The sequence below is a fragment of the Crinia signifera genome, chromosome 19 (assembly GCF_055691185.1).
Source record: "Crinia signifera chromosome 19, ASM5569118v1, whole genome shotgun sequence".
Taxonomy (NCBI): domain Eukaryota; kingdom Metazoa; phylum Chordata; class Amphibia; order Anura; family Myobatrachidae; genus Crinia; species Crinia signifera.
The window spans coordinates 50,243,803-50,315,891 of NC_139226.1; the positions used below are offsets into that span (position 1 = coordinate 50,243,803).

At 46.0% G+C, this 72,089-nt stretch overlaps 4 protein-coding genes and 1 pseudogene across 5 annotated transcripts; 4 read left to right on the top strand and 1 right to left on the bottom strand.

Moving 5' to 3' along the window:
* Positions 1-4,850: 4,850 nt before the first annotated feature.
* LOC146042525 (uncharacterized) lies at positions 4,851-32,854 on the top strand. The gene is made up of 5 exons (XM_083162572.1): positions 4,851-4,931; positions 22,126-22,198; positions 26,000-26,068; positions 26,949-27,099; positions 32,110-32,854. Exons 3-5 carry the CDS (start codon positions 26,020-26,022, stop codon positions 32,279-32,281), a joined length of 372 nt encoding a protein of 123 aa, XP_083018698.1. The 5' UTR covers positions 4,851-4,931; positions 22,126-22,198; positions 26,000-26,019; the 3' UTR covers positions 32,282-32,854.
* Positions 5,886-14,813, top strand: LOC146041537 (uncharacterized). The gene is made up of 4 exons (XM_083161497.1): positions 5,886-5,912; positions 7,244-7,335; positions 8,819-8,877; positions 12,394-14,813. The coding sequence occupies exon 4, from the start codon at positions 12,489-12,491 to the stop codon at positions 14,811-14,813; it is 2,325 nt and encodes a 774-aa protein (XP_083017623.1). The 5' UTR covers positions 5,886-5,912; positions 7,244-7,335; positions 8,819-8,877; positions 12,394-12,488.
* An 8,274-nt stretch (positions 32,855-41,128) lies between the features above and the next one.
* APOC2 (apolipoprotein C2) lies at positions 41,129-50,336 on the top strand. The gene is made up of 4 exons (XM_083162575.1): positions 41,129-41,256; positions 46,896-46,977; positions 47,521-47,671; positions 49,893-50,336. The coding sequence occupies exons 2-4, from the start codon at positions 46,923-46,925 to the stop codon at positions 49,978-49,980; spliced, it is 294 nt and encodes a 97-aa protein (XP_083018701.1). The 5' UTR covers positions 41,129-41,256; positions 46,896-46,922; the 3' UTR covers positions 49,981-50,336.
* A 2,708-nt stretch (positions 50,337-53,044) lies between these two features.
* Positions 53,045-62,979, top strand: LOC146042526 (cationic trypsin-3-like). Of its 2 annotated transcripts, XM_083162573.1 has the most exons (5): positions 53,047-53,175; positions 53,591-53,756; positions 57,412-57,671; positions 59,174-59,310; positions 62,786-62,979. In XM_083162573.1, the coding sequence occupies exons 1-5, from the start codon at positions 53,136-53,138 to the stop codon at positions 62,933-62,935; spliced, it is 753 nt and encodes a 250-aa protein (XP_083018699.1). In that variant the 5' UTR covers positions 53,047-53,135; the 3' UTR covers positions 62,936-62,979. The 2 variants fall into 2 exon arrangements, with proteins under 2 accessions (XP_083018700.1, XP_083018699.1); XM_083162574.1 differs by lacking the exon at positions 53,591-53,756 and having other exon boundaries at positions 53,045-53,175.
* Positions 62,980-63,585: 606 nt separating this feature from the next.
* Positions 63,586-63,907, bottom strand: LOC146041837 (ATP synthase F(1) complex subunit epsilon, mitochondrial pseudogene; annotated as a pseudogene).
* Between the last annotated feature and the right edge of the window lie 8,182 nt (positions 63,908-72,089).

The following is a 72,089-nucleotide window of genomic DNA, read 5'->3' on the forward strand; positions in this document are numbered from 1 at the left end:
TTAATCTGCCACTGGTGCAACTTAAATGTAGAGATTGTTTTGGTAATAGTGTGTGAGGCCATGCGGATGCATGCTTTACAAACATAGCTGTAGGCCTATAATTTGTACAGCAATGTCCTAAATTTAAAATACTAAGGAGTGCTTAAGCCACAACAATGTCATAACCCTTAAATAGCACAGGCTAATTGTGAGGTTAGAGGACAGTCCCCCAAAACCAAAGTACCAATTGGGATACAGCATACATTCATTGATGAAGGAGTAATTGAATTAATGTTATTTACTATGTACAGTATGTGTGTGTTAACATATTATTTTTTAGTACTGTGTTTACAGCAGACCCATCTTCAATGTAGTTTCTAAATGTATGTGGCCTTCACACATAACTCTGAACTTTTTATTATGTACAAATACAACAAACATTTGTGTATGTTATATATTAATTTTTTGTTTTATCCCTTCATTACAGACACTGAACAGCACCAGGAGGAGGTGGCAGTCCTCATGCGGGAGATCATGATCACCCTCCTGTACCTCCAGCTCCTTTTTGGCCTTCTGGAGGCCCGCCTTTAATTTTTTTTTATCCCCCCCCCTTATTATTTTTGTAGAAAATAAAAGTTTCATTACAGTTCGAAATTGCCTGTGTTTTTACTAATAAATATGTTAGAGGGCTTGTAAGGGTAGGTACATACAGATGTGTACTGTACGTTATACTTGTAATTTGAGGTGAGGGGTAATGATTGATGTGTGAATGTGTGTTTTTGAGTAAAATAACACATAGTGAAAATGCATGAATGTTTAATGTTGCTCGATTAAAACATCACACATAACATCAGGGTAGGTATACATGTTACACATTGTGGACAAAGTAATTATGGACATAATTTAGTACATATACAGAAACACCAACATAACTTGATGTAAAAGTAACAGCAATATGGGGACACATAGATAGTGATTAAAATGCCACATTAGAACATAACAAATATACATGTAATGAGGGTTCAAATGTAGTTTTATTAGGTCTTTATTAAGGTAGACAATTGAGTTAATAGAAAACAATAATTGAATAACAAATAGATTAATTAATCAATTGTCAGATTAGTAGTTGAGATGCAAGATTTGCAGGTCCATATATGTGAAGGGTATGCCAGCGTGCACGGACGTACGCTCACTCTCACGAGCGGTGACATAAGCTGAGTTTTCCATTGAAAACAATAGGGACCCGTCCGTGCAAGCTGGCGTACGCTCAGATCTCCGCAAGAAGTCGGTGGGAAGACGGACGAAAGACGTCCGTAAACGGCGCCGTACGCTCAGTTGTACGCCAGTTGTCGGAGTGCAAGGGCTGGCCCGTCCGCGTACGTTGCCGTACGCTCATTTGTACGCCACTCCCCTTCTACGGTATTTCTGCCCGTACGTAAGCGGCTGATTTGTGGGTGGACCTAACCCTAACGGCCGCGTACGGCTAGCGTACGTTATTGGCGAACGTACGCACGTTTGGGCGCTCCGATCAGAATAACCTCCTAAATGTGGAAATGCAGAAAAAGTGCACCATTTTGTGACGAAAATAGAAATGCCCTTTAAAACACCCATTTATTTATTAACAGTGTCTTATATAGCGCACACATATTCCGCAGCGCTTTACACATTAGTCCCTGATCCAGTGGAGCTTACAAACTATATTCTCTACCACATGTACACAGACATTCTAGGGCTAATTTTTGTTGGGAGCCAATTAGCCTACCAGTATATTTTTGGATTGTGGGAGGAAACCGGAGTACCCAGAGGAAACCCACGCAAGTACAGGGAGAATATACAAACTCCCCACAGTTAGAGTCATGGTGGGAATTGAACCCATGACCTTAGTGCTGTGAGGCAGTAATGCTAACCATTACACCATCCGTACTGCCGCCCATGACTTATGGCCAACAGTGTTGTGGGAATAAACGGAGCGATATCCCAATTTTTAATATTGCCCTGGATATAAATATGACTCTGATAACCACCCTTTTCTAGAAGTGACCTCAGATGGGCGCCACTAAATCAAATGTAGGAGCAACCAACACCAAAATAATCAGGATTAATACTTCACTACACCTGTGTAGCAGCCGTTGCGTTCCATAAGTGTGCCAGTCTAGTTGCCCCCAGACTTTAAGCTGATTTGATAAACTACAGACCTCTGCATTTCAAATAATACCTCACTCACCCCACTGAGACTGAACACAGACCCTTAAACTTCCATCAAGCAGACAACTCATTACCATCCCCTGAATATCACAAATATCCCCACCTATCCCCCAGTGGAGCCCAGAAAACACCTCAGAAATTGCTACACCCCCATATAGCACCCAATCCTGTCCCTTTAATGTCACATTGGATATAGATGGGTGCCCACCTTAGATGAGTATTTGCAGCATCGGGTACTCTTCGGTGAAACGGCAAAGGTTGCTTGGGTGGGAGGAAGGAGGAAAATGGGGCCACTACTGGGACAGGGCAGCAAGTAAGTAGCTGACAGGTGGCCACGCAAATGCCTCGGCCTCCCGGGAGTCTTCCATGTAAGGTCTATGGCCAATCCGCCCCTTTATGCAAAAAATTAGAGATGTGCTGCAGCCACTTTTTCGGGTTTTGGATCTGGATCTCCCTTCGTGTTTTGGATTTGGATTGGTTTTGGCAAAACCACCCTTGTGGATTTTTATGAAAAAATGCTAAAAATGGCTAAAATAACAGAATTTGGGACTGTTTTTGCCCCTAAAGTATTATTAACCTCAATAACATTAGTTTCCACTCATTTCTAGTCAATTTTGATCAATTCACAGCTTACAAAATTGTTTTCATTTACTGTAGTTGGGCCAAAAGGGTATACCGAGGTGGCTGGATAACTAAACTAAGCGACAGCAGTGGGCATCACATACATGTGGACCTTACACTTCCAACCTGGCACATCTTGGAAGCAGAGCTGCACTGCAGGGGCAGACAGGGTGGCAGTTTAATAAACTATCACAAAAAAAGAGAAATGCTCCAAAGAACAAAAAATACAAAGAGGTATCGGTCTTGTCATGACTGGTGGTAGCAGCTTCAGCACTTCTATCAGGTTGCTGATCTCCCACTATTTCCTCCTCCATCATCCTCCAAAAATGTGTTTTTATTTTATTTATTACTTTTATTTATTTTTCTTATTTTACACTGGACACAGCCTGTCATACTGGACACAGCCCCTTGGACACTGGACACTGCCCCTGGACACTGCCCCTGGACACTGGACACAGCCCGTCACCCTGGACACAGCCCCTGGACAATGGACACAGCCCCTGGACACAGCTCCTGTACACTGGACACTGCCGTCACACTGGACACAGCCTCTGGACACCGCCCCTGGACACAGCTCCTGTACAATGGACACAGCCGTCACACTGGACACAGCCCCTGGACAATGGACACAGCCTCTGGACACCCCCCCTGGACACAGCTCCTGTACACTAGACACAGCCGTCACACTGGACACTGCCCCTGGACCTTGCCCCTGAACACTGGACACAGCGCGTCACCCTGGACACAGCCCCTGGACAATGGACACAGCCCGTTACCCTGGACACAGCCCCTGGACAATGGACACAGCCTCTGGACACCGCCCCGGGACACAGCTCCTGTACACTGGACACAGCCGTCACACTGGACACTGCCCCTGGACACTGGACACAGCTCCTGTACACAGCTCCTGTACACTGGACACAGCCGTCACACTGGACACAGCCTCTGGATACCGCCCCTGGACACAGCTCCTGTACACTGGACACTGCCCCTGGACACTGCCCCTGGACACTGGACACAGCCCGTTACCCTGGACACAGCCCCTGGACAATGGCATACCTCCCAACTTCTGTGTTGGGGAAGCAATGGACACAGCCCGTCACCCTGGACACAGCCCCTGGACAATGGACACAGCCTCTGGACACCCCCCCTGGACACAGCTCCTGTACACTGGACACAGCCGTCACACTGGACACTGCCCCTGGACCTTGCCCCTGGACACAGCGCGTCACCCTGGACACAGCCCCTGGACAATGGACACAGCCCGTTACCCTGGACACAGCCCCTGGACAATGGACACAGCCTCTGGACACCGCCCCGGGACACAGCTCCTGTACACTGGACACAGCCGTCACACTGGACACTGCCCCTGGACACTGGACACAGCTCCTGTACACAGCTCCTGTAGACTGGACACAACCCCTGTACACTGGACACAACCCCTGTACACAGCCCCTGTACACTGGACACAGCCCCTGTACACTGGACACAGCCCCTGTACACTGGACACAGCCCCTGTACACTGGACACTGCCCCTGGACACTGGACACAGCTCCTGTACACAGCTCCTGTACACTGGACACAACCCCTGTACACTGGACACAGCCCCTGTACACTGGACACAGCCCCTGTACACTGGACACAACCCCTGTACACTGGACACAACCCCTGTACACTGGACACAGACCATACTTGCCAACCCTCCCGCATTCAGCGGGAGGGTCCCGCTTTCAGCGGGAGGGTCCCGCTTTTTGCTTGACCCTCCCGCTGCCCCGCAAAGCCCCTCATACCTCCCGGTTTCTGGGATTATTTTCTGGACATTCGGACTGCGCATGCGCGCGTCCGTACTGTCGGGGGGGCGGGGCTTGTGTGGGGGAGTCACAGCCAGCCACCGCGGTGTTATAGGTAGCAAAGACCAGCTCCTGTGCGTACAGACCGGAAGTCTGTGCATCAGGATCATAGCTATCATCTGGCACTGCAGTCGGGCTTCCCTGAGGCTGGGCCCGCCCCCACACACAGCTCCGTGTTACACAGACCAGCTCTTCCTGCCTCTCCGCCTCTGCCTCCCTCCCTCACCACATGGCTGGTTCCCTGCAAGTCCCTGACATGAGCAACAACACAGCCAGGTGAGTGCTGTGTGCACTGAGGAAATGGGGGCTGGTGTATTATGTGTGTGTACTGGGTGTAATATGGGACTGCTATGTATAATTTAATATGTTGTGTGCAATGTGCTGCATGTACTAGCTGTCTGTAATGTATTATGGTGTTGTGTACATTATGCTTTGTGCACAGGGTGTAATATGGGGGAGGGGGTGCTGTGTATATGTAAATACGTGTAATATGGGGGGGAATCTGCTCATACTTGCCTACTCTCCCGCATTTAGCGGGAGTCTCCCGGTTTTGCACTCTTCCTCCCGCTCTCCCGCAAGGCCATCCGTTCCTCCCGGTTTTTGTGCCATTCCCCCCCCCCAATACGCACTGCGCATGCGCCCGCGTCATATCTCGGGGGCGTCGCCCTAGTGCGCGACGTCATTCAGCATGCCGGGTACCGCGCGGGGCTGTGTGGGTACCCGGCAGCAGCAGCAGCAGAGTGAGCGGAAGCTGGGAAGCGCAGCCACGGACGGAGCAGGAGGACAGCGTGCTGCGTGGACGGAGAGGAGCAGTGGCAGCAGCGGGGACTGTGTCTGTGAGTGACAGCGGGAGTCCGGAGCCGGGAGCAGCGACCAGCGGTAAGTATAACACAGTCTGCAACCTCTCTCCCCCACCAACTAAGCCTGCTTCTTTTTTTTTTTATGGAGCTCCTATTGCACAATGAAATAATGCACTACCACGCTTTAGAGGGGGGAGGGGAGGGGGAACTGACCATTTACATGGTCCTCCCTGTTTTTTTTTTTTTTTGGGGGGGGGGGCAGGAATGCTTATCAATAAACCATCAGTGCTGCCACTCATCAGTTTATTAACCAGAGGACAAGGTCCACTGTGGGGGGGGTGGGGGGGGGGGGGTGGGGCAGGAATGGAATGCTTATCAATACACCATCAGTGCTGCCACTCATCAGTTTATTAACCAGAGGACAAGGTCATGAAGAGATGTATTCTTCCTCTGAAAGGTACATTTCAATGATTTTTGCACCCCCTGCTTGCCTATATGGAAGTACCACCTCCCGCAGAGGTTCTGTGGAAGCATACCTCTCCAGTGAGCTTACATGTCAGCTTGCAAGTGCTCATACAGAGGAAAAATCCTCCGATATAAGTAACCATCGGAGGATTTTTCCTTTGTGCGGGCACTTCCGAGCTGACGTGTAAGTGTACAAATCCGCTTGCAGCCGTAGCTTACGTCTTTTCAGCTGCAGTGGTTTTCTTTGAATCGGGAGCCGGCACTGATGTCATGTGACATCATCCACCCTGAACAGGCCGGGGAACGCCTGCTTTCCCTGGGGCCTGTACAGCGTTTCTATGAGTGCGCCCACCGTTTTTGTGGACACACCCATGAAACGCTGGATGCCCACCCCAGAACACCCCCTGCCTGTTAATCACTGTGCGAGTACCCCAGTGATTGAGAATATCACCAAAGGTGCTCGCAGCAGGGGTCTGCACAAGGGCATTAGTGCCCACCATCGGCAGAGGGGTTGAATTAGCTGCTCTATGAGTAGTTCTGGATCAACAACTTACAGATCAGCTTTGCGTCTGATCTAAAAATCCACCACTTAGTAAATAAAGCCCTGTGATATCAACTGACAAATATGGAGGGGAAAGGGTGATGGTTGGGGGCTCTCTTGCTGTATCCCAAGTCTGTGACTAGACCAGAGTAACTGGTACCATCAACCAAAAGTGGTATCACAGCATTTTACAGCACCATTCAATTCTCAGGGGGAAGGCCTATTTCACATGGGATGTTGCTATGGGCAACCAATCAGATACAATCTATTATATTCCAGAAGCTGCTTTATAAATAAGAAGTATTTTCTGATTGGTTACCAATAGCAACATCCCATGTGAAACAGAACTCCAATCTGATTGGTTACCAATAGCAACATCCCATGTGAAACAGAACTCCAATTTAGCACATTTCCATTGTGGTGGTAAAGTACAAACAATTCTGTTTAAAAAAATAAAATAAAATTGTGAAAAACTGCTGCAGGATATGCCGTGAGATGTGAGTCCCGATACGATCAGATCGCATCGGGACTCGCATCGCACGGCATGCTGCAGAGGGACAATTTAGACTATATAATGCAGATCTGCACTATCTAGTCTTGGCTGCCCTCTCTATTTCACTGCCGATTTGCACTCACACGGGAGTGCGCATCGGCAAGTAATCGGGCTCGCAAGCCCTAAAAAAGCATATGATCTGCATGCAATATGGCTTCCGATGTTCACTATATCGGAAGCCATATCGGCCCATCTGTACACACCATAAGGGTATCTATTTTTACTGCAGTTGCTGGAACTACGCTGAGGTCATCCTCAAGCGCCTGTCAGCGGAGGGAGAACGGAGAACGGCGCCCTGTGATCTGGAATCTTATTTAAGAGGTATGTGTCATTTATTTGAATTGTTCACTTGTTGCCTGACGACGAAGCTACGTGCTCCGAAATGTTGGCACTCAGGTCTTTAAAATAAACCACAGGAGGCTCTTGTAGTTCAACGTTTCAGCGCTTGCAGCGCTTTTATCAAGAACAGCATGATAAAAGCGCTGCAAGCACTGAAACATTGAACTACAAGAGCCTCCTGTGGTTTATTTTAAAGACCTGAGTGCTGCCGTCATCGCTGTATGTAACGGCTGCCACGTGGGTGTTGTGCCTCATGGAAGGCACCAGGCAGGCTACTACTTATCCGGAGTGCTGTGGATTCCCTCTACACATACACACACACACACACGTGTGTGTGGAGAGAATCCACGGCACTCCGGATAAGTAGTAGCCTGCCTGGTGCCTTCCGTGGTACTCCCAGTCAAGGGTCCAATATACAATCAAAATGATGGTGGCACTCACAATATAACACACTAAGATAGGTCAACAAATCGAAGCTTTAATGTGTACGCTTCTTCATCAGGACATACAATAATCACAAATACATAAAACACATTTATACAGACCACCATAACGTGCTGACCAGCGGTAGTGTCACGTCATGCCGGCGACATACGATTGCATCGGCGCATGCCGGTGATGTTGGCCTACCATGATGCTGCCGCTGGTCAGCACGTTATGGTGGAACAGGTTGAGTATCCCTTATCCGACATGCTCGGGACCATGAGCATTTCAGATCAGGGATTTTTCAGTTTTTTTGAATATTTTTTTACCATACTTACCGGGTCCCCTGGCGTCCACGGCAGCCTTCAGGATCCTCTTCAGTCATCCTAGGTTGCATTGCGTGAGTTTTGTTTGCAGGTGCGCTGCTGACGTCACCAGCGCACTCGCGCAATGCACCACTGGGACGGGAGGTGCCGCTGAAGAGGATCCTGAAGCCCGCCGTGGACGCCGGAGGACGTGGTAAGTATCAAAAAAGGGGCAGGAAACGGAAAAAACAAACAAACAAAAAAAATTCTGAAAAACCACAGTTTTTGGAATATTTGGGGTTTTGGATACGGGATACTCAACCTGTATGTGTGTGTGCTTGTGTTTACCATGGTCGGCGACCCGGGATTTGCAACCCGGGTTGACCCATTCGAACTGAAGTAATACTTGTGTAATTCAGCAAATTACCGGGTTGACATTTTTAATCCGTTAATTTGCTGCTGAGTGTGAAATGGGGTTAGACTGCACCCGACAAAATGACCCTGCACTGAAAATACTGTGTAATTGCCAGGTGGATTTTTATTTTGCACATCTAGTTACATCTTTGGTTTTATTACTTATCACTACATGGCTAGCTTTCATGAGACCTCGTGGATGGGAATGAAGCACTAATATTAGCTATTACAATTCTATGCAAACTCAATCTCACACTGTAATCTATGTAAACTGGAAGCCTAAGTATGTATTTGTTATAATGATTTTAGCTGGTTATTTATAGTATTACAGGTCCTGTTTCTGCAGTGCAGCACAGCAACAAAGAGAGACCGAGACCTTCAAGTAAGTTTTCAGTATTTATTTATTTTTACAATAGTAGACTTGAACTATGGAGTGTTATTTATGATAGCGATTTAGGGGCATTTTTCGAAGCGATCTCACTAGATTACTTAGAAAATGCCCTTACATCGCTCAGTGTGTAGGGGACATAACAATGCGATATTGCCCAGCAATTAATATCCAGCATGCTGGATATAAATTGGTCAAGGCCAGTCTTCTCACCAGAGAACACTGGCCCTGACCGATCGCTCAGCAAACAGCGCTAACACAGCGCTGTGTGCTGAGCGATCTTGCTGAGTGTTCTGAGCAATCTAGCATCACACAGAACTATCAGCAAATCTCAATGTGTGGAGGTATCTGTAGGGGTCTATTCAACAAGCATTGTTGAGAGAGTTAGTTACCATGCTTGCCTACCTGACCCCCTTCATGAGGGACACAATGCTCTGCTCCTGGACTTCCCTGGTAATGTATGATTGCCATCACCGGTGGTGACACCTTTCTTATCAGTTACCCAGCTCCACACAGGTGCCGGCAATCATACATTATCCATACCTCCCAGCATGCCCCTCTCCAGGAGGACACAATGCTCTGTTCCTGGGCTTCCCTGGTAATGTATGATTGCTAGCACCTGTGGTGACACCTTTCTTATCAGTTACCTAGCTCCCCACAGGTGCTGGCAGTCATACATTATCCATACCTCCCAGCATGCCCCTCTCCAGGAGGACACAATGCTCTGTTCCTGGGCTTCCCTGGTAATGTATGATTGCTAGCACCTGTGGTGACACCTTTCTTATCAGTTACCTAGCTCCCCACAGGTGCTGGCAATCATATATTATCCATACCTCCCAGCATGCCCCTCTCCAGGAGGACACAATGCTCTGCTCCTGGGCTTCCCTGGTAATGTATGATTGCCAGCACCTGTGGTGACACCTTTCTTATCAGTTACCTAGCTCCCCACAGGTGCTGGCAATCATACATTACCAGGGAAGTCCAGGAATAGAGCATTGTGCCCCTGATGGAGAGGGGCAGGTAGGCAACCCTGATATATATACTGCTATATACTATTATATATAATTACCTACCTGCCCCGCTCCATCAGGGGCACAATGCTCTGTTCCTGGACTTCCCTGGTAATGTATGATTGCCAGCACCTGTGGGGAGCTAGGTAACTGATCAGAAATGTGTCACCACAGGTGCTGGCAATCATATATTACCAGGGACGTCCAGGAACAAAGCATTTTCCCCCTCATGGAGGGGGTCAGGTAGGCAAGTATGCGTGTTACCATTTGCAATGGCAGATACTACATCACCGGAACAATTCTATGACTGCTTCTTCACGACATGAATCTCTTTCCCATAGGATGGAGCAGGGCATCAAAAATGGTCAGCATCAGTTAATGTAAATTAAAAATATATGTATTGTAGTTTGATGAAATGGGAAATAAGGAGGTCCAGTATTGAGACCATAACTTTGTGTGAGGATGATAGGTAAGCAGGACATTTCAGTGAAATCTCCAGCATTATTTGTTTAACGAATGGGGCCAACCCTTTGGTTTTACAAAAGTAGATGAAAGTTAATAATTGTATTTTTTTTAAAAGGATAATAGGTGCTATAAGAACTAACTAAAAGCCTACTTGAAGATATTGTTCATACACATAGACAAGTTTTATTTGACATGGCGCTACAATGGAGTAAAGAACCCTGTCTGTTTCTTGCTCATAAGCATCATACAAGTTTTTTTTTCCGATTTAACCTAACGTAACTTGCATTTGTAGTGTGTTTGTGTGTGTGTGTGTGTGTTTTTCTTTAAGGTGGAAGGAAAATGCTACTTTTTAACTTTGTACCTTCTTATTGTGATCTAAAGTGTTCGCTTTGAATGTGGACATTTTTTATTGAAAATTGTAGCTTTTATTGGAAATACATGTACTATTGAAGGAATTAGGCACTAATTCAGCATGGGTTGCTAATTACATAATTCACAAATTGATTATCAGATGACTAACCATGCATTAGGGAAATTAGCGACTTAGAATGTTAGGGTGTGGAAACCGGCAATTTTCTGGTAGTGTCAGAAAAAAAATGGAGGTGTGCCAATTTTTAAGGGAGGGTCTGTGATGTCAGCGCCGGCCTTGTTCATTCTGTTTCAGATGCAGATTGGTGGAAACCTCAAAGCTACTCATATATGCACAGAAGGCAAAGTCTCTTCAGTGGTATGGGATTTGTGAGTAGATAGCAATAAATTTACATGCGGTGGATTTCTCCACACGGTCACCTGCAACTTCTCAAATTAGCAATCCAAGCTGAATTAGGCCTTAGATGATTATGCATTATATATATATATATATATATATATATATATACAACTCCAATGAAAGAAGGCACTCAGGAAACAGCGAAGTAAGATGAAACAAAAAGCGTGTATTATTTTAAGCTTTTGGGGTTTGACCCCCTAACTCAGAACACGACTACAGGCTGTAGTCGTGTTCTGAGGAAGGGGGTCAAACCCCGAAAGCTTAAAACAATACACGCTTTTTGTTTCATCTTACTTCGCTGTTTCCTGAGTGCCTTCTTTCATTGGAGTTGTTATATGAAGATTTGTTTATGGCACCGGGGCAAGTTGTTTTATTACCAGAGTGCCGGCAGGATTGGACCCGTATATGTGTAAATATATATATATATATATATATATATACACATACACATGTTCTTGTGCTACAAATACATAGTTTACACTTGGTATTAACAGCTGCCATGGTTTGATTCTGTTTAGAAAACTCTTCTGGCAATGTTCCATGTCATTTTACGAAGGCTGTGTGTGGCAAAAGATTTTGGCTGTGCAACTTTGGAAGGAAATTTATCATTTTTGTGCGTCACTTATATATAACTGGAAAATGACATTAGCATTTGTGTTAACTTTACTTCAAAATGATATTAAACATTTAAACATTCAAAACACAGCACATGATGTAGTTAATGGGTGAAACATACATTGATTGAGTCCACAACTGCAAAAAGGGACCACTGCTGCTTTGTGCGTTTCAATGTCTGTGCGCACGCTCAGCGAGTTGTGTGCATGCGCACACACGCACAGCTTAGAGAGAACACTGTCTTCTGGTCATTATCCCCTCATTGAACACTCTTCTGTCCAGTGTTTTTACAATTCTACTAGAAAAGTTTTTCTTCTTCACACTAAGCCCTATAACACATACATGTCAGTGACCACTTACACGTCACAAATCTACCAGCTCTCTGTAAGACTGCCTTCCTTCCCTAAGGGTTTGCACTTTGCATGCCCTGGTTGCTAGATATTTTATTTCATTATTTCTCTAATCCATATCTATCTACATCATTCTCAAAGCAGCTGCCCAACTTTTACATTAAATAGTGAACATAGTACATTTTCTGACTACAATAAAAGTTACTTTGCTTATACAGTGGATAAGTGTTAGTGATAAGATAGAGAATCTATAGCGCAGAATATGGAAAACATAATTTATGTTTTTTCAATTGTTTTGCAGAGAACTTAACAGTAGCTGTACAGTATACAGCAAAAGGACTGAGTTCCCTGTGAAAGTATAGCAAGTAGAAATTTGATATCCGCAAAACATACAGTATGGATATCCGGAATTTTTTCGGCAAAAAAAGTGACAAGCAGTCACAGCCTCCTGATCCCAAGAGAAGTGGGGAAAGTGGATCTATGCCCATAAGATCTGATTCTCCTGAATGTATCACAGACAGTGATGACAGTGATGCATCTATTATAGACATTCAGAATCCAAGTACAAGTTTCCATGAAGTTGGGTGTGCTGAGCAGGAAGATCCTTGCTCCAGTAATAGAGAAGAGCAGGATGAAATGCAGGAAGTTGGGTGTGATGAGCAGGAAGATCCTTGCTCCAGTAATAGAGAAGAGCAGGATGAAATTCAGGAAGTACCTGCTAAAAAAAAGAAATACTATTGTGAATTTAATGCCAAAATATCAAAAAGTTATCCAGTGCTAAAGAAATCTTCACGTGGAAAATATTCTGCCTATTGCACAGTATGTAACAGTGATTTTGCTATCAAACATGGTGGTGTTAATGACTGTAAACGCCATGTGGAGAGTGCCAAACATAAAAAACTATCAGAAGCCCGTGATAAAAGTCAGAAATTGGTTAGCTACTTAACTACATCTCATGACGAGCATGCGGTAATTCATGCAGAAATGCTTTTTACTGGCTTCCTGATCGAGCATAACATTCCTATTTCTGCCTCTGACCATGTAGGTAAATTGATGAGGGCAATGATGCCAAATACAAGTGAGGTTGCAGTACAAAAATATGGTTGTGGTAGAACAAAAACAACTGCAATTATTAATTATGCACTTGCACCACACTGCACAAAGCCGGTTATAGAGGCTTTGAAGATCTTGCCATTTACCCTAGCACTAGATGGAGGAAATGAATCTGAGGAGAAATTATTTCCCGTTTTAGTGTCCTATTTTGATTTGGATGGAAAAGTTAAGCCAAAGCTCTTAGATCTTGTGGTTTGTAACATTGCCACAAGCATTAATATTGTAAATGCAGTAGATGAGGTTTTTAAAAAAGAAGGAATTCCCTGGAAAAATTGCATTGGTCTCTGTTTAGACAATGCATCTGTAAATATGGGAAGACACAGGTCTGTAAAAACGTTGATTCAACAGAAGAGCCCTTCTGTTTTTACAGAAGGGTGCCCATGCCATCTTGTGCACCTTGCTGCAAGCAAGGCAAACAATGAACTTTCATTTGATGCAGATGCTTTTCTCCATAAACTTACAACCTACTTCAGGTTCAGCGCTAAAAGAATTCAAGCACTGAAGGATATGAGTGAGTTTGTGAACATTGAGTATGCTAAGATACTGCAACATGGGGCAACCAGGTGGCTTAGTATGCATTCCTGCATTGAGAGGGTGCTTAAAATGTTTCCAGCACTAAAGTCGTTCTTCCAGTCAGAAGACTGTGAGAAAAATCCCAGGAGTAGAGCTCTCTGTGACATGTTTGAGGACTCCACTACTGAGCTGTATATCTTGTTCCTTCATGCAGTTCTTTGCTCATTTAATGAGACTAACACAGTGCTCCAGTATCGTTCTCCTTTTATCCACAAATTGCAGGAGTGCCTGATGGAGTTATATAAGAAACTACTGCTGAAATTGGTGAAACCCACCATAATTAAAGCTGCTGATACTGCAGAAGGACTTCTGAGCATAGATTTTTGTGATTCAGAAATCCAAATGGGGGACAGAGAACTCTTTATTGGGTTTACAACTGGTAACTATATAAGGACCTGTTCTTCCCTAGAACCCAGAGCAGTGACTAAATTTTATCGAGAAGTGAGAAACTTCTATTGTTCTGCTCTTACATATATGAAAAACAAATTTCCCTTAAATGATGATATAATAAAAGCGATGAAGGTCTTTGACTACAAAAACCGCGTGGCAGCACAATTCCAAGACATTGAAGTGCTTGCTAAACGCTTTCCCCAAGTGATAGACAACACCATGATGCAGAAAGTGCATGAAGAGTTCTCCGAGTACCGTGTGTATGACTTGCCCGAGTCCTCCTTACAACATTGCACAGAAGACGGTGTTGAAAGAGTGGATTCCATTTGGCATGAACTGAGCATGGTTATACATCCAGCAACAGGGAACAAAAAATTTGCTATATTATCAAGTATGGCCAAATCTCTGTTAGTTCTCCCGCACAGCAATGCGGAAATTGAACGCGTGTTTAGTATGGTCCGCAAAGTTAAGACTGAGCTCAGAGGAAAATTGGCTACAGAGGGAACACTAAAAAGTCTCTTGCAGTGCAAACTTAATCTGTTTACAGATCTAAGCTGTCACCAGTTCAAGCCTTCTAAAGAGCTTTTGTCTAAAGCTAAGTCCGCAGGTTATCAGCAGCGGAAAACATATACGCGTGATGCCTAAGATGTGTTGAAACAGTATGTAACACCAGTCTAAACCTTAGCTATTCTCATTTGTAGTTAAGCCATTCCAAACTTACTACTTTTAAGAAAGCATAAAAAAAGAGAAAATGTGATAAAATGTTCCACTGGGCTGCACTTTATAAAACAGTTTACTTTAATACGGTTTACATGCTAAGTTTAGGAATTGTACTTTGCAAATTTTTCATTCTTAAGTTAATTGAGCACATTCCACTTTTGTTACCTTAAGTATACACCGTTATGTTATATTATTTAAAATGTGGTTTAAAATATTTTGTTCAATCTATTCTTTTATTTATTGGACAGTAAAGGTCTTATTTGTTAAGTTATTTAAATATACTTCTGTTAATATTTACATTATGTATGTTATTTAAAGCATGATCATTTTTCAATTAAACAATTATTTTGGTAAAGCCTATTTTCTACTTCATACTATGTGTAATATAAAAGGGTAAGTTCTTGTGGCTGCCAGCACCTCAGGGCATTGTTAGTAATTCATTATACTATATATTAACTGTATGGGACCTGACTTACATTTCATTGAGGGCATAGTATACTAAGGATAAGATGTGAATGTCTGTTTGAAGAACTAGTGGGTAGAGGTTCTATTTGAGTGACTGAGTTGTAAAGGAAAATCTGCTCTAGAAGGGCAGCCAATAAATTAACATATACAGGTTTCTATATGTAGTAATAATGCTACATTACTCCCAACTGTCCTAATTACTGTGGGACAGTCCCACTAATTGGAGACTGTCCTGCTGTTCCAGCAGGCTGGGTCAATTGGGGATCTGGAGATCTCAGCTGCCCTACTGAGCAGCCGGTGATAGCTGAAGAGATGCCATGTTCATGGAAACTCCAGTGCAGGGAGAAAGCCAAGGGCTGCTTAGGGAGCGCTGGGCAAGCCCCTAAAGTGACAAAACAGGGTTGTGGTGCTAGGCCCCACCCGTCCTTAGACCACGCCCCTTTAATCAAAGCCACACACCATTTTCAAGTTGATTCAGATTACATATTTCATGAGCATCAAACACATGGCAACCACACATGATTGCTGGTTTCAATTGTACAGCTTCTGTTCGTAGGTTGCCCATATACATACTTGCTCTGGTGGTATGCGGCTCTTCATATTTTTTTCACCAGCCACTGCAGGACACACCCCTGGGTGAAAATAGATACGCCCATATGTGTCACTAGACACGCCCTTTGGTTGATGACACACCCCTTTAATGGTGCGCGACGCTGCGCTCGGTGCATTTGCTAGCATCTAAAATCTCCCTCATTTTGCTTTTCAAAAGTAGGCAAGTATGATATACTATAGTGTTTTGTGCAATGTGCTGTGTGTACTGTGCAGGGTGTAATATGGGGGAGGGGGGTGCTGTGTATATGTAAATATGTGTAATATGGGGGAATCTGCATGTAATATACTATAGTTTTTGTGCAATGTGCTGTGTGTACTGTGCAGGGTGTAATATGGGGGAGGGGGGTGCTGTGTATATGTAAATATGTGTAATATGGGGGAATCTGCATGTAATATACTATAGTTTTTGTGCAATGTGCTGTGTGTACTGTGCAGGGTGTAATATGGGGGAGGGGGTGCTGTGTATATGTAATGGGTGTAATATGGGTTGAAGCTGCATGTGATATATTATGGTGTTTTGTAGAATGTGCTGTGTGTACTGTACCGGGTGTAATATGGGAGGGGGGGGGGGGGTGCTGTGTATAATGTACTATGATGTGTGGCTGAGTACCCCGGTGGCCTGCAAATTGAAGCGCAGCTCCAGAAATCCCCTAAGCCGCCTCCTTTCACAATATGGACTGTGCACGCACAAGTCAAAAACTAACTGGGACAGGGTTTAAAAGAAAGGCTGGTAGTACTGTGGGAAGGGACACAGCATGTGGCCCCAGACCAAGCACCATGTCTGTCACCATGTAGCTGAGATATCAGTGTGTGTAGCCAGTACTGCACTTTGTACTTTACTTTTTACCTGCCACTGTAGGGCACACCCCTGAGTGACAGTAGACACACCCATGGGTGGAGATAGACACACCCTTTGGGTAAAATGTGGTACGCCCCCCCTCAACGGCACTCCGCACGATGCCCTACAGCAGGGGTGGCCAACCGGTCAGAGGTAAAGAGCCAAAAAGGGGCGTGATCGGGGGAGTGGTCAGGGGCGTGGTCATATGACACAAGGAGAGTGGCCACATGACAAAACTTTATGCCCCCAGTGCCAGATATGCCCACCACAGTGCCAAACATCATATGCCCCCCACAGTGCCAAACATCACATGCCCCCCACAGTGCCAAACATCACATGCCCCCCACAGTGCCAAACATCACATGCCCCCCACAGTGCCAAACATCATATGCCCCCCACAGTGCCAAACATCATATGCCCCCCACAGTGCCAAACATCACATGCCCTTAAAAGTGCCAAACATCACATGCCCCTCAAAGTGCCAAACATCATATGCCCCTCAAAGTGCCAAACATCACATGCCCCTCAAAGTGCCAAACATCATATGCCTCTCAAAGTGCCAAACATCATATGCCCCTCAAAGTGCCAAACATCATATGCCCCTCAAAGTGCCAAACATCATATGCCCCACAGTGCAACACCTATGCTGGAGGGCCCAGCTTCCTAACTAAAGGGCCCACCTAGAGGGCCAGGAGGGCCCAACAAACAAATGAGCCACGGGCCAAGAGGGCCCGACTAATGCGCACACAGGCCAGAAGGGCCTGAATTTGCCCACGGGCCTAGTGCCCGACACCCGGTGGTCTAGGGTGGATGGAGGGTAGGAGGCCAAAGGCCCCTACCTGGTGTTGGGAGAGGCCGCTGGGGGGAGCTTCGTCAGCTCTTTTGCTTCCCACCCCCGCTGGCCTCTCCGGGAGCCATCTTCTTTTTTCTTGCAGAAGGCGCCGGAGATCTTCTGTCTTGATCCCGGCGTCTTCTGCGGCGCCGGAACTCTTCTCCCCGCCGCCGTCTTCTGCGCCATCCTCCGGCGGCTTCTCGCGTCTTCAGGAGCGCTCCTGCGCTCCGCCGGCGTGGAGAAGACTTTTCGTCAGACGCCGGGGGCAGGGCGGAAACGGCGCGGCGAGCGCTGATTGGCTCGCCGCGGTCGTTTCCTAATGGCCGCCGATGCGGCGTTTTGAATTTGGCAGCCGAATTGGCGCCAAATTCAAAACCCCGCTTTGCAGACGGGAGGCTGGAGCCGCAATTTACAGCGCGGCGAGCCGCATGCGGCTCGCGAGCCGCGGGTTGGCCACCGCTGCCCTACAGTGTGATCTATAATCTCCCTGAAACTACTTTTCAAAAGTAGGCAAGTATGACACAGACCCTGTCACACTGTACACAGGCCCTGTCACACTGGACACAAGCCCTGTCACACTGAACACAGCCCCTGTACAGCCCCTTGTACACTGGCCACTGCAGCCCCTGTACACTGGACTTGTGTACAGCAGCCCCTGCAGACCCTAATCGAGTGAGCAGCAGCAAAATAATATATTATTATTATAGCACAGCACAGAGCACAACCACCCTCTTCCCTCTCCTATGCTGGAGTAAAGATGGCGGGGCGCGCGTGCGTCTTATATAGAATCCAGATCCCGCGAGAATCCGACAGCGCGATGATGACGTTTTGCCTCGTTTGCGGTCCGGAATTTAGGCGGGAACTCCCGAGCTGGCTCGGATCCAGACTCGGATCGCAATATTCGGATCTGTCGGATCCCGGCGATCCGGACCCGCTCATCTCTACAAAAAATACATAAATGTGGCGGCATGTGTCCATAAGTCATATATTTACACAACAATTGGAAACCAGGGGATCTCCTAACCACTGTCCCTGATGTTAGCAATACTTCAAAACTAGCTCACTCTCTGCATGTGCTTTTTGCCTATTCTTATTGTTGTCCTATAATTTAGCCCTGCTTCTGCTTTTCGAACACTTCATAGTAGGATATGCATAACTAATCTTACAAAGTGGGCCCCATTTATAACAGCTGTCATCAAGCCTACAAAATGTACATCCTCTTACCCCTGGTGAGTCCTGGAAAAGGCTTTTGCTGGCCCTTTCTAGCATACCTACCAACTTTTTTATTTCCTAAATCGGGACCTGCCGCACCAAAGACGTGTCCCCGGCTCAAAAAGGGGCGGAGCTATGGTGCGGGTGAACATGGCTTCGGGTAAATGTGGCCTAGTGCCGTTACCCCCATTTAAAGAATTTTCGAGGGCATATCCAGCACTCCCCTAGTGACTGGGCAGCCCCCGGTTCCTCCGTGCCCTACCACCTTCCTGCATCGAAGAGATGTTTTGCGCTTGCGCATGGCATCTCCTCAGCGATCATCGAGTAGCAGTGATCTCTGGCTCCCGGCAACTGCCCCCTGCCCACGAGACATTGCCAGCCACAGGAGGGACAGTCTCCAAATAGCTGGACTCTCCTGCTGTAATCAGCACAGTTGGGAGGTACTGTATGATCTAGTTTGTCCAATTTGGATATCTATTGTGTTTGCTCCTGAGGAACAAGGTCTGGTCTGAGAGTTCACTGAGCAAGTGCAATGTTTGTAGAGCCTTCAACTAAAGCAAACAGAACACTCCATTCATTCTAACCCCCTATTTCCAAAGTTTCACTGCTGGATCTGCTAAATACAGATTCTTCTGCTGTTTTAGTGACCCCCGGACACCAGTGGTGTAACTATGAAAATCGTGCCCCCGCCGAAAAAAGGGCATGGTTAGGAGTGTGGTCATATGACAAACCTTTAGAACACAATGACATTTCTGTTTGGGCCTGTGCATTATATACTGCACACAAAATGTAGGAGCCAGATAAACTACAAATAGGGATATTGCGCGGTGAAATTTACACAGTAATGCCTGTTACGTAATACCCATGCCATAATGCCCATTGCGCTGCTGCCGCACAACTGATGCCCATTACTAAAATGTCCCCACAGTGCCACACATATATGCCCCCACAGTGCTAAGTATGCCCCCAGTGCCAGATATGCCCCCACAGTGCCATACATATGCCCCCACAGTGCTAAGTATGCCCCAGTGCCAGATATGCCCCCACAGTGCCACACATATACTGTATGCCCCCACAGTGCCAGATAGCATATACCCCCACAGTGCCACACATATATGCCCCCACAGTGCCACACATATGCACCCACAGTGCCACACATATGCCCCCACAGTGCCATACATATGCCCCCACAGTGCTAAGTATGCCCCAGTGCCAGATATGCCCCCACAGTGCCACACATATACTGTATGCCCCCACAGTGCCAGATAGCATATACCCCCACAGTGCCACACATATATGCCCCCACAGTGCCACACATATGCCCCCACAGTGCCACACATATGCCCCCACAGTGCCACACATATGCCCCCACAGTGCTAAGTATGCCCCCACAGTGCTAGGTATGCCCCCCGTGCCAGACATGTCCCCACAGTGCCACACATATGCCCCCACAGTGCCACACATATGCCCCCATAGTGCTAAGTATGCCCCAGTGTCAAATATGCCCCCAACAGTGCTAGATAGCATATGCCCCCACAGTGCCACACATATATATATATATATATATATGGCCCCACAGTGCTAAGTATGCCCCCAGTGCCAGATATGCCCCCACAGTGCCACACATACATATGCCCCCACAGTGCTAAGTATGCCCTCAGTGCCAGATATGCCCCCACAGTGCCACACATATGCCTCCACAGTGCTAAGTATGCCCCCAGTGCCAGATATGCCCCCACAGTGCCACACATATGCCCCCACAGTGCCACACATATGCCCCCACAGTGCCACACATATGCCCCCACAGTGCTAGGTATGCCCCCAGTGTCAGACATGCCCCCACAGTGCCACACATATGCGCCTACAGTGCTAGGTATGCCCCCAAGTGCCAGATATGCCCCCACAGTGCCACACATATGCCCCCACAGTACTAGGTATGCCCCCACAGTGCCAGAATAAGCCAGCAGCAGCACAACTCACCCTACGTGCTGGCTGTCTTCTTGTGTCCGGGTGTCCTCTCCCCCTCCAGTCCCCAGCTGCCGCTGCTTGCTTCTGTGCTTCCCTTCGGCGGGTAGGGGAGCGCATCATGTGTCTCTCCTTCCCCGGCTTCACTGTGTCCCTGGCTGTGACTGTCCATCAGCCAATCATATCTCGCGGGCTGGCTCCTGATTGGCTGCCGGCCCGTGAGCTCTGATTGGCTGACAGGTTTCTATGGGGGAAGCGAAGCTGCCCGATGTATCAACATCGGGCAGCCCAGCTTCGCATCCCTGGGCTATCGCCATTCTGATATGGAGATAGCCCATTGTAGCCTATGGCTACACATTGCACTGCCCGAGCAGGGCAGTGCGGTAAGAGGGGTCGGCGGGGGTCAGCGCATAACCGCACATGCGCTGACCCCCGGCTTCCGGGTCAGGGCTTCGCAGGGACGGGCTCTTTTCGGAGCCCTGTCCCTGTGTCCTTAAAATTGATACATTCCCCCGATATGATCGCATTTTACAATGCGATCCTGGGCGGTAATATTCCGCCCAGATCGCATTGTAAATGCGATCATGATAAATGTGCCTAATATATATGTCTTCTATGTCAGTCATTGTAATATTTATGTCATATTAGTTTTTACATTGTGTGATTATTTTTACTAAATATTGTATTATTTCCTGAAAATTCTCTTTGTTTTGGATAACAAAGGTGCTATTGTATTATCTTTAAAATAAACCTTTACACAATTTTTTTCACTTTGTGAAGCTTGATACATCTGGCCCTCAGTCAAAATTGTCCATTAACCAAAATCTCCCCGTGTGTACACCCCTTTAGAGTCTGTGACCAGACTCTATAATCACTAGCAGCAGGGGTATTAATTATTAATACCATATTGTATTTGATTCTTTTGAACATCTCCTAGTGCCAGGAGAGGTGGTGCGGGTACACCACCAGATTTTCTGTTGATTTGTGTTTACCTTGCTAAAACTCATGCCCAACTGAATCCCCCCCATAGTGACCTTCTTTGAGATAAGCTGGTCAGACATTTATATTGCTACATTACCTCACAATAAAGAAATGACAGCCAAGCTGGAATAGTGACATGTAAAGGGACCAGGCATTTTACCGTGTCTGTTGTAATGTACATTGAATATATGACCAAGGCAGCTAAACGGAAATAGGACTTGCCCCCCCCCCCCCCCCCCCCCCCTCCCTCCCCCACTCATCAGTCTGTTCATCATACGAGGGGTCAATGACTGGACATTGATATATATATATATCTGCTGATTTTCCTTCAGGTGAAAGACAAAGGGAGTTTTTAGATATCCTGGGACAGAAAGCAGAAGGGCAGTGTCTAGGAAGAAGAGACAGGTAAGTGAAACAATGAATCTCTCTGGCACAGGAACACAGGGCTATGCACATTTCATGGGTCAGATTTGGAACATAAAACTTTTTGTACAAAGAAAAAATATTTTAGGGCACATGAGTGTGGGCACTCTACAGGGCACTCTACAGACGTAGTTCTAAGCCAAACAATTAATAATTACGCCAACTAAAAGAACTACAGAACACAACATGAAATAATTAAGAATCATATACTGAGACATGTAAGAAGATGATCTGTGATGACAGCGTAACAAAGTAATGATGTGGGGGCTGATTCAGAGTTATAATGCTGATGATAACGCTTCTGAGCAATTATCGGCAGACTGCGTACGCACGCGCTGTGATCTAACTGTGCATGCGATAAGATATTTTTGCAATGCTGCTTGTAATGATGGTTTATAGAGTGATTGACAACAAAGGACCATTTGGGGGAGGTATTAGGGAGTGGCGTCTCACAGCCATTTTCAACTGAAAACCCGTAGCTACGTAGGCGTTTGCGTACACATCTGAACCAGGCCCACAGTAGGGGACCGTTCCTTCCAAAATGGATCGTTTCATCTAAAAGGAACATTTGGGACTTGGAGCTAGGAAAACATTTCTTTTTTTTTACCCCATGTGACAAGCCTGCATGCCCAGTGGCAGCTTTTATATAAATTAGGTAATCAGCTGGATTTTTAACATTTGTGACATATTATAGTATTCACTGGCATTTGTACATGCCTTGCATTCAATTATATTTGTATCAGATTCATTGAATTCATTGTTCTAAAGGTGCCCATACACGGTGCGTTTTGGCCGTACGGTGCAATGCGTGCCCCGCACAAATTACATCACACAGCACAAAAAGTATGTGCAGCCCGTACTTTTTGTAGTAGATCACATTGCATCTAGTACAAATAGCACGCAGCTGTAGCATCTCATGCGTTTTGAACTAGATGCGATCAGGAGTGGTGCTTCCATTAGGCAGCTGCCTATGGGCACCGGACCTGAGGGACAGTCTGCTGTCATTGGTTGATGCCCAGGGCTGGCTGGACCATTACACAGGTTAAACAGATGTATTTGGTACCGTTACGGGTAATGGTGTGATCAAAATCTGCCGCAACACCTGTCACTGCTTCTAGACACCGCTAACCTGCCCGCTAGCCTCCCTCAAAACAAGGGGAGCCTCTACACCTCCCACCCCCCCCTCGTGTTTTGGGAACCAGGACCGGGTCAAGAGCCTGGTGCTGGTAATAGAAATACAGGGGGATTCTATTTGCCCCCCCCCCCCCTGGATTTCTGCAACCAGGACTGGCACAACAAGCCCAGGGCTGTTATAGCCAGGCGGGGGGGCATCCAGTGGCGTAACTAACTATTCAGCGCCCCCCCGCCGCATGTTTATTCGGCGTCCCCCACCTAACCTGCCCCCCCTTCTTACCCGCGGTCTGCGTCGTCTCGCCCGGCTCTCTGTCGGGACCTTCCTGACGTCACGGTCCCGGCCTGCTCCTCCTGCTACAATGAAAACGGACTCTTAGAAAATGGCTGCCCCCATACTGCAGACAGAAAACTGTCTGCAGTATGGGGGCAGCCATTTTCTAATTGTCAGTTTTCATTGCAGCAGGAGCCGGCCGGGACCGTGACGTCAGGAAGGTCCCGACAGAGAGCCGGGCGAGACGCAGACCGCGGGTAACTATAGCCCCGCAGCCCCCCCGGCGGCGCCCCCAATTTCTCTGCGCCCCCCCCGCCACCGCGGGGGCTGCGGAGCTATAGTTACGCCACTGGGGACATCACACCCCTTTATTTTAATTATTTATAAATTTTTCTACTTTTTACACAGAGAAGTATCGCACAGATCTGACTGATCCATGCATTGCCTCAGCCAAATACCCATGCAAAATTATAAGTATTTTCCAGTCATATTTTCTACTGAATTACCAGCTGAATTCAGCAATACGAATGATAGTAAATTTGCCCTGCAGATAGAACTCTATGGATATATATGGCCAGGTCCTATCACCAGAACTCGGTTGAGCTTGCCATATAACATGAATAAATTAGATTATGCTAATTAAACAGCCGTATTTTAAATCAAATGGATATGAATACATGCATTTGTACCTATTTGATCTTAGTAAATTTCCCCCAAATGTATTCACAAGTTTAAAAAGGATAAAAGAAATAAGAAATTTCAGGACTGTGGTGAATCATTTTCACAAATTTTCCTGCGGATCCCTTTCTAGTCACCCGACACCCACCCTTACACTAACATGTTCTGTCAGATATTGGAGCTGAGGGACTGCTTATAAAAGCCTAGTCATACATAAAGACAAAGAAATGAGTCAATATTTAATTTTCTGTTAACAATAAAGCAGGGACTATAGCACCAGGCCTTAACATGAAAATGAACCCATATCATACCTCCCAACTGTCCCATTTTTTGCGGGACCATCCCGGTATTTTGGGGCAATCCCGCCCCCTGCCCGGGGCCGCCAGTGTCCCGGGGCGGGGGGCAGTTGGAAGTCCCCCCAGCCTGAAGGGAATAGACACTGTGCGCATGTGCATAAGGGCGGAAAATGGGGGTGTGGCCTGATGATGCATCATTTGTTATGCCACACCCCTTTTCTTAGGTCACACCCCCTTTTCAGATGCTTACGCGCAATTGTCCTGTTTTTCAAGATGACATATGTTGGGACGTATGCGTTATCATAAGAATTTCGGCGCTCCGGCCCCCTGACCCCTGTGCACGGATGCGAATGTCCCTCACCATTAAATGATTTTTCCCTTGCTCACAGCTCTGAGTAAGTCTAGATTCGATCAGTGCTGCAAAGGGCGCAGGGAGAAGAAGGCCGCTGCTGACGTCAGTGGCCGTCCCTCCCAGCGGCCGGGAAAGGACTGATTTTTCTGGGACACTCGCGGCAAATGCTGGTGTTATGCCCAAAACACCCGGCACCTGTCAATCACCTTGCAAGCTGCCATGAAGGCTAGCCTTCCCATGGTCCCTTCACAGGGTGATCCAGCCCATATGCACAGCATTTGCATAGCTTTTGATAATCTGCAGGGCTGTGAATTCGCAGTCCTGCAGATGGGTCTGAATCGGGCCCCATGTGAACGACTACTGGTGTCAAGGACCCATAAAGAGACAAAAGATGTACAAATATAACAGCTTAAAGGTTTTCACTGAGTACAATTAAAGAATATTCAGATGTAGACAATAGAGGGGGAAATTTACTAAGATGGCAGTTCTATTTTACATGTGATGTTGCTATGGGCAACCAATCAGAATCTACTTCTTATTTATTTAGCACTTCTACAAAATAAAAGATAGTTCCTCCCAACTGTCCCGTTTTCCACGGGAACATCCTGTTTTTTGGGGATGTTCCTGCGTCCCACCCGGGGCCAGCAGTGTCCCGCGGCGGATGGGGGCAGTTAGGAGTCCCAGCTGCCACTGGCTGGGCAGCGGTGAATAGACTTGTGCGCATTTACACAGTGTCTATTCCCCACAGGCAGAGGGGCAGCATCGGCAAAAAGGGGGCGTTGCCTCGCACGAGTGATGCTATTAGAAGGCCACGCCCCTCACGGTGAGGCCACTCCCCCGGAATTTCCATCAGAATATTTAACACTGAGGTAAAAATATACTGTAAAAGGGTAGAGATTAAAAACAGCCATAAAAAGTATAAGATTGTGTAGTAAATGCTTATCTTATATGATGAGGTAAAATCCCCCGTCCAGGAAATAGTCTGCATTTGTCCCTGTATATGTGTTTCAAAAATACCCATGTATTTACATTACGCAAACTGTGTTTTTTAGGTCATAACAATCTCTGCACCATGCATTCTGCAGTCCGGCTTTGCACTGTGGCAATGGTGTGTCTTTTAGGTGAGTCATTTATAATTGTTTAATAATGTGGCCACTGCACTTTCTGAGACAGCAATGTGCTAGTGCCCCCAAGTGGGCTGCAATGTGATAAATCACAAACGTTTCGATTACTTTGTATATATACTATACCAGGCATGTCCAAACTATGGCCCTCCAGCTGTTGTGAAACTATACATCCCAGCATGCTTTGCAATAGTTTTAACATTCCCTAATATAAAAAATATGGCAAGCCATGATGGGACTTGTAGTTTCACAACAGCTGGAGGGCTATAGTTTGGACATGTCAGTGTACTAACACTGGGCCGAATTTGTCTGATAATCCGAACGCCTGCACTTGCACGCAGCCCTCTGTTTGATTGACAGCGGCCGGCCGTTTGGGGGGAGTGCATGCGTTCCCCAGCCATCGGGAGGGAGGGCCGCTAACATCATCAGCGGCCTCCTTTTCCCCACGGCCTACGAAGCACAGAGTGAGTCCTAGTTCATATATCGCTGTGAGCAGGGGAACAATACACTGGTCCGCGAAAAGGGGGGCGTACTAATCTCACTTAAAAACAAGCATTTTGGTCATTTTAGTCCGGCCCCCTCCCCAAAGACCTGCAAATTACGGAATTTGTTTCAGCAGGGGAGGACGGGGACTCTAGAGGGGGACTTGATTTTTGGGAGCCTCCTGGCCATATCGGGGGGTATGTAACTATGAGTTACCCCTTACTTATAGCCCTGAGTGTAAACAAATCTGGATTCCACTGTGGGTTATCTTCTGTTCATTGCAGTTCTGCATAATTTACTTTTATACTTTTATATGACCCCATCACCACGTTATTTTCAGCATATAGAGACGGAGAAATGCTTTTATTTTTACCAGTGACTGCTTTCCATTTAGTCTCACAGGTTTCTGGACACCCCACTGATATGCAGTCGGATGACTGGACTGCATCTACCTTTCTGGAATCTACACTGAATCAATATGTAAGGCCGTACACCACACCTCTGGTGGAACGTGTCACCAGCTCTAGAATCTGGGATATTTTGGGGTGAGTTGCAGTGATATAGGTGCCTATTTACTCATGTAGTATATGTCATTGTTTCCCACAGACTATGGGCCTTATTCTAGTTCACTCTTTCTGACAAAATCCTTCTTAGATGGACAAAACCATGTGCACTGCAGGTGGGTCAGATGTAACTTGTGCAGAGAGAATTAGATTTGGGTGGGGTATTACTTCAAAGTGAGATCTATATTGCACTGTAAAAATAAAGCAGCCAGTATTTACCCTGCACAGAAACAAAATAACTCACCCAAATCTAATTCTTTCTGCACAAGTTACATCTGCCCCCCTGCAGTGCACATGGTTTTGTCCATCTAAGAAGGATTTTGTCAGAAAGAGTGAACTAGAATAAGGCCCTTTATTTGGTCAATGATTTGTGTTATTTCCTTGAATATCTACATATACATATTATTGAAAAGTACATCTGGGACTCTTAATAGTTGGTAAGTATGCCAAGACTGCAGATTGATATATAGACCACGTAAGCTGTTATCAGGGTCTCTGTGATAAGTCATGCAAGAGTTGAATGTAATGCCCCTATCACATCACAAATGCTGGGTTGCACCGGGGATTTGAACATGGGTCCATCCCATGAGCGACCCGGCATTTGTCATGATTAGTCACCACAGTCGAGTCGCTGACATCAGAAAGAGGGTGGGGCGGAGCTTCATTAGGCGGCGGGGGAGGAGGCAGCGCTTGGAGCTGATGCTGCCTCCTCCATACAGTGTGAACGGGACCCGGATTGCTCGACCCGGGTTACCCATTCACACTGCCCAGCAACCCGAGTCCGACCCAGGATTAACCCTCCATTTAACCTGGGTCATAATGCCGGATTGTTGGACTCTGGCTTTTCAAATGGCTTTTTGACACCGCACAGTGACCCAGGTCAGCCATGCAACAACCCTTGTCGAACCCGGTTTATTTGTGCTTTGTTAAAGGGAAATAAGTGGGGAGTTGTGCCCTTGCTTCTGGCTAACATGGCAGCCAGTATCACTGTGCCACCCACCGGTTCTGCACTTCCCAATTCAGACACACCCAGAAAAACGGCATGTTTCCTCCCAGAAATGCTAGCAAACTGTTGCTACATTGCGATTGCTAAGGATTCCCATTTTTAGACTTTTTTTGCAGCCATAGTCGCTCAATTTGGGAATTCTCTGATTAGCGATCCATGCTGAATTAGGCCTAGAGCAAGATCCTCTTTCCTGCATATTTGAAACCATATATATGAAACATTTGTAACAATGTAGTAATACAGTAATACCAAAGAAATAAACTGGCAAAATTTCATATGCTATTACAAGTTTCCTCCGTGGCGGGGCTATGTAAAATTGGGTGGTCCAGCGGTGTGGAGATGGCGATCTCATCATTAAGGCACCACACCCTGCTATGCAATGACTCCCATTACAAGCGGAGGGCGGGGTTACACAGCCCTATTTTATTCTGTCTAGGTGAATGTGGAGAGCATGTAGGTTGCAGCTTGTGGGCAGGGCAGCCGAGAGGTATGCTGGGCCCCGGTAAAATTTGGGGGGGCATGACCTAATAGTGGTAGGTGTGACCACATCCTGTGATTAGGCCACGCCCACAAAATGTTTAGAGGGGGTAAAAAAACACTCTAAAGTCGAAGGGGGTGTTATTCCCCCTCCACCACCTCAGCAGCAGCGGCACTCACCTACAGGATGTGCTGTGCTGACAGCAGGCTCAGCATGAGCTCTCATGCTGTCAGTGAGATGCTTATGCTCAGCCTGCTGTCATCACACCACATGCTGCAGAGGTGTGTGCTGCCGCCCGGGAGGGTCAGAGGGGGAAGGGGAGTGGGGCGTCGGACCCCTCCAGCATGCCCAGAGGGCCCCTCCAGCATGCCCAGAGGGCCCCTCCAGCATGCCCAGGCCCGGGTAATTAGTACCTGCTTCCCCCCCCCCCCCCTCTCGGCTTCCCTGCTTGTGGGAGCAATTTGCTGGAGACTTGCCCACTTTTCCGGGAGTGCCACCTAATTTTCAAGAACCACTTAGGCTATCCAAGTAGGGTAGGCAAGTATATTTTTGCAGTGTTGACACTAAGCGTGGATGGGGCCAATGACGTCACGTTAGGGAGCAAAGCTGGAGTCTCTCACTGCAGCTGAGACTCCTGGTTGCTACTGCAGCCGTATGCAGTGCAAACAGTTCCTATCAGCAATAATCTGTGGTGGAAAGGGGGCCTCTCCCGGATCTGACGTGGTTTGGATTTGTGTTCCAAATCTCTGGTCAGACCAGGACCTATCTGGAAAAAAGTAATTAATAAATAATTTGTCTGATTTCAGTTAATCTGTAAGCAAACACCAACAACCCCAGTTTGTGTGGCATTGCTTATGGCTGAGTTTTCACCTTGGATCCAGAATATGCCCTTGGATTGATGTATTGCTGTGTAAAATGAAATATGTATATTTAAAAAATTTTATCATATTTTTAATTAGTGCATTTTAAATAAATAGATCCATAAAAGTAAGAATTAAATTTTTTGATTTTGTAATTCCAAAGAGTCTATTTTCATATCCTCCTGTATAGTGTGTGTATCCCCTGTATTCCTGCCTATTGCTCATTCAATAGTCCCACTGGATGTGCTGCATGTCCTACGGGATGATTCCATGGCTGGCGCTGTATAGTTACCTGCAGCATGTAGCAATACATTGTGTCACCGTACAGCAAATCTTTTAAAGTGGTGGATGCAATGTATAGTTACATTTCATCACCACATTCAGTTTAGGGTGGCCAATCCCAGGATCAGGATCGGCGGGATCCCGGGATTTGGCCTCAAAATTACCAGGATTTTAATTGGCATTGGAGTTTCCAATCCCAGGATTTCGGTATTAGACTTCTCCCGTCCCTGACTGTGTGGCTCAGCGTGACATGGGGCCTTATTCTGGTTGGTGCGGCCGGGCCGTACGCGTACGTCCCGGGGTTTTTTATGATCTGCGCATGCGTACATTCGCTAATGCGCAGGCGCGAACACTCCACAACGCTTACGGACGGGTCTCTACGTGCGAAAAAACCTATACGCGAGTGTACGGGCATTGGGGGCGGCATAGGGGCGTGATGAGGGGAGCGGACGAAATAATGAGGGAAAATGGGCGTAAATATGGGCGTACACGGGGGTGTGCACCAAAAATGAGCGGTGCTACTACCGCACGATCGACTAAAGCACCGTTCATTTCGGACACAAAACAGGCGGCCGCCAACCGCCATCTCAAACCACCCCTACAGATACCGCATGCCAGCGTGCGCCTGGATTTGCTAATTTACGCTGATTACTACCAAACACATACACCTGAATGTAATAACCAATGCTGCAGTCTATTAAGTCCAAACCATGATTTCACTACCTGCAAGCCTACACACAGCACTCAAACACATTGGAAGCTTATCTTTCGAAACTTCTCTACATATTTAAAGGTTTGTTTAATTTAAGGTAAGAATCTTTGTAAGACCTGCTTATATATGCTAAGGTAGGTATTTGTTAAACAGTTATACACATTCACTACGTGCTTTCATAGACTTTACACAGTAGCACACTCAATCTACACAAGTCGACATGTGTCAACGTGTTCACTCTAATACAAACATAGGTTTTGTATTTAGGATACAATAACATAAACCACATCTAACACCTACAAAGGATGTTTCAGCAATGTTTTAAGCCCATGGCCACTATTTTGCACATTAATTAATTCAATCAATTAATTAATTTTCATAATTATAGTTGAAAGGCAAGATTTGCAGGTCCATATATGTGAAGGGTATGTCAGCGTACACGGACGTACGCTCACTCTCACGAGCGGTGACATAAGCTGACTTTTCTATTGAAAACAATAGGGACCCGTCCGTGCAAGCTGGCGTACGCTCAGATAGCCGCAAGAAGTCGGTGGGAAGACGGACGAGAGACGTCCGTAAACGGTGGTGTACGCTCAATTGTACGCCAGTTGTCGGAGTGTAAGGGCTGGCCCGTCCGTGTACGTTGGCGTACGCACATTTGTACGCCACTCCCCTTCGACGTTGTTTCTGGCCGTACGTATGCGGCTGAGTTGTGGGTGGACTTAACCCCAACGGCCGCGTACGGATAGCGTACGTTAATAGCGAACGTACGCACGTTTGGCCGCTCCGATCAGAATAACCTCCATGGTCAGAGGTCACAATGCGCACGCTGTACCCAGGGCCGGCTCACCACTAGGCAGCTTTAGGCATTTGCCTAGGGCGCCGGCCACTGGAGGGCGGTAGTCGGGAGCAAGGAACCCCCCTGGATGGAGGTGAGTGGCTGCCTGTCACTCCCCCCCCCCAGCAACCTCCATCCAGAAACCCCCTGGATGCAGGTGAGCGGCTGAGCGGCTTATCCCCCAACCCACCCCCAGCAACCTCGGCGGCTGCCGCCGCATCGCCCCCCTCTCCCTGTCGTATCACTACACACCCACGCGCTGCTGTGGAGCGACGCGGCACCCAGCAGGTGAGCGGTTCCCACCCCCAACAAACTCGGCGGCTACCGCCGCATCGCTAAATGCCGCTGTGCCCAATGCCACTGTGGAGCGACACGGCACCCGGCACCCAGCAGGTGAGCGGTCAACCCCCCGTGGAGTGACCGCATCATCCACCCACACCCCCCCCTAGCAACGGCCCTGGTTGTACAACCTGCTCCTGGCCACACCACCCACCCGGCTCTCAGTCGCACCGCACTGCCTGTCTGGCTCCTGCCCGCACTGCCCACCCAGCTCCAGCCCACACCCGCCCATGTACGTAAATATGCGGAAGTTTTTTTTAATTAGGTAAGCCATCCGGGAATACCAGGATTAAGCATTTTCAATCCCGAGATTAAATAAAAACCCGGGATTGGTTTCTGTTGTCAGTATCTCATATGTCTGTGTGTACTCAGGTAGTGCACCTTTATTAGGGTAACATATGTATTTTGTTAGCTTCATATGCGTGACCTGAGATTCAAACTCATAATTATTCTTACTTTATATTTGTGCATTTTCAGGAAGACTATTGATGGGGTGAAGGGTGCGGTCAACTTGTCTGGGGAATACCTGCACACTTACTATGAGGATCATTTAAAATCTCCAACCGAGAACACCTTGCAGTGGATCGAGAATAAAACCAAACCTATTGTGGATCGGGTCCGTGAACGTTACCAGAAAGATCAGCAATAGCAGCATATTAAATCAACTGAACGTGCCTGGTTCAGGGTGTTAGCAAACCAAAAAAGCATAGACATAACTGTGTTACACTGCAGGTGGGGCTGATATAACTTGTGCAGAGAGATTTAAATGGAGGCGGAGCATGTTCAATTTGAAATCTACATTGCAATGCAAAAATAAAGCTGCTTAACATCTATGAGCTACATGCAGAAGCAGGCAGTATTTATCCTCCACAGAAATATTATAAATGCATGCGCTCTCCTTGCATGGTAACATGGTTTGTTCCAAACACAAAATAACTTTTTTTTCCATTGTTGAATCTGGCCCTAAACCCAGTCTTGGACTTTTTGGTGGACTTACAGTATGTTGCCTCCGGCTGATTAAACCAATCTGTAATTATAAATTGTTCTATGAGAAAGACGCCACCGTGCACAAAGAGAACGTTGCTGATTGATAAATTTCAGTTGAAGGACAAAATCCCAATAAAAAATGTGATAACGTGCTAATAATTAATCAGTACATTTATGCCAATTTAATGCTGCCATTGCTTTTATTGCCTGAATAAAAAAATTGTGTTCTGTTAAATATTTTCTTTGCAAAACTCTATGGGACGGTTGTTTTTTTTTAATTTCAGTGTAAAATGTAAGTTATACGGATCATGCAAACAACAGCAAGAGCCCATACACTCAGCACCTGCCTACAAATATGGTACACACAAGGCTGTCATCAGAAATCGTGGGGCCTGGCACTTACAAAATAGGTATACCCTCTCCAGTAGTGAAGTAGACTATGGTGCTCCCCATCTACCTTCCCCCAGAGATGAAATAGATGGTGTTGCCCCTCGTCATCCCTTCTTCAACAATATATGTGCGGATGCATAGCAGGAGGGGCAAAGGAGTTAATAATGTGCCAGTAATGTTGCCAGATGAGAAAATTCTGCAACTTCCCGCAGTTTCATCCCTGCAGTATATCATCAGCTTCAGCCAGCCCCCTTCTGTCTCTCCAGCCTCCTTCTGTTCCTCTAGCTCCAGACAGCCCCCCTTTTATTTCTCCAACAAGCCCCCCTTCTTTCTCTATAGCCTCTTTCTGTTTCTCCAGCTCCAGACAGCCAGTCTTCTGTCTCTCCTGCCAGCCCCATTCTGTCTCTACAGTTACTTCTGTATCACTAGCTACAGCTAGCACCCCTTCTGTTTTACCAGCCAACCCCTCTTTCTGTATCACCAGCCAGCACCTCCTGCTGTCACTCTAGCATCAATCTTCATGTCTCTCTAGTCAGCCTTCCTCCTGTTTCTCCAGCCAGCACTTCTACTGTTTCTATAGCCAGCAATATTCCTCTCTCTCTCTCTAGCCAGCACTCTTCCTGTATCTCTATGCCAGCACTCCCCCTGTTTCTCTAGCCAGCACTCATCCTGTATCTCTCTAGCCAGCACTCCTCCTGTCTCTCTCTAGCCAGCACTCCTCCTGTGTCTCTCTCTCGCTAGCACTCCTCCTGTCTCTCTCTAGCCAGCACTCCTCCTGTCTTTCTAGCTAGCCTCCCTTCTGTCTCTCCAGCCTCCTATTTCTCAAGCTAGTACCCCTTCTGTCTCTATAGCCAGATAATCTTCTGTCTCACTAGTCTCCTACAGTATTTCTCCAGCTACCACCCCTTTTGGCTCTCCAGCCTCCTGTTCTCCAGCTAGCACCACTTTTGTCTGGCCAGCCCCTCCTTCTGTCCAGCCAGCCCCTCCTTCTGTCTCTGTAGCCAACCCCTCCTCCTGTCCATCCAGCTATCACCTTTTCTGTCTTTCCAGAATCCTGTTTCTCCAGTTACCACCACTTCTATCTCTCCAGCCAGCCCTCCTACTGTCTTACCAGCCAGAACCTCCTCCTGTCTCTTTCTAGCCAGCACTCCTCATGTCTCTCTAGCCATCATTCTTCCTGTCTCTAGCCAACACTCCTGTCTTAATAGCTAGCCTCCCTTCTCTCTCTCTGGCCTCCTATTTCTCCACCTACCACCCCTTCTGTCTCTCTAGCCAGATACACTTCTGTCTCACTGGTCTCCTACAGTATTTCTCCAGCTAGCACCCCTTCTGGCCCTCCAGCCTCCTGTTTCTCCAGCTAGCACCTATTTTGTCTCTCTAGCCAGCCCCTCCTTTTGTCCAGCCAGCCAGACCCTCCTTTTGTCCATCCAGCCAACCCCTCCTTCTGTCTCTCTAGCCAGCCCCTCCTTCTGTCCATCCAGCTAGCACCTCTTCTGTCTTTCCAGAATTCTGTTTCTCCAGCTAGCACCCCTTCTGTCTCTCCAGCCAGCCCTCCTTCTATTTCACCAGCCAGAACCTCCTCCTGTCTCTCATGTCAGCTCTTCTTCTATGTCTCTAGCCAGCTCTACTCCTTATTTTGTATTATTTACTCTACATGGTAAATAAAAATTATTTTAAAAAAGGTGACATTTTTAGATTTTTTCCAAGGCTATTGATGGGATCTCTATTCTGCGTTAATGGCCAAATAACAGCTAGCCCTCTCTGCATTGTGGAACTTTCAGACGTCAAAGAGATATATCCATGTGATGTTACTACTATAGTCAGTAGCAGGGGTGGATCCAGGAGAAAATGACAGGGGGGCACCATGATAGGAGAGGGTTTGGGAGGGGAACGCGGGGGGAAGGGGGGATTAGTGGTGCCAGTGTACATGCTAAGAGAGCGGCAAGAGAGAGGAGAGCAGAGAGAGGGCGGGAATGGGATTAAAAATAGGCCCTGGTGTTTAAAGTACACAGGCAGACCTTGGGCGACAAAAGTGAAGGATGTAGCTATGCGCGCGCCGAAGACATGCTCTGGAAAAGGGGTGTGGCCACTCAAAATAGTGCGTGCCCTTGAGTGTAGTGTACCACACCATATACAACTTCTACACATTATGCAACAAAATACTAGCCCCCATTATACTTGCAAAGAAAGAAGAAAAATACTCTTTTTTTGTTGGAGCACTCTTATATGGAAATTATGTAACGTAATTTCTAATTTTTGAGAAATAAATGTAGGTAGGTAGGGCAACGCGAAAGACTCAATCTGTCAATGCCCCTGATTCAGCAGTCAATGCTAGTATCACAACATAAGGGAATGGGGATGTGTTAGGATAAGAGGGAAGGGTATTAAGAATTAACTTTTATTAATATCTCTAAAATAGGTACTAGACAGACATATATATTAAACACACAAAAGTTAAATATAAATCAAAAACACTTGTTACGTTGGTATGCCGCAAATATAGGGTTCTAAGTGTTTCTGCGTCCAATCTCTATGCTAATATTAAGTTCTCAGATAGGGCCTTATTCTGATCGGTGCGGCCGGATCCGAATATGCGGCCAGGACCGTGCGTGCGAAACCCCGCCTTCCATACGGATCGCCAACTCCGTCCGTACGCGGTAAGAAGCTGGCCGAACGGACCGCACGTGTATTTTTCACGGAATACGCCTCCTCCATCTCAGGGAACCTCCCCCATCATTCGATGGTCGCAGACCATCAAATGCAGGACCGAGTGGTCCACCAGCTCCCGCAACCTCAGACCACACGGACATTTTTCCGTGTAAAAGCAGGGATCTGGGCGGGCAGCTGACATCCGGCGATGTCATATGTCCGCCCCCTACACGTGCGTCACGACTGCATTACCATACGTACGCCCAGCGTTTGCATGGGAACGCCCATGAAACGCGGGGCGTATGCATATGGTAATGAGCCCAAATAGCCCTTCACGCCCCTCTCCACCCCCTGTTCGGAGTGTTCACATTTCATGCGGAATTTGGCCGTACACCCCGCTCGCACATGCGCAGAGACACCTCTGCACATGCGCAGACACAAAACATTGGCGGCACGAACGCACGCGGATATTACCGCACTAACCAGAATAAGGGCCATAGAGAGAGAAAGTTTTTTTCTCATAGGTGTCTGGTTCAGCCTAGAGGAATGTAACAAATGTAGCAACAAATCAGTTTTCTACAAGGTACGAATAACAAATGTATCAAACAGTGGCTACCACAGAGTTTATTGTGAAAAAAACACTGTGTCTAATGAGATATAAAACTCCGGCCTGTTGTTTGAATTTAATGAGGCAAAGAACATATATTATTTAGATGTGTTTATTAGAGCAATAATTAAGCACAAAGTATACTTTAACCCTATATGAAGTGGTATCTACAGTTGACCATGTTTAGTTCAAGTGAGACAGTTATAAATTAATATATATGGCTCTTAAAATATGCCATTGTTTTGTTCTGCAGCAGAGGATAATCAAATAATTTATATGAAAACCATTTTTAAAGAATCTTGGTGCAGGTACAGGTATATAAAACTTGAATAATTCTGAAATCATAAAGTAAGGGTTGCTCTTCCTCCTACCCTCAAGACGGAAAAGAAAAAAAGACAAAAAGGAGGCCAGGGAGAGAAAAAGGAGAAGAAAATAGAGAGTGGGAGAGAGATCATATGGGAGAGAGATAAAGTATAGGTTAAAATATCCCTGTTGGTCCTGGATGTGTGTTTTCTATCCTACTTTATATACCTATGGCAAGAATGGAATCTCCAGCGCAGGGTAGGTTTGCACAGATCAGGGTCGGTGAGTGTTTCCAAATAGCAAAGCTTAAATATTGCAGGTACAGCCCTTTTGGTGGTCACATGTGCGCTGTGACCATCTCACCTTGTGCCATTATAATGGCACAAGACCGACGCGATGCTCCCGATTTCAATGTTAAAAAATATTTTAACATTGAAGCCTATGGCAAAATCGCGGGCATCGCGTCGGTCGCGTTGGGGGCCAATGTTAATGGTCGCGACCGACGCGATGCCCGCGATTTCCCCTTTGCCGGCAAAATGGACCTGATTTCAAAGGAAATCGGGTCCATCGCGGGCATCGTGTACCTTAACTTAAAGGTGCACGATGCCCGCGATTGTGGCCGTTCTAGGAAACAAGTACCGAAAGTTCATACGTATTTTTAATAATACCATCAATAGAATGCATCCCTATTTTGCTGTGAATTTCAATTGATACGGTAAATTTATTTATTTACAGTTTCTTATATGGAGCAGCATATTTTGTTGCGCTTTACAATGGGAAACAACAGTGATTAAACAAACTGGGTAGATACAACTGGTTATTGGACTGGGCACCGATGGCAACAGGTATCGGACTGGGTACCGATGGCAAAAAAAATAAATAGTAAGAGAGTGATAGTACGCAAATAGCAGCCTAACATGATACTTCTGAAGGTCTCTTTAATTCTTCACCCAACCCAAAAAAACTAATGGAGTAAATAATTTGGCGCTTATGAGAGGTGTAGATAATCATGACATGTAAATACAAAATATGCATCCCATAGTATGGTACAGCTTGAAAATGTAATTGGCATACTGTATATATATATATATATATATATTCCAGCCTTGGATCTCAGAGCTAACACACCTACATAGGACCACTTTCTTGGGATTGTCTGAACAATTAAGGACTCTATGCTGGGCTGATTAATCTGCTCTGGGTTGTATGCAGGAATTCACTTTTCTGATGATCATCGATTTGTTTCGTACTCTATACCGGACTCTTGTCTAACTAACTCCTAAAGAAGGAGATGCTCCTACCAACCCTTCTGGGTATGTCTATATTGACACATTAATAGTATGATTCATTTGAAGCGCTATTCGCCCCTGATGAAGTCACCTTGTTGACGAAACGCGTTGGACCTGACACATATGTTTGATCATACGCTGTGAATGAACCACATACAAGAACTGAATTGTGATTGTTTTTATCTTTTGTATATAAAATATTATGCCACAAAGGTTAAACCTTTTATAAATAAATATATTTTATTATATATATGTCAGTTTATCATAAGCGCACTCTGTACTCTCCACCTTTGTTCATCTCTAACAATTCCGGGTCCCGCCTAACAGGGGATCCATCAGGGTTGCTGCTCTAGGACATTAAGGCGCAGATTGGGGCACCCCCTCTTGTCTTTCTCTCTCTCTCTCTCTCTCTCTCTACACATATATATATATATATATATATATATATATATATAATAAAAAACATTACATACTGTATACAACACATTTGGTATGTATAGAAGAACAATGTCAGCGTCAAGGCAGGTAATTACCAGAGAATGAGAACTGCAAGATAAAGTTCCGATCACGTGCCATGGCCTCATTTGTTTGTGCTTTCCTATCACTGCATATGCAGGAACAACATAATGCAATGCATTCCTGACCATTACATTATAATATTTAAACACGGCATATGCTTTACCATTATAAATACCATAAAAAACCCAGCCAATAAAATTACATTAATTGAGGCATCAGGTACCAGCACACAGAAGCGAAAAGGTTCTTGCCCAGTACAGCACAGACAACACAGAGGCTGCCGGCGTACAGGAGACAAGAGCGGTGATGTCAGCAGTCATCGAACCACCCATAGAGGCTGCAGGCACCCACAGATAAGTGGGAGAGACCAGAGAACACCTGCACTGCACCAAACAGGTAAGTGGGACTCTCACTCGAGTATAAGCCGATGTGCTGAAAAAGTCGGCTTATATAGGCAAGTACGAATCCGTAGTAAAATACTAATGGAAACATATGATTGCTTATGAATGGCTTCACCATTGAAAAATACGATTGGAGTGATCGCTTTGACGTGTTCATTCGTAAAACACAACCAGGAAGTTCTACCGATGCCATTCAAACACAAACTCAGCTGACATCAAATCACATACAGCAGCTTAGTAAATTTTGCCCACTGGACCAAACGGCGTTGACCAACAAGAAGCGTTAGGTGCCTTTTTGTATGAGGTGGGATAATACTAGGTGCTTAGGAAGCTCAGTTCCCTCTAAACCTGGCTATAATTACAGATGTGCTCCAGACCATTTCTGCTGGTTTTGGTTCTAATTTGTCAGCTGGGTTTGGTTTTGGAACTTGTTTTGTATTTTGGCTGGAACTAGTTTTGGTTTTGGATTTTTCCCAAAAATTTACAAAAAAAAGTAAAATCACAGTGTGGTTAAAGGGCCCTTTACATTTGCGAGATTTTGTAAGATTTGACCCAATTCAGATGGATTGGGCCAATTTATCTGACAAAATCTGATGTGTCTGATGTGTAGGACCCAATGCACAATCCCGTGCGCATTGGGTCCAAGAGATGGATCCTCCAGCACATAGGATAAATCTCAAGTCAATCAGGTCCAACTTGTTGGACAACAAGTTGGACAAGTGTAAGGGGGCCTTTAGATACAGCTCAGGTCCTGAACGGAGCATATACAGCACATCTGGGAGATTAGGAGATCAATGATTGGTTCATGATTGGTTGCCCATAGCAACATCTCATCTTCAATAGAACTCCCATTTTAGTAAAAAAAAAAAAAAGTTTCCTGACTGGTTGAAATATCTAGTGCTACTAGTGCTAAAAGTCACATTTTGGGGGATCAACATCACAGGAGAGGACATTATAGTTACACGCCAGATGCTGAAATTGACACGTAGGTATTGTGTACATACATCGGGGGGGAATTTACTAAAATGGGAGTTCTATTTCACATGAGATGTTGCTCTGGGCAACCAATCAGATTTTGTCTATTATCTTCTAGAAGGTGCTAAATAAATAAGAAGTAGATTCTGATTAGGGAAGCCAATCCCGGGGCATTTTTTCAATCCCAGGATTCGGGATTGAAAAATGCTCAATCCCGGGATTCCCGGGATCCCGGGATTGGCTTTCCTAATAGAAAACCGCCCTGGCTGCCCCGCATTTACTTACATGCAGGTGCAGCTGGGTTGCCGGGTGGGTGGATAAATGGGTTGCCGGGTGGGTGGATGGGCAGTCAGGAGCCGGGTTGGGGGACGGGTGGTTCATGCTGCTGATGGCTGGCGGGCTGGCTAGTTGGGCAGGCGGACGAGCGGCGCGCCTTCAGACTGCTGGGCGTGACCTGCCTGTGCGACCTCTGATCTCGTCACGCTGAGAGGTCACGCTGCGCAGTTCTGCTCTGACGGGTGCCGGGAGAAGCCGGGCAGCTTCTGAGCGTGTGCTCAGACGCTGCCCGGCATTAGACTGCGCATGCGCAGTCTAATCCTGAAATCCCGGGATTGGAAACTCCAATCCCGGGATTGAAATCCCGGCCTTTTGGGGGCCAAATCCCAGGATCCCGCCGATCCCGGGATTGACCACCCTAATTCTGATTGGTTTCCCATAGCAACATCACATGTGAAATAGAACTCCCACCTTAGTAAATTTCCCCAATCAATATAGAAAGTAGACAGGCATACCGTCTATTCTAGGTCACAGGTTTCTGACCTCTGAACACTGAGCTCACTGTTTGCTTGGACTTAGAACCTTTAGACCTGACAACACATCAGGGCGAGTATAAAACCATGTGATCGATGAGACTGGGGATTCTGGAGAGGAGGTAAGAATGGGGCAAAAGGCAGGAGGGTAGAGTGGCTGCAATGGAGGACAGTGCTGTCCTAAAGGAATTACAGGAACAGATTGATGTTAATAACATACATTTGTGCTTCTAGCTACTTTCATTCTAGCAGAACTCCCAACACTTTTATCTGTAGTGTTCTGCAAACGATGTCATTTAACAACTCCAAACACAGTTTAGAAACAATTAGGGGGAGATGTATCGAATATTCTATAGTGATAAATGGGAGAGGTGGGCCATAGCACCCATCAGATGTGAAAAATGACAGAGGTGGGCCATAGCAACCATCAGATTTTGTGATTGGTCTAGCATAATCTTTAAAATAACATACAGAACCTATTGGTTGCTTTGGTTTATTACCTATATCACAATTTTGATACATGTTCCCCCTAATCTGAATGGTGCCGTATGTAAATACAGGACCCCCTGTGTTCTAGGTCATACTTTTTTATCGTTCTCTTTGTTCAGGATTCTCTAAATAGTAAAGTTCCATGAATTCTATTTGTTCACAGAAAATCTTTTATCCTGAGGTTGCGGAGACAGATTGTTAGTGAGGTATGTAAAGAGGAACCTGTGCACTGCTGCCTGTGTGTAGATAACAGCCTGGAACCCACAGTAAGAGAATTCATTTCTATTATTTTGTTGAACCCCCCCACACCCCTCCGATTGGTACTCCTTTATATGGTTGTAGAATGGCTAATCAGTATGATTTATAGGGCTGTGGCTTGGATGGGCTATTTGGTATAATATGCCCTGATATTCCTCTTGGTAGTGTTGGTAAAGATGTGTTTGGTTCCCCAGTTTTGAACATTTGTCCAGCTTACAGCCTTCATTGCCTGATAGTCTTAAACTCGGGGAAGGACCATGTATTTTAGAACGTTTTCCAGCCATTTAGTAAATGGTTGATCACTGATGTTTTACAGTATGCCCATTTAGCAAATTGTGTAGCTGCTGCTTTATTAGGTGGTACAGGTTGAGTATCCCTTATCCGAAATGCTGGGCACCACAAGCATTTTGGATAAGGGATTTGTCCCATTTTTGGAATATTTTTTTTTAACATACTTACCTGGTCCCCTGGTGGTGCCCCAATGGTCCCCCGTCGTCCACGGCATCCCTGGCAGCCTTCAGGATCCTCTTCAACGGTCCCATGGGTGCGTTGTGTGGGTTTGCACAGGCGCGCTGGTGACGTGCATCCCTGGGGCCAGAGATGCCGCTGAAGAGGATCCTGAAGCCCGCTGTGGACACCGGGGGACGTGGTAAGTATGAAAAAAGGGGCAGGGGGAACAAAAAAAACCCACCCAAAAATATTCTGAAAAACCACGGTCTTTGGAATATTTTGGTTTTTGGATATACGGATACGGGATACTCAACCTATATTCAATTATCTCGCGCCCGATCTCTCATCTGAAATTACTTGATATCATGGGACGATATTCAATTGATCACATTTTTTGGGCGCATTTCACGATCATTACGGTCAGGTTTAGCAATGCACTCTCTCATTTCAGCTCACCACCCCCACAGATAGCGAGCTGATATGCTGGTGACAAACAATTGAATACCGCCCACTAACTCAAAACCATCTAACTTAATGATAATTTTCTGCTTAAATGGATTTAACATTACATGAAATAAAAGTGATGTAGAAGCTAGGGTACACATTGAATTATTGTTGTTATTATTATTATTAGTCACAATGGGGATGAGTTGGACGCAAACCAAGAGAAAACAAATAACTGTGCACCTGGGTAAAACCATGCTGCACTGCAAGTGGGGCAGATGTAATGTGCAGAGATTTCAACAAGGAAGGAGTTTTCCCAACTTTCCCAACTAAAATGCAGCATATACAATAAAGCTACAGAACATGCAAAATCAGCCAGTATTTATTCTGCATGCAAACACAAAGAAATGTATTTGCACCCCTTGCATTGCATGTTTTTTTTTATTTGTTTTTTTAGCTCTGCCCCTAACTCAGAATCAGCCCTATTAGCACCATTAATGCTGTAGAAATGGGTGTCTGTAGTTCCTATAATCTGTATAATGGATTTAACTGTCCCAGACATATATTTTGCAGAATGCACAAGTCTAAGTGATGCACAGCAATGAGTTTTAACAGATGGAAATATATAAGTAGCCATACTTGCCTACTTTTGAAACTAGTTTCAGGGAGATTATAGTTGGGAGTAGAATATTGCACAGCGCCCCATTGAGGGGGCGTGTCATGCTCAACAAAAAGGGCGTGTGTAATTCCATATATGGAGGGATTGTGAAAAGAGATTGTGAACGTGGCACCTAGAAGCGTGGGTGTACTGCTACATCTGAGAGGAATCTTTTAAAATGACTTATATCCAAATGTAGATGAGCCCCCAAGCAGTTAAGGCCTGTACACACACATCGATTTGCTTTTGATTCAATGTTAGATTCTATTTTCTATTAGATCTGGCATTAGATCTTTCCATTCGATTTGGCATTAGATCTGTACTTTTGCATTAGATATCAAATTCGATATCGAATTCGATATACATTCATGGTACATTGTACACATTCGATTAACTAGATCGAATTCGATATTTCCTTGGATGCACAGTAGATTTTTCTGTTGGATTTTGTGAAAACGGGACTGCGCATCGAATCAAATGTAGATCGAAAGTGACACAAAATCCATTCGATTTCGTTTAGGATTCGATTTGATTTTGCTTCTATAAGTAAAATCGAATCGAAAATCAGGAAAATTCATATTGCCAGTGATGGGAGTGTGTCCCGGCGATAAATCAGGGTTGCCGACCCTCCCGGAATTTCCGGGAGTCTCCCGAAAATCGGGGCTCCCTCCCGCCCCCCCGGAAGGGTGGGCAACCCTCCCGGATTCAGGGGGGACCCCCGCTGTCCCCCGGATCGCGGCATTAAAATGCTGCAATCCTCGGGTCTCAGAGGAGGGGGCGGAGCTAAAATGACACAATCACGTCATTTTAGCCCCGCCCTCTCCACGGAGATCACCGAATTAGCTGGTTTAACAGCATGGGGGCGGGGCTTCGTGATGTCACGCTTAAGCCCCGCCCCCTGAGCGGCTACTGAATCTCTCCTCTCCGGGCTTCTCCCGGAGAGGAGAAGAAGAAAGTCGGCAACCCTGCGATAAATCGCTGGTTGTGCGCTCCCGTTCTCAGACCCATTTTACCTCTTTACTATCCAAGTGGACAGAGTGAGAATATAATAAGAGTGGCTAGTGCCATGCCAGGGGACGCAGTACACTTATACGGTGTTCATGTTGACATATGTTGATATAGACACAAAAAAAGTGAAAAACTTGTGTCGACCATGTCCATGTTGACCTTAAGCTTGTATCGACTTTCTGTCAATGTCGACCTATGATATGTCAACCATTTTCAGGTGTCGACCTAGACATTGGTGACCCCCTATACCAGGGGTGGGGAACCTCAGGCCGGTCTGAGTGGCCAGCCCACCCGCCTGGCGGCTTTGCCGGGAGTCAAGTACAGGGAAATTTTTGCAAGAGGTCGGTAGTTCTCACGAGATTCCTCTTACTCAGCAGCAGCCAGAGACTGTCAGTCCTATTCAGCGGCAGCTGCCGGAGCCTGGGACGGCTGCAGCAGGACAATTTGTAAGATACATTTTTACATATGGCCCCTGAAGGATTTTTTCCCCATACAAATGGCCCTTGGCACAAAAAAGGTTCCCCATCCCTGCCCTATACCATGGGTCTTCAAACTGTGGCCCTCCAGATGTTGTAAAACTACTAATCCTATAATGCCTTGCCACAGTTTTGCTATAAGGGAGTGTTAAAACTGTGGCAAGGCATGCTGGGATTTGTAGTTTCACAACATCTAGAGAGCCACAGGTTGGCCTATACTACCCTATACCATAACCATGTATGCACATTACAAACCAGCAGGGTGTGTTACAGATACACTCTATGCTAGAATTAATAAAGGGGCAATATATCAGACCTTCCTAAGAGGACAGATGGAGCAGTATCCCATAGCATCATATCAGGTTCCAGGTATAATGTTTTAAAAAGTACAGTACTTAATAAATGATAGCTGTTCGCTCCTAGATTGCTATGATCCTCCACTTGTCCCCTGTAGAAGATTTGATACATTTCCCCCAAGCTGCGCTCATTAAAGTTCTCCTGTACGCGATGGGCTCATGCTGGAGTCTCAAAGTAAAATAATAATTGTGATAAAGACATTTATCAAAGCCAGTAACATAACCATAAAATAAACTGCTGAGTTAGGCGAGAACTTTGCACGGAGCCTGATAAAGGACATTCACAGTGATGTGTTGGTCTGGGAGATTACTATCATTCTGCTGAATATGCTGAGTTTGCTGAATATGCCAGTTGCCTTGTAAACAGGGACATCTCTTACCTTAATGACATTGGTGCAGGTCTGTATAGTCCAGGACTCCAGGCCTTGCCAACCTGTGGCTCTCCAGATGTTGTGAAACTACAAATTCCAGCATGCCTTGCCACAGTTTTAACACCACCTTATAGCAAAACTGTGACAAGGCATGATGGGATTTGTAGTTTCACAACATCTGGAGAGCCACAGTTTGGCCAGGCCTGGTATAGTCCATGCATACAATGCAAAAGGGGGTGTGGATTTTGCAGGAGGGGGTGTGGCTTCACATTGCAACTCCTATTTTTCTCACTGCAGATGTCAGCTGCCCGCCATGTTCTCCTTGGGAACAGACGCAAAACTAAGACACCTCAGAGTGTCTTAGTTTTGCGTGCACCTACCACATCATTCGATGGTCGGTGACCATCGAAAGAGATGGGTTGTTCCCCATAGCATACCTCCCAACAGGACCCTCTCCAGGTGGGACACATTGCTCTGCTCCTGGACTTTTCTCTTAATGTTTGATTACCCTCATCTTCGTTGAATAGGTTAATTGATAATAAAGGTGCTTCAACACAGGCGATGGTAATCATACATTACCAGGGAAGTGCAGGAGCAGAGCAATGTGTCCCTCCTGGAGAGGGTCATGTTGGGAGGTATGCCAACAATACTTGCTTACCTGACCCTCTCCATGTGGGAGAAAATGCTCTGTTCCTGGACTTCCCTGGTAATGTATGATTGCCATCACCTGTGGTGAAACACCTTTTCCTAGCTCCCCACAGGTGCTGGCAATCATACATTACCAGGGAAGTCCAGGAACAGAGCATTTTCTCCCTCATGGAGAGGGTCAGGTAGGTAAGTATGATGCCAACATGCGAATGGATGTTTATGCTGCGACTGGATGTTTATCCATTTGCAGCCATGCGGCCCAATTCGGCCTGCGAATGGGGGTTGACGGCTTTTGCGAACGGCGGGCTGGGTAAAAATGACACGCAGCGATGCGAACCTCACAGCGCTGTTTGTCAACCAGAATAACCACCATTGTGTACTCCTGTGTTGCTGCATGCCCTATGGTACAGTAAAGTGATGCTGCGCTTTACAGCACCAGGGTCATGCAGCAACAGTTGATTTGAAGACTGGCAGCCCCCTGACTAGCCAGCCTCCCCCCCCCACACCTCGCTGTTATCGCCCATACACTGTCTTTCAATCACTCTAAATCATCTGTCAATAAGTTAGACTGCTCACCAATGTTTATGTAATAATGTCGTTTGATACTAGAATTTTGACTCTGTGGGGGAAGTTTACTAAGATGTGTATTCTTCTTCACATGTGATGTTGCTATGGGCAACCAATCAGAATCTACTTCTTATTTATTGAGCACCTCTAGAAAATAGTAGACAGGATCTGATTGGTTTCCCATAGCAACATCACATCAAGGATTGCCTACCCTCCTAGAATGGCCGGGAGGGACCCCCAATCCAACAAACCCCCCCCCCCATCCCTGATTGCAGCTTCCTCCCCCTCACCTCGCCATTTAAATAAGCAGATCTGCCGATCTCCACTGAGTGGGCTGGGCTAAAGTGTCACAATTGTGTCATTTTAGCTCCGCCCCCTCTGAGGAAATCAGCAAATCAGGTCATTTTCCATCATGGGGGCTTAATGACATCACTCTTAAACCCCACCCCGAACTCGTGCTGAGTGTCTTCTCTCTGGGCTTCTCCCCCGGAGAGGAGATTACAATAGTCGGCAACCCTGATCACATGTGAAGTAGAATACACATCTTAGTAAATTTCCCCCTGTATCTCTGCATCATCTCAGTTATAATATAGTCATCCCTTTGTCTAGGTGTCCGGGCAGAGATATCATAAGGCCATGATTCCAACAAAGGTTTTAGCCATTTCCTTGGTTCTGCTGCTCATCAGCACAGGTCAGTACTGTTATATTCTGTATTATTAACGGCTGTAGAACATAATGTGATAAAAAAAACTGAGCGCAGCCTGCAACATATCGAATTGGAAGGTCTGTGGATGTTCATTTTGTGCTGTAATGCAGTCATAATATCAATGTCAGGTATTGCAATATAAGATTTATCATGTGACAGAGAAAGAGTAATAATGGGGGGATTCAGGTTGGTTTGCAAAGCACATTTGCGCCGTAATGGTACTGTGTGTGTGTGTGTGTGGGGGGGGCGGACTGAAGGTCAGTTCCGGGCCCCACGAGTCTGCACACGGGCCCCCTCCTCGGTTGGCAAGTTGGCCTTTTGGAAACCATAGACACAAGCTAGAGACATAAAGGAAGATAAGTGATATTTTTTAAGTTGTTGGGAGTTTCAGTACAAGACCGTTAGACAGTATTATCTGAGGGGGGACTCTGCCTTTAATATTGTAATAATATCAGTTAAACTACTGTATATACATAATGGTATTTGTTTAGCATGTCAGTGTCTCTCATGAGTATCTTCTGTCTACAGGGATTGAGAGTTACAGGATACAAAAACGGGAGTCTCCCACATTCATCTCACAGGCACAGGATCTGGTGACTTCAACATGGGAAAATATCAATACAAAAACCCATGAACTGGTTGAGATGGCAAGAGGGACAAAGCTGGAGGAGACAGCAAAGTAATAGCATACATTAGAAAGATGTGTTTAATATAATCAAGATTCTGTACTTTATGTTGCTAAAAAATGTATTGGGTGAAACCTTATGTTACTGCAACCTCACATTAACACGCCATTAGGCTCACTGTGACAAAATGCAGCAAATTGCGGGCTCATGAGAAAGGGGATGGGGTAAAATGACCTGTTCAATTACCCCTCCATACACACCTGCTAGCAGGGCTGCACTGGCCATCTGCCACTTCTGGCAAATGCCAGACGGGCCGGTGGCCAGGTGGGGCGATTTCTTCGTGCAAGGTGGAAGCTCCAGATTGGCGCACAGAGAGAGACTCACGGGGGGTCCGGTGGCTCACTCTGTGCAGGTCCAGGAGAGAGGGGGGCATCACACGCCACCATTCCCCCCTCTCCCGGAAGCTGGGAGAGGCGGCACGCGCATGCGTGGTGCACATGTGCGCGCCTGGTTTGTGCACACGTACAACAAAGGTCTCACATGTGCACAAATGCCAGGGCCAATTCGGCGGCTCAGTCCATCGCTGCCTGCTAGTCCTGGTATTTTCTTGCAATCTTGCCCACTGTACTAGGAAGGGACCAGGATGTGGGAGATCCACCCCCTCAGAGGCAGATTTAGACCTCATGGGGCCCTAGGCAAGATACAGGTTTGGGGCCCTCATCCCTCTAACAATCCATAGCACTATATTATTGCTGCTGATTGCAGGTGGCATCGCTAGAGTACCATCGGGATTGCGTACAAATCTGAATCGGGCTCTTGGTCTTTTGGAAGTAGGCCTTATACGTGTGTCCCATTAACAGTAACCTGGCTGCCCACATACAGGGGATGAAACCATTTTGTATGTCCAAATATTTTTTTTATCCTATCAAAGAACATCAAAGGGACTTTGGGAGTGTTGGTAGGTCCATGTGATGTCATGCGGTAATCACGCAATGCTCCTCTGAAAACGTATGGGATGGCCAGAATATCTTTATGGGGCCCCTTGGACCTGCTGGGCCCTAGGCAGGTGCCTAGTTTCTTTGTGGAAAAATCTGCCTCTACCTATGAAGCTACCAGAATAATCTGGAGTCTCCCGCCCCTTCCAGGGATATACAGTCGCTATTTTGACAGTATGAAGGTATTTGGTCAACAATGGGAAGGGCGATCGTCAAAATGTCGAAATTAGTTTTCAATTTTTCAAAAACTGGCGGCATTTCATACCCTACCATCCTCTAGGGCAGGCATTCCCAACCACGGCCCTCAAGGCACACCAACAGTGCAGGTTTTTGTGATATCCAGGCTTCAGCACAGATGGTTTACTCAGAATCCCTCAGGTACTAATTAAGTCACCTGTGCTGAAGCCTGGATATCAGTAAAAGCTGCACTGTTGGTGTGCCTTGAGGACCGTGGTTGGGAATGCCTGCTCTAGGGCATGCAAGGTGATACAGTGTCCATGTCGACATACAGTAGCTATGTTGACCTTCTGCCTGTCGACCTTCCCATTTTTGATCTAATGCTTGGATCTACCTTCCAAACCTGTCAACCGATTTTATGTGTTGACCTAAGTCCTGTCGACCTTTAGTGATCGACCTAATGTATGTCACCCTTCATACTGTCGACCCTATTACCCATGCCCCTTCCAGGAGAGTAGATCAATATGAGTGAGGTTCATGCAGACTTGGTGTCAAAAGATATGCATAGGTCACTCAACAAAATAGTTGACGCATTGAAGAATCAACATCATCATTATCAGAGTATACAGCAGGTGTAGAGAGTAGAGAAAGTAATGATCGATAATCTCCTATCTGACATTTTATATGGTGTGTTTTAAAAAAACGAATGATAAGGTCCATACACACTGAGTGATTTTCGCCCGTTTTAGAGGAGAACTGGAGGTCCTCCACTAAAACGGGGGTGGAGGACTTTCCATAGCAGGACGCTATAGAAGCTGTCCACCCTGTCGCTCATCTGCTGATAATACCAGCAGATGAGCGGCCGGGTCAGCGATGATGCGGGAGCACGCAGCAGCGCTCCTTCTCATCGCTGCCCCGTACACACTGGGCGGCTTTTAGCTCAAAGTCCTCCAGTGTGTATGGCCCTACAGGAGCTGATTGGTTGGTAATACATTATCTCTATCCAAACTTTGTGATCAGCTATTTGTAAATACAGTGAAACATAAAGCCTATTAGCTTATATATAACTAACTAATGGCACACTATGAATTTCTGTTCACAGGGAGTATTTTGATTCGGTTACAAATGGTGTAAAGACCTACACCAGCATTCTGCAAGACCAATTTTACCACTGGTGGCATGGAAACTGAGATACAGCAGAACCACAATACCAGATTGGAAATTCTACCCTATCATCCCATAAAATACAGAAGAAAGAAGCTGATACATTTGTGAATATTAAAGCAGCGCTATTCCTCCCATAAGGAGCAGTCAGAACCTTGTCTCTGATACACTATCCTGGCAGGTTCCTTCCTCATGACCCCAAACATGGCTCCTCCCATCCCATTTCTACTGTTACTTCCCACTAACTGCAGGAGACAGCAGGAGAAGAGTACAATCCTTTATTTTTCTGCATTTATATAATTCTTGAAAAAAAAAAAACATCTGCTTGTTTAATCATGTAACAGGTAAAAAGAAAATAAAAAAAAATACTTTTTGCTGAGAATATGTTCCTATGCTTGTTTTTTTTATGATTCAATTATATATAGAATGTTACAATGTAGATGTATAAGGTTATAGTGAATACAGCTGATTATAGAATAATATCTACATGGGTCTCATGAATATCTGCTGTGTATCCAGGAGTGGATTGGCCACTGGTGGGCCGGTGGATATCCATTATTGATTGCAATGGGTACAAACCCACCCTCACACACTCCAAAAGCCCTTTATATCTATTCCCCCTCTGAAGTGCTGTTCCATTTTTCTTCTCCAGACCCATAAATATTAAATCATTAAATCATAGGCGTTGATACACAAGAATAGAGGTGTTATCTATTACATAATGGTCCACCACATTCAAAGGTTCTTGGTGGGCTGTATGGTGGCCTGGGGTCAAGCGGATAGAAAATTGAAGAAAGAGAATATAAATGAGTATATATGTGGACTGTACAGAGGGGATATAATGGTTAGGAATGGTATATGAGGGTTATGTAGGTGGTTTGGGAATTTGATAAGCTTGTCTGAAGAGGTGAGTCTTCAGCTTGAAGGTTTAGAGACTAGAGAAGAATCGTGTGTGTGGGAGGGCATTCCGCAGAGTGGAAAGACCTGCAATAATAATGGGAGCAAATAATGCATGTGGATGATAGGGGATACAGTCAAAATCCCGATGGTCAAAATCCTGAGGGTCAAAATACCGACAACCATTGACCGACGGTCAAAATCCCGACAAGTTTAAAATCCCGACATGGTCAAAATCCCGACAAGGTCAAAATACCAACATTTAAAATCCTGACAAGGTCAAAATACCGACATATAGAATGTATACAGGTGAAAAAGTCAACATGACTTTCGGTCGACAGGTTGCGACGTCGACATGGGTTTTTTCACTGTTTTTTGACCCGACATGTGCCGACAGGTGGTATTTCATGCCCTACCATCCACTAGGGCGTGGTGGGAGAATAAAATAGTGTGCTCGAAGCCTTGCGAGCAAAGCGAGCGATGCAAGGGGCTGTGGTTGACTTCCAACTGTGTCCATGTTGACTGTGTTGACATTCGGGTAAAAAAACTTTACATTCTATATGTCGGTATTTTGACCTTGACGGGATTTTAAATGTCAGTATTTTGACCATGTGGGGATTTTGACCGTCTGTCAATAGCTGTCGGTATTTTGACCGTCAGGATTTTGACCGTCGGGATTTTATACCGAATCCAATGATAGACGTAGATCTTATAAAGAACGAAGAGGAGGAGTTGGGAGATATTTTGAGATTAGAGAATAGATGTACGTCAGTGTACTGTAGTTTGGATTCTGGCCTTATTTGTGAATAAGAGTATTTTATATGGAATATGGTAGAAAACAGGTAGCCAATGGGGGGACCAACAGAGCAGTTTTGCAGACGATGAACATCTGGCGAGTTCTAATGAAGATTAGCTGCCGCTGCATTCATAATGGATTGCAGTGGTGTGAGCCTGTATTGGGGAATATCAATGAGGGAGATCATAAGAACCTGGAATAGAGTTTTAGCAGCGTCTTGTGTAAGGTATGGTTGTATTTTTTATACGTTTTTAGATGCATGTAGCATGATGATGTCACATGTAGCATGATGATGTCACATCAGAATGAGCACAGTCCATTCACAGTATATTAATCCTCTACAGTTTAAACTTTGTCCAGTATAAGCAACTGTGACTGTGACATCGTTATGGTGCTACTCTGCTCATGTCCACCAGAGATGTATATAAAATAATATCATGTTGCAAACAGCTGATTGGGAATACACTGAAACCACAATACAAAATCTCTATAATACTCCCTACAGCAGTTGTCCTTAGTTCTTATGGTCTCCTTTGATGAGGTTGTGTCTCTTCCATGTATTGACACCTGGGAATCACCCTGGTCCAGAGATGGAGTCTCCTTACTTGTGTAGACCCAATAGTATATCGCTCCCAAAAAATTAAATGAAAAAACACTCATGGTGCATATCAATGTAAAATGTTTTTTTTTTGTAGAAACAACACAAATACAATATAACTGCGTACCGGAAGGGGGCCTCTCCTAGGTCTGGCTTGATCGCGTTCTGTAAACAAGAAACAGGCAGATCTCCATTCTCATTCCTTGGTTACCACTGAAAAGAAAGGGAGGGTTCAAAGTCTCATAGTGTAAAACCTTAAATACTTTATATAAAACAACATACAGTATAATAAAACAGAAAACAATCTTAGTACCGTATGGGGTCTTATATAATAAGGCGTTTGTGGTCGTACAAAGGTGGTGGATGTTCATACCCAGGTAACACCATCCAAGTATCGGTCAACAAGCACATCAAGTATCCGGGTTCCCACACGGTTATAAAAACAGACTCCTGTACCACAGACTCCTGTACCACCAACGCGTTTCGGCCGTCCTCAGGGTGTACCTTGTTATCTGCGTGATTTTCCATTTTGTAACTGGGCTCTAGCATTTTTCCGTGACTCTCTTTGAAGCTTATTTATAGCATTAAGTAATCGGTAAGCCATTTGTATTAAATGTATCAAGTAGTGAAAGAAGATACATTTACAATTGCTCTAACATGACAAGTGTACATAGTAGATGAAGGCTCCCAAACATTGGCCCAGATGTGGTGTTTGCAGATTGCATGGGAACATGCAGGTGTCTGGAGATGAGCCATGTCAAGGAACAAGCTGCTGGGTCTGGGCTGATAAGGTTCCTATAAATGATCTCCACAACTGGCCTGAGATCTTTCAAAACTTCCAAAAGATCGGAAGGTAACATCAGCAAAAGCGAAGGTAACATCAGCTAAATATGCTCCAACTCTGGCTGTGGATGTTCCTAGGGGTTGCAGGTAACTTTTATCAACACAAATACTCATATTACTGCTTTATGATTATGCTTAATGTACAGGATCTTAAATAAAAGTGTGTATGGATCATTAAGACCAGATTAGAAGATGCTCAGTAGACTTTCTGTCTGCCACAGTGCTCAAGTCGGTGGTCATCATACAGCGGGTCAATAGCTCGACCTCAACTGAAGGATTCTTATGAGTGCTGCCTATCCTTCTCTGACTACGTATAGGGGTGTCACACCCAAGGAGGGCACCTAAGCATGCTATATCAAATTCAATGCTTGTTCACTTCTTCTTTCTTTATAAAGTTTACAACCTATCCACCCAATCAGGCCTCACCCTCTGGCCTCACCCTGCCTGGGATCAGCATATTGGTACTATGCCCTATTTATAATGAAGGTTGATTCATTTGCAGCTGCCGCTCCTCTGGGTGATGATGATGATAAGATTATTGGGGGCTACGAGTGTCCCCGCAACTCACAGCCCTGGCAGGTTTTCTTCACCTACAATGGGCAACGTTGGTGTGGAGGATCCCTAATTACTGCCAGGTGGATCATTTCAGCGGCTCACTGCTACAAGCAGTAAGTATGGTACATGCTACTTCAGCACACCCCAAACACCAAGAACACTGGTCATCAGAACAATTATAATACACTCTGCAATCTAACATGGAGTAAATACTTGTTATTAAGGTAACAATTTTAATATTTAGAGGGACATTTACTAAGATGGGAGTTCTATTTCACATGAGATGTTGCTATGGGCAACCAATCAGAATCTACTTCTCATTTATTTAGCACCTTCTACAAGATAATAGATAGTATCTGATTGGTTGCTCAAAGCAACATCCCATGTGAAATAGAACTACCATCTTAGTAAATTTCCCCCTTAAACTGTTTCTTACTAGTGTGAGGCCTTGAAGCAGTTGGGTTGTTCTGGCCTGGTGGATTCCTGCTCTGTACTTGAGCCTAAGAAATGTTAGGAACCCAACTGGCTGTGGTAGGTGGCTCCATATTCTGCATAGAACCTCAGTTTGACTACTGGTGTTCTTGGTGTTTGCGGTGTGCACGTGCATTCTATCGTTTTTTCAGTGAGGTAGGGCAGATCTATATTATGTTGAGAACTAGTGTGTACAGTATACATTAGTGCCCTCATCTGTTCTATACAGACTAGGACAGTACAGAAAAGCATTAGTAATTATTGTCTACAATCGTTTCAATCATTTATTTGTACTTTTCTCCAATAATCACTGCAATGATTTGCCTTTGATTTGGAAAACCTCATGTGTTATGCTGGGTTGCATTAAATATCTCTGGGCATCTTTGGGAACATACAGTATTATGGGGCCGATTCAGCCCCTTTCCTGATGTTCGGGATCTGCGCATACACAAATATGCGCAAACTGCTTTGGTGAGTTTCACTCTCGTCGAGCCGTTCGATCCAGGAGGGGCAGATTGGGGGTGGACAAGGGGCAGTAACAGAGGAAAACCCAGTGTTCTATGGGCATCCCTGTAAAAATGCTGGTCTTTCCCCTGAGAATGCAGGCCCGCCCCCAATTCAGTGATCTGCGGGCATCTGAAAAGTAAGTACTTACTTTTCAGAGCAATGGGGATGTGATGCATGCTAGTGATGGGATTCGCGAGCCGGGGGGGGGGGGGGGGGGGAAGCGTTCGGCCGGGCCAAGGTAGCATTTAGTTGCTCGCTAGGCTGCAAATATATGCAGCCTGGCAGACAGGTATGAATCAGGCCCAATATGTGTTCCAGTGACTTGTGGTGGTGCCATCACGGGCACCCGCACCTCAGCACCACCACCGCTGCAGACACCCTTAGTCCCCTCGCTGCTGCCTCAGCCGGGTACATGCGACAGGGGAGGGGAGAGCTGGGTAAAAGCAGCACTGCCAGAAGCATAATTGACAGGGGCTGCTGTGATTGGACAGCAGCTGGATCTGCTGTCCAGTCACAGCAGCCCCTATCAATGAAGCACTCCTAGAAGTGCTGCCTTTGCTGTTATTTTTAATGGGCTTTTTTAGCCCAGGCTTATCCCCGCCCCAAGCCCTGCCCCCCACTTCATCCCTTTACACTAGTTAGTGGGAGGCATCGCTTATGGTGCCTCCTAAACTAGTGTAAATACTACAAATTACTGAAATAATACAAAGAAAATACATATGGCACAGAATATGTGTTATAGGTATATTCTTTGTATTAAATTAAACAAAATGACAAGGCAAGCACTGCCTCCCTGCCTCCCCTGACTGCACGTCCCTGATGTATTCTGAGGTCTGGGGTTGCCTTCAGTTGAGTTTCTCCTTCCTTCCTTTCTAATTTATTTTTTAACCCATTTTTAGTCATCGATCATAAGAACAACTATCAGATTATCAGGGGAAGGTTGAAGTAGGCGGATGATTTATTATGCTTTGCAAAATTAGCAGTTACATGTTTCTGATGTTTTATTTTATTTCTATAATGTGGGTTATATATTATCTCAAACATATTTTTTGGTTAAAAATGGATTAAATATATCCTACTCTTTCAGGCCTTTATCTCTTGATCTGACGCAGCTTCCACTAACACAAATGGTAACGGCCTCACTTCTTCTTTCACATATCGTTCAGTGACCCATCCATGGTAGATTGTAATCACTGTATGCAGTGACTGCACCTGTTTCCATGTTTTCTTGATGCAACAGTGAAACAAACATAACAGTAGCTTTTTTGTTTCATCAAAACACTGAAAACATTTTAAAAAAAATAAAACGAACTCTAGCAAAACACAACAGTCCTATGCTGCTTTCAGACCGCATATCTGGCTTTGACCCTGTATTTGGAAACGTTTCCAAAAACGGGTCTGCCAGATAAAACCCCTTTCACACCGCAGCACTTAAACGGTATATTACCGTTTAAGTGCCGATTTTTTGACACTGGCAGACCCGTTTTTGGAAACTTTCCAAATACAGGGTCAAAGCCAGTGCAGCCTTCAGCCCTCCCCTCCGTGCAGCTCCCCCCCCCTCGCGCGTGTCGACGCCCCCCGCGCATGTCGACGCCCCCCGCGCATGTCGACGCCCCCGCGTGTCGGCGCCCCCCCCCCCCCGTGTCGACTTACCCCGTGCCGGTACCTCCGTTGTGGATCCCGGCACTGCAGCTCAGTATGCTCGGAAAGCACTTATGAAAAAAGTGTCTTTCAGAAAATGGCTGCCCCATAGGAAACCCAGTTTAAAAAAACTGTCTTTCGTATGGGGGCAGCCATTTTTTGAAAGACACTTTTTTCATAAGTGCTTTCCGAGCATACTGAGCTGCAGTGCCGGGAACCACAACGGAGATACCGGCACGGGGTAAGTCGACACGGGGGGGGGGGGGGGGGGGGGCGCCGACACGCGCGGGGGGGCGTCGACACGCACGGGGGCGTCGACACGCGCGCGGGGGGTGTCGACACGCGCGCGGGGGGGGGCTAAAGTGCTGTGAATACTTAATGAGCGCTCATTGAGTATTCACTGTGCTGAATTTAGGACCCAGCTCATTGGCTGGGTCCTAAATACCGTTTCAGAACCGATTTTGAGCCTAAAATACCGTTTTTTTCTAACCGGTTAAGTGGTCCTGCACCTTTCAGACCGCACACATTACCGTTTTAAAACGGTAAAAAAACGGCAATATACCGTTTTTAAAGTGCGGTCTGAAAGGGGCACTAGAGACACTGAAAACAGTTAGGGGATGTTCAATTAGAATAGATTTGAATAAGGTGCCAGTGTTCCAATCAGTTGTTGCAACTTCCAATGTTGCAGATGTTTCTTCAGGCTCAATAAAGGTGCACAGGAAACTGTATGGTGTCACATTAATATAGTTATTGGTGCACAGTCGCAGGTTGTGACTGCTCATTGTCACTTATACGTTGTCCATGTCGACCAGAAAAACTCATCATGAACCATTATCCATGTTGACATTTCCCATGTTGACCATTTGATGAGGATGACCTTTTAACCATGTCACTCTAAATCATGTCAACCTTTTTCATGTTTCAACTTTCTGCCTGTCAACCAATAGTGTTCGACCCATTGACAGTCGGCCTTATGCTTGTTGACCTCATGATCCACTCCCTTGCTGGACAGCTCCTAAGAAAATTTTCGAATGGTCACTTTTAATTAAAATAGATTTAGGTTATGCGGAACATGCTAAAGACTGCAGTATATAAAGCTAAATGCTAGTTGGATTTGCGTGCCTTATAACCCTTGTCTTGTTTGTGTAGACCGAAGACCCTAATTGCTCACTTAGGAGAACACGATACGTCCAAGGAAGAGGGGACAGAGCAGCACATCCAGGTGGAGAAGGCTTATCAGTACTTCTACTACAACCAGTATAATACAGACCATGATTTCATGATGGTTAAACTAGCTGAGCCTGCCCAGTTTAATCAGTATGTCCAGCCGATTCGCATTGCCGGGAGTTGTCCGACCGATGGGAACCAGTGCCTAGTGTCAGGCTGGGGAAATCTAAGGACGTCTGGTGGTAAGTTTATTTCCCTAGTCATTCTTATACTAAGAAGACTGGTCAGATATATCATTAAATTAAATGTATGTTAGGAAACTATTATATAGATTATAATTATTATTGGGGCAGCACGTATGGTGTAGTGGTTAGCATTACTGCCTCACAGCGCTGAGGTCATGGGTTCTATTCCCACCATGGCCCTAACTGTGCAGAGTTTGTATATTCTCCCCGTGTTCACGCGGGTTTCCTCTGGGTACTCCGGTTTCCTCCCACAATCCAAAAATATACTGGTAGGTTAACAAAAATTAACCCTAGAATGTCTGTGTGGACGTGTGGTAGGTAATATAGATTGTAAGCTCCACTGGGGCAGGCACTGATGTGAATGTTCAACTATACTCTGTAAAGCGCTGCGGAATATGTGTGCGCTATATAAGAAACTGTTAATAAATAAATTAAAATTAGCAATTAGCTCAATGCTTTCCTGCTATCCACAGGTGCTGTACCTGTTGATAGCTCCACCCCCTGAGCTCCCAGAAGCCACCCCTGACTTACTGTATGCCGCCAGCGAATATGCAGAACAGAACCTCACTGTCGCAGTATGCGCTGCAAAGGAGGGCAGATGTATTAAGCCCGGTGAAGAGATAAAGTGGAGATAAATAACACACCAGCCAATCAACTCCTAACTGTCATTTTTCAAAATAGTTGATTGGCTGGTGTGTTATCACCTTCTTTTTCTCCACTTTATCTCTTCTCTAAGCTTAATACATCTGCCCAGGGCCGGATTAAGGTCTGTGGGAGCTCTGGACAACAAAATTTGTGGGGGACCCCTCCTCCTCTCCTCTCACCCCCCTGGTGGAACTCACCAGAGTAGTTATTCTCACTGCCCATCAGAGTCTGAGCTGCTGCACCAGCACGGCCTCTTCATGGCGTCTGGGACATGGGGGGATCAGGTGGGGAGAGCGGGGTAGGACACCCAGGAGACAGTGTGACAAGAAAGCAGGGCAGCAGGGAGATGCGGGGCTTGCAGGTGAGTGGGAGAACACAGCATTTATCCCCCAGCACTGCTGCAATGCTTCCCAGCATGCTGTGGTGGATGGGCAGTGGCAGGGTCCCTGCGGTGGATGGGAACTAGTCCAGCCACCACAGGGATCCCCTGCCCACCCCTGCTGCCTGCCACCCAACCACCACCTGGAGTGTGGGGGCCCCGGGGCGACCACCCCTAGCAGCACCGTGGTGGATCCGCCACTGCATCTGCCACAGTACCCACTGGAGAAGGCAGCAATACTGGATCCATGGATACCGGATGGTATTGCCGGAAGGGCATTTATTCATGTTATACTTATTAGCAGAGCTAAATATCACATGGAACCAATTCAATTTATAATGATAACTAACTATTCCCTTTTCTTTAGACATGAATAGACCCCCCGAAATCTGATACCCAACAAAAGCAAATAAGTTAAAAAACGATATATAATCTCTGATGACGTATAATTATAATAAATAGGTTTATGTTGCAGTGCAGTATCCTGATTCTCTGCAATGTCTGAATGTTCCCGTTCTGTCGGATGCCAGCTGTAAGTCTTCTTATCCAAACAAGATCACCTCCAATATGTTCTGCGCTGGTTACTTAGAGGGAGGAAAGGACTCATGTCAGGCAAGTATAGCCAATGGCAACACAGAAGTTTCAAATGCCTAACGGACTGACAGACATTATTAACTGAGTGTCCGGTTTAGATTTCCATGTTTATTGTTGAGAAGCGGAAAATTAACCCTTTGCGTGCCAAGTGAATTAGTCAAAGATGGTGTGAAAATTGCCCAGCAAACATTTGGATCAGTGGCGTAACTATTAATTCTGCGCCCCCCTGCCCAAAATGCAGGGGGTGCCCCCCAGAATTCATATAACAAATGTGAGTGATGCTGGCATTTTTAGCTGATATTTTACATATGCCTCACAAAGCTGTTGGCACTCAAACGGTTAAAAAAGCTGAAAGGTTACATATGACTATTGTTCTAACCAACCAGAATATATTACCTAGTTAATGTCATCTGGGATTATCTGTAAAACACATCTATTATATAATATTCTGCGGTACCAGTCTAGCACTGACTCAGTAGAGAGCTGCAAGGAGGCTCCGCCCCTCCCACCCCGTTGAAAGCTCTCACTGGCTGACTGCCTCCCACACAGCACTTCTTCTTCTCCCAAGCAATATTTGGATTGCAGGAATGTTCTCTGAATCCCTTTAGGCAACAATCCCGAACCCCTGCACACTTGGGACTCTAGGGATCACTCACCCCATGATCCCATCACCTGCATGGTGAAGGGACAGATGAGAGAGGGAGAGGAAAAGGACAGAGAAGAGCAGGCTCTGAAGGCAGTCATACCTTACATGGTGCCAAGTGTAATATGCAGACAGGGCTTGCTGGAGGGGCCTGGTAGGGGCCCTGGTCTGACCCCTCCCTTCCCTAACCCACACACAATAACACCTTCAACCGGGGCATTACTAGTCATTTGTGGGCCCTATAGCAATATATGTAAAGGTCCCATGTACTACTCATTGCCAAAACAAAACTCACTAAAAGCATGGGACAGACAGGGAAGAGTCAGCAGCTGTACCTATACTAGCTGCCCTTTATATTGGCCAGCTTCATCACTCCTCTTATAACCCATTAAAGCAGGGTTGCCGACTTTAACATTCTCCTCTCCGGGAGAAGCCCGGAGAGGAGAGTTTCAGCAGCCGTTCAGGGGGCGGGGCTTATGAGTGACATCACTAAGCCCCGCCCCCATACTGTTAAAAGCAGCTAATTCAGGGATCTCCATGGAGGGGACGGGGCTAAAATGACGCGATTGTGCCGTTTTAGCTCCGCCCCCTCCTCTGAGACCCGAGGATTGCGGCATTTTAATGCCGCGATCCGGGAGTCAGCGGGGGTCCCCCCTGAATCCGGGAGGGTTGCCCACCCTTCCGGGGGCCGGGAGGGGGTACCCGATTTTCGGGAGACTCCCGGAAATTCCGGGAGGGTCGGCAACCCTGCATTAAAGCAATCATACTCATCAGTAATATTCCCCCACCACATGATTAATACAAAAGTCCTCCATTCATAACATGGTTCTTCCTATTCTTATACAAGATCAATCTTTGAATAACAATATGCAAATGTCTATACAGTGTATAATAAATAATTATACATTTTCTATTTTATGATCTGCTGCACTGTATAATTTGTGCATACAGAAAATGGTTAGCATTACTGCCTCACAGCACTGAGGTCATGGGTTCGATCCCCACCATGGCCCTAACTGTACAGAGTTTGTATATTCTCCCCGTGCTTGCGTGGGTTTCCTCTGGGTACTCCGGTTTCCTCCCACAGTCCAAAAATATACTGGTAGGCTAATTGGCTCCTAACAAAATTAACCCTAGAATGTCTGTGTGTGCGTGTACATGTGGCAGGGAATATAGATTGTACGCTCCACTGGGGCAGGGACTGATGTGAATGTTCTAATATTCTCTGTAAAGTGCTGCGGAATATGTGTGCGCTATATAAGAAACTGGTAATAAATAAATTAAAAAAAATACAATAACACAATTGGTAGATATAAGCCTCATACACATTAACCGAGTCCCTGTCGACACCAATATTGGCAGCGGCGGGGACCCGACGGGGTGTCGGTACACACACTTGCCAATGCCGGTCGGATAGGAAGCAATGGTCATGCTGCAGCTGCAACATGGCTGTCATTAAGGAGGACACCCTCATCCGAACCTGTTCCGATGAGGGAGGGGGAGTGTAAACAATATAGCTTAGAAAGCCCTTTCTGTGAACAATATCTTAGTGTATATGGGGCTTTACACACAGAAAGCTTCAAAGAAAACGTCAACAGCCAGCCAATCAGCTCCTAACTGTCATGTTACAGGCTGGGTTTGAAAAATGGCAGGTAGGAGCTGGTTGGCTGGTTGTTTATTACTCTCCACTTTATGAAGCTTACTGCATCCGGCCCTAAATCTCCTTTCCATTGTAATGTAATGTTAGCTAATTCACTTGAATGTAATAAAATCACTGAAGGAAATAAGGGGGCACATTTAATAAGATGGGAGTTCTATTAAAGATGGGGTGTTTCCCAAAGCAACCAATCAAATTCTACTTAATCTGGTACTTGTTTCCTAGCACGGCGCCTACGATTTTCAATCGTATGGCATCTTATGCATTGTATCGCATGCCATATAGCCGAATGCGATGCGATTTTAAATTGTATAAGCACCCCCACTATCAACGCCAACACGAAGCGTGGCAAGCGCAGCAAGCCCGCGAGGGTCGGCGGTATGCGTCCTCCGACCTTTTCATACCCCCACTATCCACGCCGGCGTGGAGTTGATTCCATATAGTGTGGTGAGCGGACGCATATTGGTTTACATGTATTCTGCTGCGCTCGCCACGCTTCGGGCTCATTGGCTCGCTGCGCTCGCCACACTATCTAACATCAACTCCACGCCGAAGTGGATAGTGGGGGTATGAAAAGGTCGGAGGACGCGTACCGCTGACTCTCGCAGGCTCGCCACGTTTTGGGTTGGTGGTGATAGTGGGGGTGCTTTTAACATTGTAAGAACCCATTAGGGTGCTTATACAATTAAAAATCTTATAGGGGGGCAATTTCACATTGAAAGCACCTATTAGGGTGCTTATACAATTTAAAATCATATCCCATTGCATTGTATGCCATTTTATGCCATATACGATGGGATACGATTTTAAATTGTATAAGATCGGGTGCCATCGCATCGCATACCATTGTAAGGCTTATGGTATGCGATGCGATGGGCGCCCTGCTAGGAAACAAGTACCCTTTTATTTATTTAGCACCGTGTAGAAGATAATATATGGAATCTGATCACAGTATAAAACATTTCGTACATCAGACACATACAACGTGGTATCCGACGGCTCACATCAGGGCATGGGAAGGTGCACGTATATGTCTGAGACAGCGACAAGTGGCTTTTTCACTTTGAATCATCTTTAGTCTGATATATAGTGGGAAAGTTGTCTTGCAATAAAGAGTTCATGACATTGCAAATTCATAATGAAACCCCAAATGTCTATATGCAACGTACCATGATTTATGTATATTTGTGCAGGGTGACTCCGGTGGACCACTGGTGTGCAATGGAGAACTATATGGAGTGGTGTCATGGGGCCAAGGTTGTGCCCAAAGAGGATACCCCGGCGTCTACGCCAAAGTCTGCATCTATAGTGACTGGATACAGAATGTTATTGATAATTATTAATGATGAACATAAAGAGTGTATTAAAGCATCAAACATGAATAGTTTTTAGTGTTTCTGAGTGTGTATGTTTTTGTCAACCGCCTGTGGTTACTAAGACTACAATACTAATAATAATAATGAAACACCAGAAGGTATAAGCCACAAATGTCTTACCACAGACCAGATGCAATTCAGTAGTGATACATACAGCATAAAACTGAGATATGTTGGAACACCTGTTCGGGGAATAACTATACCACAACATTCTACGGCAGTTTAAAGTTTCTGGTTTTGTTTATCACTGACTTAATACAACCATTAGTGTTCTTATATTTATTAATAATAATAATAATAATGATAATAAGTGTGAAAACTTCCTTCAAATCTTCAGGTTGTGGTTGTGTCAAGCTATAGAGGAAAATTGTTGACATGCTGTAAATTGAAGTTATGCAATTTAATTATTTGTGATCTATTTTATTTGTACATGGAACATTCTAAAGGTCCATACACACTGGGCAATGTATGGACAGCAATGACCGCTGTCATCACTAGAGGGAACACCGCTAAGTGCATACACACTGAGCGGCTTTCCCCCTGCCCGGCGCGGTCGTGGGGGGGCAGATGGTTATGCCTAGCGCAGCACTAAACTGAATTATTATATATGAGTCAGTTTAATGTAGAAAGGGGACAACAACAAATGCAGACACATTCCTCAAGCAATCAGGCCCCATGGGGTCACTTCCTGAATATTATTTTCGAAAGCTCAGGCTTCTTTCTTCGGTTTGACGACCCTCACGTTGGCAATTGCCGCTTTATCTGCCTCTGCTTTAAATTGTGGTTTGAGTGCCGCTCTTACTGCCTGCACACAAATCAGGAGAGTACCGTATATGATTGAGCCCGGCTTGTCTCCAGTACGCAACCATGATTCTAGCTGTAATGGACCCGATTAGTGACCGAGCTGAGCCTGAGAGAGTCTGATAGAAGGTCAGGAGAAAAGACGGGACGGAAACCAAAGTGGTGTTCTGAGAGGCTTTCAGCTCAAAGTCACCCAGTGTGCATGGGCCTTTAAACACCTTTGGTGGAATCTGCTGAATGTTCTATTTTCTCCCCATATAAGGCTCAGGGTATTATCTGGTGTAATGTTATCATACATTTCTCAGTTCACTGAAGTCATGGGTTCAATTTCCACCATGGCATCAACTACTGTATGTGGAGTTTGCATATTCTCCCTGTGATTGTATGAGTTTCCCCGGTACTCCAGTTTCCTTCCACAATCCAAAAATATACTGGTAGGTTAATTGGCTTGCAACAACAACAAAAAAATATATAAATCAGCGGAAAAAGGAATTGGGATTAGCCTGAGCACAGGTTGCACCTAATAGGATATTTAAGTGTAGATATATTTGGTGTAGATGAAATTTATTGTTATCTGAATCCACAATAATAGATTTACGACACAGCCATATTGATTGCTTCAGTGGAGGTGCTACCTGGAGAGCAAAATTATCTGAACAAGGCCAGAAGGAGAAACGTTTCAATACAGCAACTGCAATTTTTACTGAGAGCAGCTATCTCGGACCAGAGTTTTGCGGCACACTTTGTTGTATAGTCAATCATAAGTATTTGATAGTGTCAAGGTGCAGTAATTCTATTGGTCATCGACAAGAAAAAAAAAACAGGAATAATGGCCAATTTAACCTACTTAAAAAAAATTCAATTGAAGGTATATTCGCAGTGCATGTAGAAACAAGAAATCTCTAAATAGAGAATAATAGTTACAAGACCCTTAACTGTAGCAAGTGAATAGTAACAAATATCTATATAGATATTATTGCAACAGTCTTTTCACAATTCAAGTATATATTAATACAGTGGTCTCCAACCTTTTTTGGGGCCTGAGCTACTCGAGACAACATAAACCGCCTGAAGAGCTACTAAAGTAAAAAAAAAAAAAAGAAATCTGCCTAATAAACAAAAAATGCCCTTTACACATTATGCCACCCACTGTAATGCCCGACACAGTATGCCACATACCACAGTGCCCCCGACACAATATGCCACACACTGCAATATGCCGCATACATACCTCCCAACTAGGGATGCCAATCCCGGGGCATTTTTTCAATCCCGGGATCCGGGATTGAAAAATGCTCAATCCCGGGATTCCCGGGATCCCGGGATTGGCATCCCCACCAAAGAAAAACATTTTTAGCATAGGACCCACCCCGGCCGACCCGCACATCTACTTACATTAGGGTGTGGGCGGGCGGCCGGGAGTGGGTTTTGAGGTGCACGGTGCCTCCCGGCAAGTGCACCTCCATAGAAGACAGCAGGCGGGCGGAGGCAGGCAGGCGGGCGGCGGAAAAGAGGCGGGCAGGCGGAGGCGGGCAGGCGGGCGGAGTCAGGCCGGCGTGCTGGCGGGCAGGGAAGAAGAGGCGGGTAGGCGGTCACTGGTGAAGTGTGGCCTGCGCTGCGTGACCTCTACTGTCACGCTACGCAGGCCGCACGCCGGGTCAGGTTACGGGAACAGCCGGGCAGCGTCTGAGCGAGTGCTCAGACGCTGCCCGGCATTAGACTGTGCGTGCGCAGTCTAATCCCGAAATCCCGGGATTGGATTCTCCAATCCCGGGATTGAAATCCCGGACTTTTTTAGGCCAAATCCCGGGATCCCGCCGATCCCGATCCCGGAATTGGCCACACTACTCCCAACACTGGAGTTAGAGAAGGGACATCTGCATGACCTACTACCGTGGTACTCCTGCAAGGCCATGTCCCCCATTTTTTCCACTATGGTGGCATGGGGGATATATGTCTCTGGAGTCTGGTGTAATCAAATCAATACTTCATTGTGTTGAAATATTTCTATATGGACCATAGAGACATTTTTTCAACACAATACAGTATTGACCAGATTACGGCATGTCGAGGTGGGACGACTATGTCACCGCATCACCTCTCTGTACTCCCATCACCCTTGCACATCTCCGTCTACCCTGCACCCCTTCAGCCCCCGTCCCCCTTGCACCTCTCTTTCCCCCCCTGCACTTCTCCATCCCATAGTAACCCTTGAATGTCTCTGTCCCCCCATTACTCCTTCACCTCTTTGTACCCCCTGCATCTCTCTGTCCCCCCTGTACCTTTCCGTCCCCCTCACCAACCTTGCACCTTTCATTATCTAAATTCTAAAAACATAAAAAAAATGCTCCTCAAAACGTATTTAACTTTTATGGTACTACACACATACATATATACACACACAGCACATGCATACACACATAGAATACATACATATATACATGCATAAATGCACACACACACATATAGAACACAGACATACACATGTGACACCAAACATGTAGTGCACACACTTACAGTGACAGAGGGAGGATGCCCTGCAGCTGTCATTGATGCCTGTCTGCTGGTCTGGGCAGCGGCTGTTTTAAACTCTGCTGCGGGGGAGCGGAGTGCACTGTCCGGGCACCGTAGCCTGTGGGGGGAGCAGAATAGCTGCGGGGAAGCGGAGTGTCCGTTTGCAGAGATGACTGGACGGGCGGCTGAGCGGGGGGGGGGGGGGGAGGGGGGGGGGGGACAGCAGACGCAAGAGGTGATATCACCTCTAGCATCTGATATCTGATAGTGAGCATAGCGCTGCAGCGCTACCCGGAAGTGCTGATATTACCTCTAGCGTCTGTCTCAGGGGATTGGGGAAGGCGGCGGGAGATGGAGGGACGGGCAGGCGGGGGCAGAGTGGTCGAGCCACCCGGATCGCTACCGCGAGCTACCAGTAGCTCGCGAGCGACGGGTTGGCGACCACTGTATTAATACATAGTAACAAATGTTCTTGGGATAGTAACTCCAGTAAATGAACATGCTTCAAATGTAAAGTGAAAAAAGGGGGGTAGGGTTCTGGAAAAAGTGGCGCTGAATGAAAGAAATATCTGTACTTATCTTTTCATGGGAATCCTTTTCGACTTCTGGTACTTTTTTACTTCATTATTCGTCTTCAACAGGGTGGATACATGGAAAGATAAGATTTTGGGGAAAAATGAGGGATGTGATGGTCTACTCTTTTTGCAGAATATTTTAGAAGAACATCCAGTGTCAGCAAGGGGGCGTACCTTACTTACAATGGAATGTTATAAGGTACATGTATAATGGTATCTTTTCTGATGATGGGTGCGTACCCGTACTCACGTAGTATTAGGTGATGACAATCCTCAAAAGGTTTCTTTCAGGTATCCTTATTCAAGGGAGAAAGAAGGTGTGCAATTCTCTTATGATAAGTAAGAATTTATTTTGTATAAAACACACACCCATAAATTCTTACTTGTCATAAGAGAATAGCTTTGCTGGAGTCGCCGGCAGCGTGAATAAGAAGCCAGAAGATGGAAGAAGATGCAAGAAGCCCTGGACAACGTCGGATCAAGCCAGAAGAACTTCCATGGAGGACCTGGGTGAGTTGGATTTCCTTCCACAGGTCCACCATGGATTTCTTCAGACCTGGACCTGACGCCGACATGAAGATCGACATGATGAAAAATGACGACATGATCCGGAACCAGGACAAGGCACCGGATCAAGACTCTGGGACCTACCTACGGGATCAAGATAGGTAAGTATTAGTGTGTGTGTAATGTATGTATTAAACTTTTATTTTTAAGGTGTCAGTGTGTATTTATTTAACTATTTTTTTTACTGTGGAACTACAAGTGCCAGCGGGCCCTTTAATGCCCCGCAGGCTGGGACTTGTGGTTCTCCAAGTCCCAGCTTGCAGGGGAGGCTTGCTGGGACTCATAGTTCCACAGTTTAAAACAATAGTTTATTAATCTTTTTTTACACCAAAATCAGCCCAGTGGCCACCGCACAGGGACAGTGGTCAGGTAAGTCCTGGAGGGGGGACCCCTTTATTGGGGGGGTCCCCACTCACCCAGGGCCCCTGGCCAGGCTGACTGGTCAGAGGGTTAATGCTTTGGCCGGGGGGACTTGTATAAAAAGTCTCCCCCCCCCGGCTGTGGCATTACCCTGCTGGCTGGTTTGGCCTGGGGCTGGTTCTTAAAATACGGGGGACCCCTAGTCATTTTGTCCCCCGTATTTTGGGAACCAGCCCCGGACCTGAAACTTGGGGCTGGTTGTTAAAAATCGGGGAACCCCTATTTGTCGGGTTCCCTGATTTTTAATTACCGGCCCCGGCTCTTTCAGCCTGGTGCTGGTTACGGCTGTGGGGGGGACCCCACACCGTTTTATTTATTTATTTTTCTATTTTTTTTTAAAACTCTGCAGCCTGCACGGATCTGACTGATCCGTGCAGACTGCCTGTACTAATTTGTATTAGCGGCCGTATATATGGCCAGCTAATACGAATGGTTATACCATCGGAGGGTTACAAAGCAGTCATATCTGACTGCTTTGTACATTCCCCTCCGGAACACGACTTTGCATACGACTGAAACAGTCGTTTGCAGTCGTAGGGAAAATACTAATACGAAAAACTAGGTTTTTCATATTAGTAAATTTCCCCCATAGTATCTGGGGAAACGCGTTGAGCCATAAAACCATTGCTGATTAATCCATCCTTACAGTGTGACCTGTCCACTCTCCCACCGACGTCCTTATTCTTCCTGATTCGTCTGGACCATATATCTATTGAGACACCTGCACTATTCCTAATTGTTCCAGTTCAAAAGGAGAAGACACCTAATAGGGAGGCTTGAGCCCTTGAATTTATAGGGCAATCCAGGATTATCGCTGTCGCCATACCTCTGGACATATAAACCTTACCAGAAGGCAACATCGGATGGTAATATATACAGTCATACAATAATCATCTAAAACAAGCCATTTAATATGGAGCTCTCAACCTTACGTCTAATATGCCTGTGATATTTCGGGGGAAATTTACTAAGATAAATTTGTGAAAAAAAAATCATATTTTCATAGGAAAATACGATTTTTGGGGGCGTATACGTATTATTGGCATTTACTATGCCAACAATATGAATTTTCGTATACGTTTTGATGGGACATTTGTATTTATTTATCTTAATTTGTATTTATCTCTCTTGATCCCGTCGGTAGGTCCCTGGGTCCAGGGCTGCAGAGTCCAGGGTCCGGGGCCTTGGTTCCGGGGCTGGTCCGGGGTCCAGGGATTCAGGATCCGAACCATTTAGAAAGATAAATTTGTGAAAAAAAAATCATCTTTTCATACGAAAAGACGATTTTTGGGGGGCGTATTCGTATTTTTGCCATTTACTATGGCAAAATGGCCGGCCAAATACGGCAGGAAAATACACTTTATTTTCCTGTCGTATTTGGCTTTAGCCTGCACGGATCAAGCAGATCTGTGCAGGCTTCAGTGTAAAAAAAAAAGCGGCCAATCAGGAGCCGGCTTTCTCGGCTCCTGATTGGCCGCTAGGCCAGTATAATCATTCGGAGGAGAGGTGCGGAAGATGAAACATCTCTGCGCCTCTCCTCAGTTCGAGCGGGTACCGGCCGGGTGATGCGCGACTTGGACTACGGCGGAGAGAAGAAGACGGGATCATCGCCATAGGACCTGGTGAGTAGGATTTCCTTCCACAGGTACCCCTTTGGATTGCTTCAGATCCTGAAGCCCCGGAACCAAGGCCCCGAACCGCGGACTCTGCAGCCCCGGATGCAGGAACCAAGGCACCCAGTTCTAGGGATGCCTATCGACCATCAATGATTTCAAATCATTAATGGTTTATGGCCGATGTTGACTACTTTTGCCATCGATACAACTACAACAATCAATGGTTATCCAAGTAATATTTTACTATTGATGGCAGGGTGCAAAATCGCCATCAATGCCAACCATCGATGGCGTCTGCACCAATGGCCATCCCTACTCTGCAACAGCCAAAACCTTTACTACCCCTCATGCCCACACACCCCTATCACTGCCCTGCCTCCTGTTCTCCTGCCCCATAACTTCCGCCAGTGGGGACCCGCTCACCCTGTGTTGCCCACATTCCCCTTTCATGCTTTACCACCCAGCCTCCTGCTCTCATGCACCCTAACTCCCACCCAGTAGGAGGAGACACTGACTCAGGGGCACCGTCCTGTACTCCTGCGCTGGCATGCTGGATTCTCACCCACTGGCTGGAGGTGCACAGTGTCCCCCACCCTCCTCTGCATCAGCGCAAAAGCTTTAGTCCCCCTCATACCCACACACCCCTATCGCTACCCAGCTTCCTGCTCTCCTGAACCGTAACTTCCACCACTGGGGAGTTGCTGACGCTGTGTTGCCCACATACCCCTATCACGCCTCATAGCCCAGCCTCCTGCTCTCATGCACCCTAACTCCCACCCAGTAGGAGGAGACACTGACTCCTGTACTCCTGTGCTGCCACGCTGGACCCTCACCCACTGGCAGAAGCTGCAGTGTCCCCCACCCTCCTCTTTAGTCCCCCTTATGCCCACACACCCCGATCACTACCCAGCCTTCTGTTTTCCTGTGTCGTGACCTCCGCCAGTGGGGAGCCGCTGACTCAAAAACACCCTACTATACTATTGCACACACACCTAAACAACATGCACGCACACCCCCCCCACACCCACAAACGTCACTGTACCCTCCACACTATCAATGTACATCTTACTCTGTAACCACTTTTTAATTAAACAAAACAATACACACCCCCTTCCTAATCATATGCTCTCTATTTTTTTTTTTTTTATGCAATCAATTTTTATTAAGATAGATCACAGTACATCTCCAATATAAAACAATGTAATGCACTTTCAACAAAAGCAGGAGTGTAATAAAGACATTAACAAAAATGATGTGCAGTGTTTGTATATAGGGGTATGATTTGAATATACTTATCAATTTTAGCATTGATACAATACAGTTACCACTCTTGTAAAAAGAAGATGTACATTCTTTGTGAGGGAAAGAAGAAGTAGTGCAGTGACAGTGTAGTGGAGGCGAGAGGGGAGAAGAAGAGAAGGGAAAAGAGGGGGAGGGGAGGGGGGGGGCTGCGCCCAAGGACCACTACTTCTCATCGATCTGGCCTGACGTGGTATAGTGAGTATAGTCCGGGGACTCTTTATAGGAGAGCCAACTTAACCACGTAGCAGTGAAGGTCAGGGAGGATTCCTTCAGAAAGGATGTCAGGTCCTCCATTGACATATACAAGTCCACTCTGCGAAACCAGTGCGTAATGGGAGGGGGTGCCTTGGACTTCCAATGGCACGGAATGACTGCTCTAGCTGCGTTCAACAGATGTCTAATTAAGGATTTCTTATATCGGGAGATGGGCATATCCATAAGATTAAGCAGCCAAAATTCCGGGCTGAAGGGGAGGGAGGATTTCGTAATTTTTTCTGAGATGTTATGGATCTGGCGCCAGTATTTTTGGATAACAGGGCAAGTCCACCATATGTGTAAGGGGGTGCCCGGGTGTTGGTCACATCTCCAGCAGCGGTCAGATAGAGTATTATTCATTTTATGTAGTATGGATGGGCATCTATACCAACGAGATAAAATCTTGTACTGGGTTTCTAATGTTTGGACTGATGAGGAAGATGCAAAGATATATTTGAATATTTGATTCCATTGGTCTCCCGAAAGGTCCCGCCCCAGCTCCTTATGCCAGGCCACAGTGTATGCCGGCATATTGTCTGGGAGGTTGTTGAGACATATTTGGTAAAATTTTGAAATCAAGTGTTTTGGGTACTCTCGAGAGAGCAGCAGCGACTCGAAGGGAGTTGGTTCCCAACTTTGAGTTCGCTTAGGAAGGGAGGAGACATAATGTCTAATTTGGAGATAGAACCAAAAGAGACCCCTCGGGAGACCAATTTCGTTGTGTAAGTCCTCAAAGGAACGTAAACCATTTCTACTCACCAATTGGCCCAGATATGACACATCTATTGAGAAGCGTTCAGGGAGGTTCCGTAAATTAAATCCTGGAGGGAATTCTGGGTTATTAATTAGTGGTGTAAGGAGCGACACCCCTGGGACAAAATCCTGAAGTTGCCTGAACCTGCTCCAACACGAAAGTGTTGGGGTTAGAGTTGGATGTTTTGTCAGTGGGATCTTCCGGAGCCAAGGGACGACCCGGGGGGAAATTCCCGCCGAGTGACCTTCGATAGCGGGCCACTGTTTAGATTGTACAGGTCTAGACATCTCCACGATTCTAGTAATGTGGACAGAGTG

Excerpts from the sequence above, each read along its gene's own strand:
- LOC146041537 (XM_083161497.1), top strand. The coding sequence starts at position 12,489 with ATGGATATCCGGAATTTTTTCGGCAAAAAAAGTGACAAGCAGTCACAG.
- LOC146042525 (XM_083162572.1), top strand. The coding sequence starts at position 26,020 with ATGCATTCTGCAGTCCGGCTTTGCACTGTGGCAATGGTGTGTCTTTTA. Across the intron at positions 26,069-26,948 it reads GGCAATGGTGTGTCTTTTAG|TCTCACAGGTTTCTGGACAC; the intron begins GTGAGTCATTTA and ends CTTTCCATTTAG. Across the intron at positions 27,100-32,109 it reads AGAATCTGGGATATTTTGGG|GAAGACTATTGATGGGGTGA; the intron begins GTGAGTTGCAGT and ends GTGCATTTTCAG.
- APOC2 (XM_083162575.1), top strand. The coding sequence starts at position 46,923 with ATGATTCCAACAAAGGTTTTAGCCATTTCCTTGGTTCTGCTGCTCATC. Across the intron at positions 46,978-47,520 it reads TCTGCTGCTCATCAGCACAG|GGATTGAGAGTTACAGGATA; the intron begins GTCAGTACTGTT and ends TTCTGTCTACAG. Across the intron at positions 47,672-49,892 it reads AAGCTGGAGGAGACAGCAAA|GGAGTATTTTGATTCGGTTA; the intron begins GTAATAGCATAC and ends TTCTGTTCACAG.
- LOC146042526 (XM_083162573.1), top strand. The coding sequence starts at position 53,136 with ATGCTCCAACTCTGGCTGTGGATGTTCCTAGGGGTTGCAG. Across the intron at positions 53,176-53,590 it reads GATGTTCCTAGGGGTTGCAG|CTGCCGCTCCTCTGGGTGAT; the intron begins GTAACTTTTATC and ends ATTCATTTGCAG. Across the intron at positions 59,311-62,785 it reads GAGGAAAGGACTCATGTCAG|GGTGACTCCGGTGGACCACT; the intron begins GCAAGTATAGCC and ends ATATTTGTGCAG.